This window comes from Magnolia sinica, chromosome 10 (assembly GCF_029962835.1).
Source record: "Magnolia sinica isolate HGM2019 chromosome 10, MsV1, whole genome shotgun sequence".
In the NCBI taxonomy this organism is placed as follows: Eukaryota; Viridiplantae; Streptophyta; class Magnoliopsida; order Magnoliales; family Magnoliaceae; genus Magnolia; species Magnolia sinica.
In genome coordinates, this window is record NC_080582.1 from 54,655,007 (window position 1) to 54,727,095 (window position 72,089).

Sequence of the window (72,089 nt, forward strand, 5' to 3'; positions counted from 1 at the left end):
CACACCTAGGGTCCAAAGTGAGATCCATACCATCGATCGGTATGCCTCACTTGACCCATCATGAAAACAAGAAAAACTAGCCTATAGAAGCACCCACCGTTCGATCTTCTTACTCCTCTGGCTTCCTTTGCTCCTTAGCTTCGATCTCAACGGAGGAGATGGGGTTTGGATGGTTGAGATGGGAGATGAGAGGGTAGGAAAGTGGGCCACACTTGTGGCTGTCTTGGAGGGCTTGGAAGGCTTGGATGTATGGTATTTTGGTTGCTTGGAAATGAGTTTGAAAAAGTTAGAGAGTAAGGGTTGTAAAGAGAGAGAGATGGGTGATGGATGTGTTAATGTGATGAGTGATGGGTGTAACAGCCATTTTTTGACTTTTGAGGTGATTTGTGTAAGAAAAGTATGGCTTGTGTAAGAAACTTTTGACTTTGGGGGTTACTTGGGGAAGGGTGAGAGGTGATGTGTACTTGACATGTATTGACATGATAGGATGGATTGATTGATTGATTGAGGTGACATCTCGTAGAGATTCTCTCGTAATTCGCACGTGCGGTATTTTTCTCGCACCGAATGCTAGCCCACATCTCCTGGCCAGATTATCGGATCAGCGCGCGAGACGCGGCATCGGAACCGCGGCGACGGCACGGTCGGTAGGGTACAAGTCTCGGGTTGAGTAGACTCGGATTGATGGCGTGTGAATCAGGGTCGTGCGCAAATACCGGTTAAGGGTCGAAGGTTGCCAGAATATGACCGAGAAGACCGCGGAAGTCCACGGAATGGTACGGTCTAGGATATAGGGCTTACACGAATTGACTCTGAAATGCATGGAATTAACCGTGAAGTGAAGCGAATTGACCGTGAAATGCATGGAATTGACCGTGAGGTGAAGGGAATTGACCATGAAATGCATGGAAATGACCATGAAGTGAAGGGGATTGACCGTAAAATGCATGGAAATGACCGTGAAGTGAAGCAAATTGATCGTGAAATGTATGGAATTGACCGTGAAGTGAAGGGGATTAACAGTGAAATGCATGGAAATGACCGTGAAGTAAAGCAAATTGACTGTGAAATGCATGGAATTGACTGTGAAGTGAAGGGAAAAAAAGCGGTGGGATTATAACAGGAAAAAAAGAAAGCCAGGACCCTATAGCTACGGATTATAACCGTAGCGATAACCGTAGTGCCATATATAAGAAGTACAGGTTAACCCGGTCAACCCTGAGTCACTGTCCCACTGACCCGGTCGACCCCAACTCACTGTCCACCTATTGAGATAAGCCCAGTTGGGGACAACCGGGTCAACCGGATCGACCGGGTTAGAGCTGCGGATACCTATGGCTACGGATTATAACTGTAGCCATAACCATCATGCTATGCACTTTTTTTTTTACATGTAGACTTTTATTCTACCTACATTTTTCTCTAATACATATTTATATAAAAATGTATATATAAGCATATAAAAAAAAAAAACTCTCTTTTTTTCATTTCTTTCTTTATTCATTTAACAAGAATATCTTCTAAACCAAAATTAGTTACTTGACGTACCATAGATGATATTGGGGTAGGAGAAGCTACTTTAGCCAACCAACCTGGTTATTTTCCAAGATTCCATTAGGCCGATGGTCGAAAATCCGTTTCATTCACTTCATGGTCAATTTCAATCACTTCGCGGTCAATTTCATTCATTTCGTTCACTTCGCGGTCAACTCAATTCATTTCACGATCAATTCCCTTCACTTCACAGTCACTTTCCCCTTCAATTTAAGTCAATTCAATTCATTTCACGATCAATTCCCTTCACTTCACGGTCATTTCCATGCATTTCACAGTCAAAGTGAAGCGAATTGACCGTGAAGTAAAGGGAATTGACCACAAAATGCATGGAATTGACCATGAAGTGAAGGGGAATCGCCGAAAATGACCGTGAAATGCATGGAATTGACCGTGAAGTGAAGGGAATTGACCGTGAAATGCATGGAATTGACCCTGAAGTAAAGGGAATTGAGCGTGAAATGCATGGAATTGACCGTGAAGTGAAGGGGAATTGCCGAAAATGACTGTAAAATGCATGGAATTGACTGTAAAGTGAAGGGGAATCACCGAAAATTGACCGTGAAATGCATGGAATTAACCGTGAAGTGAAGGGGAATCGCTAAAAATGATCGTGAAATGCATGAAACTGACCGTGAAGTGAAGGGAATTGACCGTGAAATGCATGGAATTGACCATGAAGTGAAGGGGAATGGCCAAAAATGACGGTGAAATGCATGGAATTGACTGTGAAGTGAAGGGAATTGATCATGAAATCCATGGAATTGACCGTAAAGTGAAGGGAATTGATTGTGAAATGCATTGAATTGACTGTGAAGTGAAGGGGAATCGCCGAAAATGACCGTGAAATGCATGGAATGACCATGAAGTGAAGGTAATTGACCGTTAAATGCTTGGAATTGGTCGTGAAGTGAAGGTAATTGACCGTGAAATGCAAGGAATTCACCGTGAAGTGAAGGGGAATCGCCGAAAATGACTGTGAAATGCATGGAATTGACCGTGAAGTGAAGGGAATTGACCATGAAATGCATTGAATTGACCGTGAAATGAAGGAAATCGACCGTGAAATGCATGGAATTGATCGTGAAATGAAGGGGATTGACCGTGAAATGAATTGGATTGATCGTGAAGTGAAGGGAATTGACCGTTAAATGCATGGAATTGACCGTGAAATGCATGGAAATGACCGTGAAGTGAAGGGGAATCGTCGGGATTGACCGTGAAATGCATGAAATTGGCCATGAAGTGAAGGGAATTAACCATGAAATGCATTGAATTGACCGTGAAATAAAGAGAATTGATCGTGAAATGCTTGGAATTGACTTGAAGTGAAGGGGAATCGCTGGAATTGACCATGAAATGCATGAAATTGATCGTGAAATGCACAGAAATGCATGGAATTGATCGTGAAGTGAAGGGAATTGACCGTGAAATGCATGGAAATGACTGTAAAGTGAAGTTGAATCGCTGGAATTGACCGTGAAATGCATGGAAATGACCATGAAGTGAAGGAAATTGACCGAGAAATGCATGGAAATGACCATGAAGTGAAGCGGTATCGTCGGAATTGACCATGAAATCCATGGAAGGGTTGATCTCATTCAGCTGAAAGCTGTTTGGGCTCCACTTCTTCTTTATATCGGACCCATTGAAAGCAATTGGCGTGAAGGTCAATGCAGATGATGTATGTGAGATAATTTCGGAGGGTCTAATGTTAAATTCTTGAAATCTCCGTATATTAAGAATCTATAGTTTCCTCAATAAGTTTAGGTGAAAACCAAAATCACAGGATAAATTTATAACTCAAGTTTGGCCCAAAGAGCTTTGAGGGGGAACAGGGTCGACGCCATCTAGATCCGATCGATTTTACGGTCAATTACATGCATTTCACGGTCAATCCCGTCGATTCCCCTTCACTTCACGGTCAATTCCATGCATTTCACGGTCAATTCCCTTCAATTCATGGTCATTTCCATTCATTTCATGGTCAATTCCCTTCACTTCACAATCAATTCCCTTCACTTCATGGTCAATCCCGGTGATTCCCCTTCACTTCACAATCAATTCCCTTCACTTCATGGTCAATCCCGGTGATTCCCCTTCACTTCACAGTCAATTCCATGCATTTCACAGTCAATTCCCTTCACTTCACGGTCATTTCCATTCATTTCATGGTCAACTCCCTTCACTTCACGGTCAATTTCATGCATTTCACGGTCAAGATATTTTTAAGATATGGGTAGATTTTAGAATATGGCATTTTTATTACAATTTTCACGATCATTTCACATTACTTCATGGTCAATTCCATGCGTTTCCCTTCACTTCATGGTCAATTCCATGCATTTCCTTTCACTTCACGGTCATTTCCCTTTACTTCACAATTAATTCGATGCATTTCACGGTCAATTCCCCTCACGTCACGGTCATTTCCATGCATTTCATGGTCAATTTCGGCGAATCTTCTTCACTTCACGGTCAATTCCATGCATTTCATGGCCAATTCGAAGCATTTCACGGTTAATTCCCTTCACTTCACGCTCAATTCCATGCATTTCACGGTCAATTTAGGCAAATTCGCTTCACTTCACGGTCAATTCCATGTATTTCACTGTCATTTCCCTTCACTTCATGGTCAATTCCATGCATTTCACGGTCAATTTCCTTCACTTCACGGTCATTTTCATACATTTCATGGTCAATTTCGGCGAATCCGCTTCACTTCACGGTTAATTCCATGCATTTCACAGTCATTTCCCTTCACTTCACGGTCAATTCCATGCATTTCACGGTCAATTCCCTTCACTTCACGGTCATTTCCATGCATTTCACGGTCAATTTAGGCGAATCCGCTTCACTTCACGGTCAATTCCATGCATTTCATGGTCATTTCCCTTCACTTCACGGTCAATTCGATGCATTTCACGGTCAATTCCCTCCACTTCACGGTCATTTCCATACACTTCATGGTCAATTTCGGCAAATCCGCTTCACTTCACGGTCAATTCCATGCATTTCACGGTCATTTCCCTTCACTTCACGGTCAATTCCATGCATTTCACGGTCAATTCCCTTCACTTCACGGTCATTTTCATGCATTTCACGGTCAATTTCGGCGAATCCTCTTCACTTCACGGTCAATTCCATGCATTTCACGATCATTACCCTTCACTTCATGGTCAGTTCGATGCATTTCACTGTCAATTCCCTTCACTTCACGGTCATGTCCATGCATTTCACGGTCAATTTAGGCAAATCCGTTTCACTTCATGGTCAATTCTATGCATTTCACGGTCATTTACCTTCACTTCACGGTCAATTCGATGCATTTCACGGTCAATTCCCTCGACTTCACGGTCATTTCCATGCATTTCACAGTTAATTTCGGCGAATCTACTTCACTTCATGGTCAATTCCATGCATTTCGCGGTCATTTCCCTTCACTTCACGGTCAATTCGATGCATTTCACGGTCAATTCCCTTCACTTCACGGTCAATTCGATGCACTTCATGGTCAATTCCATGCATTTCAGGTAGCCTTGAGTAGAATGGAAATGGAAGATGTAATGTGATAGTAGGATGGAGATTTAATGAAGAAAATGGGTGAAAAGAAGGAATAGGGATGGAAGAGATGAGTTCGGACGTGTATTTGAAGGAATAGGGATGGCAGGGATGAGTTTGGACATGTATTTGAGTGTAAGGGAGTGAATGGAGTGAAATGCATGGAATTGACTGTGAAGTGAATGGAATTGACCATGAAATGCACGGAATTGACCGTGAAGTGAAGGGAATTGATCGTGAAATGAATTGAATTGACCTTGAAGCGAAGGGGAATCGCCGGAATTGACCATGAAATGAAGGGAATTGACCGTGAAATACACGGAATTGATTGTGAAGTGAAGGGAATTGATCGTAAAATGAATGGAATTGACCGTGAAGTGAAGAGAATTGACCATGAAATACATGAAATGAATTGGATATAACACATATATTCGATTAACAAATTCCACTTAATTTTCCATGTTGCAAAACCTACTAAATTCCAGTGTTTATATTCTACTACGTACGTCAAATGAGCCCTCGTGTTATTTTCAAGTTGGATTTACAAAATTGCAATTTGAGGGCCACTTCCTGTCATTCCCTCTTGGTTAAAATGATTGTTCTCAATTGAATTTACCTATAAATCTAAAGACAATTCAATCATTTGCCGGAGAACTTGTTGCTAAACCCAGGTCATGATCATCATAACAAGATAAATTACCAATAGCTAATCAAAATGCTTATTTGCTCTTAAATTTTAAATTTTTTGTTTTTTTTTTTTTTTTTTTGTTTTTGCAAAAAATAGAATTAGTGAACACTTGTTGTTTGAGCAGTGTGGTGGGAACTATGACATTAAGGTGGGTGGGACTTAACTTTGGGGCCCATTGTGATGTATGTGACTATATTCACACTTTCCATCTATAAAATAGCTTGACCCGATCGACCGGGTCCCAACCTAGTCAACCCCGACTCACTGTCCCACTACCCACTTATTTTTGTCAATGGCTACGATTATAGATACGGTTATAATACGTGGCCATGGGGAACGTCCCACTTTCAAATATCACTTTTTAAAAAGCAAGGGCATTTTCGTAACGTGAAAAGCTGTCCGTACGCCTGGGGAGTATTCTGGGCAGCTAAAAAGAAATGGGCTTTAAAAGGTTGTGGGCCATATACTGGTCGTACAGTAGGAAATTTCTGGTCATGTACAATGTCCTCACGCTTTCAGTTCATACTTCACAGATATGGGGATCAGATTCGAGTGATCCAGATCATTGAACTGATGGGCCTCATGATGGATGGACCATGCCCAAAAAATTTCACCAAAATATACTAATAATTTTTTTAAATGCCGATAAAAAAAATTTAAGTAAAAATATATTTTTTAATTAATTATTACAAATCAATAAATAGTTTTAATTTTTTAATATATAATTATATATTTGTTTACTTAAAATATTAAACAATCTAAAGGTTAATATAATGATAATTTCTTGATAAAATCACAGAAATTTAAAAAACTGCCAATATTTTGAAAATCCTGTGGTATTACCATATGACTTCCTGTGAAAATACGAGATTTTCAAACTCTCAGCCATATCAGTCACTGATTTGAAGAGTATAATCGGACCCACAAGAGGTGTGCTGTGGCCCAAAGGTCGCATTGAAGAGATTTCCCATGCATCATAGCCCATTTTTCCTACAAACGTCCATGTTTGTTTCTAATGTGCATTTCAGTGTATTTTTCAATATGGACCATCCATATTTGGGCCCAACAGATGAACAGCTCAAAATCAACATACACATGACTGCGTCCAGCACAACAAATAACCTCAGCCTGTAGTTATTTGATTTGCAGGTCATTTCCTCATTGCAATTCAATTCGAAATTGCATCCAAACAGAGTTTCCAATTTTTCAAGTCTCTGCTAGTAACTAGCAAATCCCTTCTCCAAAACCAAATGCAGATTGAATCATCGGGCCTACACGGTCCCACACAACAGCAAAGGTATAGCTTGCCCACACAGGATGCCCCATGGTGCCAGCGATCCAAACCATTGATCTGATGGACCTGTCTGCAGACAGCAGATGCCACAGAATATTTCTGTATTGAAGGATTCCGAGTTCGCAACACTTCAGTCGATGGACTATTTTGTTGAATGTGCAATTCTGTTGCATTTCTCAGGACCTTTTCAGGTCATCCCCCATCCACATGAGGTCCATCAGATCAATTGGGATCAGAAATCGGCGAACCACACATACATAATCCTGCATTATCAGAAAACTTTGAATTTGTGGATGAGCAAGACTAAATAATTTCTACAAGCTAGCCAGCAGTCAATCACCTGCAAAGACCACTTAAGATTATGATCCGATGAAGACCACTTCTTCAGCCAATGGGGGTATAATGCTCTCAAACAGAAATGATCAGAATCAGAATTACTGATAACCACCCTTCCCATGGTTTTAAGACTCAGACGAGTCTTATGCAACTCATCTAGGTCAACTCAGATTTGGCAGTAACCAATCATTTCCAATATGAGTCACCCCCACTCGGCAGGTCGGACCGATTCAACCACCAGCACAGGCAACTCGGGACTCGATTCAGGGTCAAACCAGTCAATCCTAGTCTCTGGGTCTTAAAACCATGCCACTGAGTACCTTGGTTCAACGAGCAATTGGCGAAGGTATTGAGTAATCTTTTTAGCTCTGAACTACAAGTGAGAGAGAATACAGACCTTCGGTGAATCCTCACAGTTGGAGACTGGGCAATCCATTTCACGAAGATCCATACATAGTATGTTACATGCCACTGTACTAAAATAAAATGGGTAGCCATGTCAGTGGGTCCCACCATATATGCTTCAGGAATGCAACCGAATTTTATGGCGGGGTATTACAAGGTATTATACAATGCACACAATGAATGTCTGTGCAGTACCGTTCAGGCTCATTTTTACAAGTGAGGACAATAGCTCAGTCATTCAAACCTTTCAGATGATGGGCCTCACAATGCACAACACACATCAATAATCCTCCTAATTGGGGAACCATTGGGCATGTGCCCAAGAAATGGACGGTTTAAGAAAGCAAATAGAGGCAAAGTTGGCATTCGACCAAGAGCAATCCACACATTCTGTGGCCAGGATCTATCAATCTTGCAGGGTTTTTGGTGTAGACGACCGACAGTTAGACCGATTGAACCAACTGTTTGGATCACTCAAGTATAGGCCTCACTTGTACAAACCAAAAGGCGCACTGTACTGTACAAACCTTCTTCCCAAGCATTGTATAATACCTCTTTTATCATTCCTATTATTCAGATCAGCTGCAGTTCACTGTACAAAGCTCGTCGGATTCGACATAGATACATCAGACATTATTATCAATAGGATAGAAACAAGAGCCGGGAAAGAAAAATCACGTTAGATATTATTCTTCACCGATTCAAGAACCTGACGTGAAAGACTCTCCACGTATTTCCCGATCAGTGGCTCAAACTCAACTGCTTCAACTCGAGCATCCAAACACGAATTCATCTTGCTAGAGTGCACCAAATCAGCAAGCTCCTGAACTTTCCTAGTTATCGATGGGACAAGCTCCGATGCTAAATATGATAATTCAGTCGTGGGCCCACTCAGCACATCTTCTCTAGCCACCGGAAATGTAACACCCTGAAAATCAGGGATCGAGTATAAGCTCAACTCCCGAGTTCTAACACATCACTTATGCAACATAAATAATGATGATTGAATGTTGTCTGTATTAGTGTATTAAACATGAATGGTATTATACCAAAATAGCATATCATAATCCAGAGACGATTAGATTACGCAAGCGGAAGACTGTGATAGATATATAAAACATATACGTATTGTAAGTCCCTAGAGTATGAACACGATACCAGGTTAAATATATATACATGTATATTTTCAAAATGGACAAAATGAATATACAAGTATGTTCCAAAATACATAATAACATGTGCAATGACATCTAGTCAGCATCCCTGCAAACTCCGTCGATCAAAATGGTCTACATAAACCTACTTGATAACTGTATGTATGAGAACTCTTCCTCATTATAGTAGAAATCTGACTCGGCCTCATACGTCACGCTAGTATCTGCATCTAAAACAGAGTCTGGTTCGTGTTTTAAAACACCGTCCTAGAGTGGGAGTGAGTGATCAACTCAATGGAGCTATAAGGCAAAGGTTAACATGTTACCAATTCAGTCAAGCAGTAATGATAAAGCAATACAACAATCTGGTCCTAAGTACTCTTATTAATGCAAGGATGGTATGTGATAATGATGCATGCCGTTGCCTCCACTCCCTCAGCGACATCATCTCACGATCGCGCATGCTACACTCCCAGTAAACGTGCGCTTCCTCGCCAAAGTACCGTGCAATGCGGATGTATGATCGTGTTAACCAAGTTCTTATTTAGGCCCTTTCATACAGCAGAATTGGGAAGCTAAGGTACCTCCCTTATATCATTTCCCAAACAATAATCTTTCTAGGGTCGTCAATCCTAGTTAGTCTCATACGATAGACAGTTTCAGGTCACTACGGAGAGGCTCGTCACCTCAGCGCAGGCTTGGTTTATACGCAAGGTCACTACGGAAAGGCTCATCACCTTAACGTAGTCTTAGTGTATATTCGAGGTCACTACGGGAAAGGCTCGTCACCTTAGCATAGGCCGATAGCTCGAATACAGTGTCTCATACCACCGTATTCGGGCCACGAGTTTGGATTGCTCATTGGTCACTACAGGGAGGTTCGTCACCCCAGCGTAAGCCGACAGCTCGACCACGGTATCCCATACCACCATGCCCGGATCATGAGTCTTAGCGGATCGAGATACCAAGGTTAAATGAGCTTTTCACTGGTAAGTTGGTACCTTAGATTCAAGCAGTAGCGTTCATACATGGTAAACATATATTACGCCAATCGGGTTTCTTGACGAGCTCGACTAGTACGAGCGTACGTTGAATTGATCGACACGGAGTGCGTAAACATTTCGCTTGGCCTAACAACTATCGACAATCGGTGTACGACTTGGATTCTTCGAACGTGTCTTATGTGGCGTAACGACCTCAGCCACTAATTCGGGAATTCATTACCGATTGCCTGGACTACATCGTAGCCCCAATCACACTTCAAACAATAGCATTCACATGTGATAATCCAAGACAGCATGTGACAACCAAATCTAAACATGAATCTCATTTGAGCATTTCAACAAACATATATTACACATGTCATCATACATAGACATTTTATCTATAAATCACATAGTAGTAAGATAGGTTACATAAAGGAAACTGTAACTATGTATAAGGGGATTGAAAATCCAATCTCAACACCCTCATTAAGTACATTACATCAAACATTTTCTCATTTAGGCATTTTATCAAACACTTAGGCTACACATATTAATATACACGTAATATAGTAATTATAACAGGCATTATAACAAATCCTTTCACAAGGAAGTTGCCACACGTACAACAATCATGTACCCTCAAACATAAATCATGGCAAGCATAAATTATAATTCCATACTCATACAAATATTTCAACAAACACATGGAATGCATGTATTTCAACATAGTTCATATATATGTGTAATATGCGGAAAACGTCGTATCTAAGCATATGTGATAGCAATCAAGTCAGACATAAATCGTTGCTGACATTGAAAGCCTTGAAAATCATAATGTAAACATTTATAGTCCGCACCTTTCGCCGGTAGACTTGTAACGAACTCAGTTTAAACATTAAGTCTTTGTCTACGGCACCACAACAACCTATAGCATGAAATACGTTAGCTATTCCACCATCTGCTCTATTTGAATCCCTAAAACAGGTTAGGGTTAGGATTTCTTACCTAAAAACGGAATCAGAATCGCCGGTATAACGACATGAATGAGGTGATTAAGCACGTGGAGAGGTGGGATTGAATCCCGGCAACAAACCCTAGCTCTTCCTCTCTTCTCCTCACTTTCTTCTTCTCTTTTCTCTCTTCTCTCTCCTAGGGTTTTAAAATTCGTATGGCAAGGGAGAGAGAGGGTTTAAGGCCCTTATATTGGCCCAGTACTGATGAGAATGGCCCCAGGGCCATGGTATACTTAGGTTATAGCCAAAAGTTGGCTGTTTCGGTCCAATGGAGTACATCTAGAGGCCCCTTTTTTGCATACGGTCCGCAGTAAGTCCTCTGACATTGGATCTAGGTCAAGTTAAGTTTTCGGTCCGATCGGATTTATAGATCGACCGTGGCAGATCTGTTTTAGTTCAACAGTTACCGGTACTCGATCAGGGCCACAAGTACACTGACATGTGTTGAAAATTTTTCCTGATCCGAGGGTCTAGTTAGGTCAGAATCTGACGGTCTGAACCCTTAGATTTGGCCCACAAACGAACAGCTCAAATCACTTAAGTTTGAGTTCATTTTCTAAAGGTATTCGCGTTTCTCACACACTTTGATCTGGGGTAAAGTTGTGCGTTTCTGGATACTATTAGAACTTAATTTCTGAGATGGTAGTCAAACCCAGTAAGGCATAATCGTATAGTTTCGCGGGAATCGGACTTTCGATGCACGGTCCAGGTTCGATACGGAGTTTCGCGATGCTCCCGAGAGCAACGAAGTTTAAAGATTGATCCTAGGTTTTTAGATAATGAAGCGTTAACGGTTCTGCTAGTGTTGGGTCTTGCAATTCGTATTTAAAGTGGTTAGAGCTAATTTCACAAATAATCTAGTTTAACACTTGGTTAATTCTCGTCTAATTTCTAAAGAATTTGGTCCTTAGTGATTTCTGCTTGAGGTGGTCCTCGGGTCTTTGTACGGATTTTTCCGAGACGTTACAGGAAACCTCAAGTCTGTGAATAACTGAAGTGCCTTCTCCGCAGCAGTATCTAAACTAAGTAATGCTGCTCTGCATTCCGTGATTCTTTCCGAGCAAGTTGTGTTTGTCATGTAACATCTTGCTGTCTCATTAGTCGAGTCACTTTCTTCAAGATTGTCAGTGGAGCCTGAAGAGCTTCCACTTTTATCTGCACCCTGCAATAGGTATGGAATAGTAGCTGAATCTTAGTATGATCAAGTTCTCAAAAATGTTAGCTGTGGGTTATGTTTAACAAGGCCTCAGCAAACTGGTATACAACACAAACCCAAAACAAGGAATGCTACTTGCAGCCATCAATCTCTAGGCAGCCTGCCAAAGTGGCTTGGTTGTATGAGATCCCAGCCATTCACCATGTGGCCTGCTGTTAATTAGTCCTGGATCGTAGATCGAACCATTCCACGGTTCTAAATATTGTCCAAAACCTGGTTGAGTTGTCACAATTTTGGTGGGCACGCAAAAGCGTCACTGGAGCAAGATTGATTGAAACTAAACGAGTTGAGGCAAGTCATACCAGTTTCTTTCTCCGGGCGAGTAGCACTTGGGAGCCGCTATTTAAAACCATTGGCCAATTTTCTCATCAGGGAGGAAGGCATACACATGAACTAGCCTGTTTAAGCATCCATTTATTCGCACACGCATGAGGCTCGCCTAATTGATTAAACTGGTCTGATTTTGACTAGGGCACATTAAGGGCCTGTTTGGATACCACCAAATAAGTTACTTTTTCTACTTACAACAGTAGATAAGTTACTTATTTCAGATTAGTAAGTTTGGTTTATGATTAGTTAAAACTTATAAGTAACTTTTTTACTTAAAAATAAATAATCACTTCAATTAATTTTTTTTTAACTTTTCTACTTTTCAGAAGTTGCTGAAGAGAGGTGTATCAAGAGAGACGAAAGAGAGGAGAAGCTGATAAGTATGTTGTTTGCCAAACATACTTATCTTCTCAATAAGTAGAAATTAAGATAAGCTACTTGTGGAATAAGCAGCTTATCTTAAGCAACTTAAGATCCAAACGCACCCTAACTAAAGAGCTCCTGACGTATGGGCCAAATCTAATACGAGTATGGCATGGACGTGGATGGCAACCAGGTACGATGACTACCGATGTGCAACTACAAGTAGGATTCCTAACAAAGACTACTGAAACTAAAACATTTGCTAGTGGAAAAGACTCTATGCCCTCGATCATATAATGTACGCAAGCTTGGCTTATGTTACTGAAATCTTTTAGTAAATGAAAATTCTAAAAGAAATTGAAGTTTCATGTTTTAAGTGAAACAACCAAGATTCCCTTCAAATCAAGGTTTTAGGAACTAGAATGAACTGCCTAGGCCCCAAATCCATGGGTTAGGTCCTTGGCCGAACCCTCATCGTAGGGCCCAAATCCATGGGTTCCGCCTTACACAAGCCACCCGCCTCACACGGGTCCCAAATCCATGGGTTCCGCAGGCCGCCCACCCTGAGTGTGCCCCTGCATCCCACAAGAGACCCCACTCGAGCCTGATGTGAAAACACTCCTGCATTAATCACCCCCATGAGGAGTCTCGAACACAAGACCTCCCGCTCTGATACCAATTTGATGCATGATAATTAATCACTTGCTCTAAAAGCTCAAACTGATAGAACATGGCGAATTAATTCCTTTATCTCATAGCTCAGGCCCCAATTCCATGAGTTAGGTCCTTGGTCAAACCCTCCTCGTGGGCCCTAAATACATGGATTAGGTCCTCAGCCGAACCCTCCTCGTGGGCCCCAAATCCATGGGTTCCGCCTCACACAAGCCACCGACATCACACGGGCCCCAAATCCATAGGTTCCTCAAGCCGCCCACCCCAAGTGTACCCCTGCATCCCACGGGCCACCCCACTCGAGCCTGATGTGAAAATGCCCCCGCATTAGTTACACTATGAACCAAGACCCAGTGAGGGTTCTAATCGTAGCCAACTCAAAATGAGTACTCGAACCAGTTCCTTTAATTAGAATGCTTATATTGTAATATGATTTTTAACGTTTCTTGAGTGCTTTCAAGATTTTTGAGTCCCCAAATGGAGTTTCTGCATTAGAAAATGGGAGCAACCACATTTAACCCGACTTATGCCTTGACCAAGTCAAGTTGACTCATGACAACTTCTAGTCAAGCAATAGTTCAACAATGGAAATTCTTCAGGGAGGCTTCTTTTATAAATTGTAAATTGAATGCGCTTTGCACATGTTGGTCACCTATCATAAGGTGGACAACCGTCTTTAGAGCTTTGGCCATGAAAACGTCTCTGGGTGCTTGGCCTTTTTTACAGAATACGTGTTCTCAACAGATAGGTATATAAGATCTTCTCTAACTGAGAGTAGGTTTGTTCTTTAGCTTCATATGTGTGTGATGATATGTGATGATATCTTGCTCGGTGGTTTAGGCCACGTCAGGTCAAGTGTAAACACTATTTGAAAGTATCTGAATTGCAATTTGATGAGGGAAATCTCTTTTTCTTCAATTTGCAAATTAAAATATCGCATGAAACGTAAACTCTTTTTTCACTATTTGATTTTTTTTTTTTAATGGATGTTTACTATTTTGTTCGGGTGGAAAAGGTAGGAGCAAACAATTTATCATGACATCTTTCTCTTCTTGAGCAACTAAAAATATCTTGTTAATGTAAACTAAATGCTTTGCCAAATCATTTTAGGTATATAAGATCATTCGAAGCAGGAGTTTCCTTCCTATGGGATCAATCGATATCATAGATTTGCAAGATAATCTCGATGGCTCTAGTAAGCGACAAACGGACATGGTTCAAACCTGCACTTTGTGCCAGATCGATGGTCATCCGTTCATTTCAATGGAGTGGCCCACCTAATGAGTGGATCAGCCTGATTTTGGTGCCAGATGATCTTCATGATGAGTGTATGTGTCCCATCATTTGCACAGCTGGGATGTCCTACATTTGTGACACATTGGCAGGAAAAATGGTGCAACATGGGAAGCTTAGCATGTCAATTGTTATATGAGCTCATTCCACATATTAACTGGCGCATCTTTTCTTTCTTATTTTTATAGAACCAGGGATGCTATATTCTAGGAATTTTCCCCTCAACAAGATTTTGGTTTGCACAGTTATGTACAAATGCTTGGTTCTGATTATTCTCGTTGAAATACTACATTGAGGTACTTCAGACTTTTTTTCACCCAGAAAAACAGGAGAAATTAATGATCTCTGGGAATTTTAGGAATCAAAATGCAACAATAATTCTAGCATATCTGAAAGAATTAATCATTAGCAGACGTACCAGATCACAAATATCTGAAATTTGTGGGTCTTTTGACAGATCGGTTGATGGATCCCCTTGTGAACTTTGATGCACAGCTTCATCACAACAATTCAAGTCTTCGGCACCTAAATTTTCAGCAGTCATCTCAAAAAGACTCTTGCAGCCTGTAAGCTGGTCACGGCGCACAACAAAGCGTGATGAAAAGCTTCTTCTTGCTGATGATCTCCTTCCCTCAACCTAGGAAAAGAGAACATGTGTTAAAAGTGTATGATACACAAACAAATCTCCTACTGGTTCTCACTTATCAGATGCATGCGTGCATAAACGTTGGCATGCATGTGCGTAAATGAATGCAAGCACACATGGTTGAGTTGAATCCAAGTCTCAAATTTTCCACCTTCACTTTTCTTAAAATGGTATTGTCCTTTAAGTAAAGAGATGCTATCAAAAATTACAGTGGTCCGTCAATATATTAGCCTTCCCATCTATATCAACAAGAAACACAAATGATAAAGTTCCTACCGTCAATAGTGTTGATAAATTGCTGAAGTGTTGGCTGAAGAGATCATCATCTTCATGTTGTCGGCCATTGCTTTCATCATCCTTAGTTGTCTGCGCTGGGATTTCACTTGCCTCTGAGCATAACTGTTCACCAGAACCTTGACCTGCAGCTGCTTTGCAACACGTCAAGGCATTACTAACACAAGAATATTATTTATTCTTAATTGAATTGCTAATGATACTCGGCATGAGCTGCTCACTTGATATACATCCCTTCTCTTCATTTATTGCCTCACCACCAAGCCCACAATGTGGTTGCAGCAAGATATGGTCTGTGGTAGGAAGATCACCTAACGTGGTTTCTCTCCCCTCACCACAGCCTGGTCCATCCAGGAGTGGGTCTTCTACTGCATTACAGCAGTGAACTTGTAAGCCATGGGACCAAGAAAAATTGAGGACTTTCTATCATAACTATCTAATGGCATATATATCCATGTAGGATGCAAGTGTAACATGAGAATAGGTAGAATTCCATGACCTCATTGGAAGGAAGAAATTTTGATAGTTTGAAGCCTTGATAAAAGGACAATTAATTATACTTACAAGAGTTCTTTCCTTCAATTTGGGGTTATCTTGGTAAATTCGTACCGCCCATCAGGCTCACTTCTTTTTTTTTCTTTTTCTTTTTCTGAGTGTCATGCAATTTTGGATAATGGAATCTCACTAGTACTTGACAAGTCAGGCTTTCACTCCCAGCAATTTGTGAAATCTTTCGTATCTTAGGGCTCAAGGAAATTTTGGAAAGTTAAGGGATAGGGAGCCAACCCTATGTCAATGAATCAACAGAAAGTCCTAGTCATATTGTAGTTTAGGACAGCCCATATGGTAGTAGAGTTTCCTACCTAGTGTTGGAGAAACAAAAGCAAACCAAATCACTGATTAAGTAATTGTTTCTGATAAATTACTGATGGTTTTGTATTAAACCCAAAGTAGACATAATGGGTCTTGATATGTTGAGAATAGTGTGGATCTTGATCTTCATTTCACAAAACCTTTCTGCCACACCACATGATGATTCAAAAGCTCCTGTAGTATATGTTCACCATGGAACTAATCTCATTGATAGAGGAACATCAGCACTTATATGGAGTTATTACTACTTTTCTGTGTCATTGTTTCTTAGACACTTTGTACAAATGATGACATCTCCAATTGGTAAGATTTTCTCCAGATGGACCATCTACATTGGATACTTCTAGATAAACAGTATGGACATCGCATGATGGGGTAGGAGGTGCGAGCAGAGGACTCGTCAGGCAAAACTCATCAAAGTGATGTGACAAACAGCTAAGCATTTATGAAGGATCACATTTGTGCATATTTATTTTAGAAGGGAGCTGAACCAATGTCTTCAGGGATGGGACATAGTATGCGTCACCCATGGTATAGATGGATAAACTACAGGCCCTTTATTCAACAGTTTATGCAGTAAATGGACCATGGACCAAAAAACACATTGTTTGCATGACCCTAGCCATGCGATCGGTTGCATATAGATGGAAACTAAAAGACTGTTAGCAGGGGCTCACATCCAATAGGAAAATGTTGTTTTCTTAGACAGAAACTAGGATAGTCTGATCAAGGGCCAAGACTATCAAACACATGCACCACATGTACAAGACTTGTTATGAAAGTACAATGACTGTGCCTCCAACGGCAGTGGATCTATTCCATTCTAGAATATATGGGCACAAAGGAATTTTTCAAGGGATCCATAGTCATATTTTTGCCTTTCCACAAGTATAGACAAAATGTACCAAGTAAATGATCTATCTCCTCATATCCTATCTGAGTATATGGAATTTTTCAAGGGACTCATATTTTTGCCTTTCCACAAGTTTAGACAAAATGTACCAAGTAAATGATCTATCTCTTCATATCCTAGCTGAATACCTCAGAACATTCTGTCTTCTACATGAGGAAGACCAAAGAGTGCAAATAGTGCATGATGTTTAGACGTACTCAAATTTGGGATGGAAATTGGCAACTTGACGTCCTTGACATCTCGCACTTCAGGGGAATCCAGTAGATCAAGATAAACAGTATGGATGGTGCGCCAATGCCCGTCCACGTTAAAGCTCCTAAATATGCACAAACAAAAGAAACTAGAAGTGAAGGGTTCTAGAACAATCACATAAACAAGCAGCATAACTTGTAAATTGATTGTAGTAACCACGTTGGAATCCCTTGACCCATTGGAGAACTCTAGGGAGCATCCGCACTAAATGGTCTTTCAGATGTGTTAGTGTGACATACCTGACTGTTTCCCAAGTTGAGTTGACATGGAATCCGGACTGCGATAGGAACCATGGTACCAGAGGCCTGACCTTGACCAGCGATTGAAAAAGGAGTTTCCAGTTTTACTTGCTGACAATAATCCTATGAAATTAAATATCTAACGAACAGCCACATGTGGCATCAAGAAAGATTGCAATAAAAGCACCCCCATCCCGAAGGGAAAAAAAAAAATCACCATTCAGATTACAACAATAGCATAGATATTCCAATAGCATGCCAAAATATTGAGTACAATGACCAACATCATCTTAAACCAACCAAAATGCTCACATGGAAAACTACCACCAACAGCTTCTGAATAACTACCACCAACAGCTTCTGAATAAGCCAGCCAGACACTAAATTGATGAATTTCAGGATCTCCAATTTTCCTACAAATTACCTGAGACATTGAATTCAGGGTCTCCATCAGAAGTCTCATTGCTTGTTACTTTGATTTGTGCCCACTTCAGAAGCCTTGAGACACTAAATTTAAATGCTGATGTTCCTTCGCACACCCCTCCAGTAACCACTCCTTCAACATCTAGGTTGCAATTTTGCAGTGCAGAGATATCCTTGAAATCAGTGTTTGGGCGGTTGACCTCTTCATGTACTATGCCCTCACTTGGAGCTGCTGACTGAGATGAGCTTACTGGAAATAGATAAGAAGCATTTTCCATAATCTTCTGCAAAATTGTTGATGATAGTAAAGCCGGCATCTTCCACACAAAAATGCAGCTGTCACCACCAACCTGGAATAGCGTATTCAGTGGATCAAAACTAATATGGAAAAGGATGAAATATAAGGGCGATATCAACACAAGTCAATTCCTGTGCAAGATGTTAGAAGTTAATGATGAATCATCACCCCGACACCACTTCTGCATTAGTTTCTTCCTAACTGCACAGACCAAATTACAAGATGTAGATCCAGTCCTCATGTTTGTGAAGATCATTGGGAAGAGCTCCTCAAAATCTAGACGGAATGAGGGAACTGTAACTCTCAATTAATTATATCAGTTTTTTTTTTTTTTTTTTTTGGTGCATCCATTAGGATTTCCAGATTTCCAGGTGGCACAGACCCACATTTCCATAACTTGTCTATGTTGCATGCATCATAAACTTCAGTTATATGTTTCTGTGAACATGCAGAGCATGTCCGAGAGTAGTTGTTTTAGTCTGGAATATTTCGAAGTTCCACTGGATATTTCAAAATCACACTGAAATCTTACTATAAAAAAATTGCCAATATTGTTGCAATGTGCCAAAATCCCCCTAATGGCAACATTAATGGCAACATTGATGATCTTTTCAGTCTTCATTTTGGCTATTAGAACGAGCTAAATTGACAATTTTTTTCTTTGCAACTTCTGAGTTTTGGACATATATGTGGAAAACTGAAAGTTTGACTTTCCAATGCTTTCTCAAACATTCATCAAAGACATCCATGAAAACCATGAGGACAGCAACAGACACATAAAGCTTATCCATTGGGTTACTCATCCACTTTGGGGCTGTTATATGCTGCAATAGTCCCAAAGTCGAGCTTATGGACTTTGTATCTTCTTTTAGGGTACCTTTACTAGCACTAGCAATGCTCTATTTTTGGATGCATGCTCTTAGGTTTTCTTCACAAAGAAAGTGAAAGAAGCATTTTATAATTTTTTTTTTTTTAAAAAAAATTGCAGAGAACTACCAGAATTCACAGTTCATGGTTGGTCTGTTGCAAAGATGCCAGGATGGGTATTGGATCATTGGGATACCTCATTTGGTGGCTTCCAAATCAATCAGTGTCAACTCTTGTTTCACAATATACTTTTCTGTGCACCAAATTTCTAATAGCTTTTGAGACTTCTTTATTCTGGTTTTTCCTAAAATTGAGTTTAATGCTACCAGCAGACCAAGTCAAGGCTTGGCTTGATTTTTATAACTGTAACAAAATCTCTGTCATTTGCTCCGTGAAGAAGATCATATGTAACACAAATTACACTCTATACATCACTAGGAAGCAAATCCATTATTCGTGACCCCAAAATTAAGCACAAACAAGAACTTACAGTAATTATGTGCTTGCAGTCAGGCAAGAAAATGACACCGGTAATCACTTCGGCATGCCCCATTGCTCGAGTAATGAGCTCTCCATTGGTAGAATCATGGATGCTGAAAGACCTGTTAGAGTAGGAGCAAACCAAGTAGCTGCCACTTGGATATATCGTTACCTGTAAAATGTAGATAGGGATAAGGCCATGAGGGTGGTGATGGTGCTATGGTATCCAAAATAGTGGTGCACCTTTATTGGCTCTCCAAAGTCTGGATCTTGCTTAAATGTTCTAACAAGCTTCCCAGAAGCAAGGTTGAACATATTAATCTTCTTATCCTAAAAAAATAACATAATTGTGTAGTAAGAATACTGACCAGAATGCCAAAGAAAAAGAGCTTTACCCTGTGAAAAGAAATAGACCTGCCCAACAGTGACAGCAACCTCCATTGCAGGATCTATAGCCATGTCATAGACTGTTCCATGAGATGCAACTTGATGATAGCGACACAAAATATTGTACCCACCATCTGTTATGGCTACATCACGGAACAGAATAGACTTGTTGAATAAGATCAAAGGAGTAAAAAATTCAAATGAATTATTGCTTAAATTGTCAAGAGATTTCATTTCTGTTTGCAAGGCTCGAAATCTCATGGGAAAAGCTCATGATTCTCTCGAAGAGGTTACCTATCAGCACTGCGACTGAGAACGTTATGACCATTGCAAGTAAGTTTTACAGAAGTAACTGCAGCTGAATGATCAACAAGACTCCCGATGAGATCAAAACTCCTGAGATAAAGAAGATATCAGTGAATGAATACCTTTAAACTATGATGAAGCATGGAAATCTCAAAAATCATACCTTTTAATATCATACACATGGATAATTTGATCTCTTCCTCCAGAAGCAAGTAAGTAATGAGATTCTGATTCCTGGACAGTAGAAATATCTGTCTTGCTAGGGGAGCTAAAACTCAATGAGAGTATCTCAGCATCATGAGCTTCCTGCCAGTTGTCAGAAGTATGAAATCTCTTCAAATACTAAAATATATAAAAACACTTGCAAATCGTTATTGTAGAGACCATGCATGAGAAAGAGAAAACCATAACAAAAGAAACTTTTTTTGTACAAATATGTGAATGAAACCCACCAGATTCATGTGGATACGATATGGGCCAATGGGAAATTACCCGAAAGCATGTGTAGTCAGAAGTATACAGATTATAAACATGGAGATTTCCATGCCAATTACCTGCAACCAGGTATTTTCCATTGGAACTAACTGCCATCGAACGAAAACCTGGAGCACCTACCCCTGACTCTGCAGTATCTTGATCAAAGACACCAGCACTCACTGTGGAGAAGAATATTTAAATAAAAGAGAGAGAGAGTATTGGATAGTTAAATAAAGAACACAAAGACAATGTGAGAGTTTTTTTTTTACTATGGGGATCCACAATATGAAGAGTATTTGCATCAAATATCCAAAAAATAAGTGGTCTCTAAACGGTAGGGGCCAAAGAACAGATTAGAACAAACAGTCTAAACTAACGAGGAACTATATACTTCTAGAAACATTAAGGTGCAGGCATGCAGCCGATGAATATACTTTCTTTTTCTTTTTTGCTTTTTTTCAAAAGCTACTGATGGATATGTACTGATTCCTGAATATACTTCTATCTAAATGCCTTATCTTGAAAGCACCCATCTAGTAAATATATGTAAACAGGACCCACCAAGCGTCTAAACTCTAAAGCCTTGAAGATATAAAACTGACCTATACCTATGGTGCCCACTTGGTCAGTGTTTGGAGAACAACTAGGTTGTTGATTCGTGGTGATTTCAGGTCCAGCATTCTTCGTCTCTGAATCAGACTGTAAAGCTAGATCCCATAGCCTGATAGTGCCATCTGCAGAGCATGTTGCAAAAGAAACTGCATGACAACTTCCTCTAGCAACACATCCAAGAGCAGAATCATGCAAATTTTTGCAGGGAATATTCTTAACATCCCATATGCATGAGCTATGTGAAACAAGTACACAACACCTGCTAACCTGAAAATACAACAATATAAGCTACATTAGATTGTAATAAACATAAATAAGCTCCTAGACTGAACTACTCAAAACATTTAATTTCGACAATGAAAAAGTCATGTGAAAAAAAAAAAAACTACATCGTATTTAAAAAGAATGAACATTAGAAGAAAAAACAAACATCAGAGATGACAGTACATGAACAGATCCAAGCAAGCAACAAAAGAGAAACGAACACAGAAAATACTATCTTTAGAAGTCACCTTAGTTACATCACGCACATCCCATACGTAGAGACTGTGATCTCCATAAACAACCACTATAAAAGAGATGCAAATAGTTTGGGGTCCAATGAAATAAGCAACTGCATAAATGAGACTTCTCCAATACCATATTGCTTACCAAGCTTTTCAGAGGTTGAAAATTGACAAGCTATTGCATCTGGGAGAGTGGAAACATGTTGAATACCATTCACTGATGATTTTGTTTTGACAGGAGAGAATTGTCTTTGGATTGTTCTCCGTCGGTTCAGAATATAGTAAGTTTCCTATGTGCTTGAGAGTTTCAACCACGAAGAGTTGCACAATCCCGTTGTTGAATGCACAAGCAATAAGCTTGTTGGATACAGAGATTGCAAAACCTCTCTCAACCTGAAAATTAAGTTCTCAACATCATGAAAACAATGACAAGCTGAAGTGAACAAGCAAGTAATTTAGAATATCAAGAATTTACCTTCAGATCTACCCATTTTCTTATAGAAAACCCAGAATGAAGAAGACATAAAACACCTACAGCTTTGAATGAGTACAAATAAGTACAGGGTAATTGAATTCTTATCACCAACAACCACGAAAGGACAGGTTCTCAAATAGTCAGGCTTGAAATTAAATAAATCCTTACCTGCATCTGTCAATGCATATATAGGATAAAGGTCTCCAGCCCGATTGCTACCAACACTGCCAGGCATCCAGGCGGCAGACGTAACAGATGTAAAAGAACTGCCCTTCTGATTACCAATATTAGCAGGCTTTCCATTAATTGTCACCAACCCAGCTCCTGCGTGTGAGCGAGGCTTTGTAGATAACCCCAATGTCCAGAGCTTCAAGTGCTTTTTCCCAGCAGTTACAAAAGAGCTTCCATCTGATGAGAAGCAAACAGATGAAATTGCAGTGCAAGATGTACTTGCTTGAAGCTTGGTTGCCAGCCTTCCACTTCGCCAGTCCCAGAGACAGAGGTACCCATCATTAGGAAATCCAATAGACACCAAATGCTTTCCTAGAAAAGCATCCAAAATAGAAAATCGGTAAATCTATTCAAAATTCTAGAACTACACCAATATCAACCAGAGTTTCAACTGGAAGTGTCAACTGCACAACAAAGATGAATTAACAAATCGAGACAGAGAGAAGCTTTAGTTAGCCAGATTTAACTAACCATCAGGTGAAAAGTCAATACATGCCACCCCATATCGATGACCCTTCAATTCAGCGAGAAAAGTTTGAGTTGAATAGTCCCAAATTAAAACTGCTGGTTGAGGCCCTGACTGCAAAACCATATTAGAGATGCATTGTACAGAAATTAAGTCCAAAGCTGTTCTACAAACATTTTCTCAATTTCCACATTTGACTGATAGAACCTCCAAAAAATCAAATATGAGTAAAAATAATAATCTCGTTGTGAAGATGAGAACCTGAAATACATAAGGGGTCGTTTGGCACCGTGGATTGGAGGGGATTACAGGGGATTGGAGGGGATTAGCAATCCCCATGCCGTTTGGCACCATAAAGTAACAGGGGGTTGGCAATCCAGGGGGTTTGCAATCCCCTCGATCTGGGGGTTTGTAATCCACGCTCGGACCTTGGATTAGCTTTTTGAAGCAGCTCAACGGTCGGAAATCCGACCGTTTGAAATTTTCTTTAAAAACCCATTCACACGCACCCATTTACCCACCCATTTACCGCAACTCTCGTTCATCTTCTTCAAAAAAGTTCATTCATCCTCTTAAAAAACGCTGTGACCATTACCTTTCCGGTACCGGTGAAGGTTGCTGCATACGCCGCTAGAGTCCGCCGGAAGGTTGCCGCGGATCGCTGTTACAGAGTCGTAGAAGGAGACGGACCGTTTTATTTGAAGGTGCCGGACAGGAAAAAGGTTGGTTTACAGCGATTTCTTTTAATGAATTACAATTTATTAGTTGCATGGCCCATTAAAATGGTTATGCAAAATCTGTTCCGATTATGTGATGACTTGTCAAAATTTATCCGTATGGCCAAAATATTGTACTAATTTAGGCTTAACATGGGTCACACCAAATTAGATAGTGAATGGAGGGTGAATGGAGGGATGAGAACACTTTATTCATATGTCCCACCGTGATGGTTATATGGATGGTGCAATCCAGCCATTATATAGCCCATTAAAATTTAATATTTGAGAAAAAAAATTTAGGGGTAAATATCATTCAAGTGGGCCATATGAATGAAAACAAATTCAACCATTATAATTACTTTTATACACTATTTTTAACTGTGTGATCAACTGGAACTACCAATAGCCCTAAAATTTATGTCCTACGCCTAAAATAAGATAACTCATATTATAGTCGGAGTGGATTTCCAACTTTCATTAAGGAACCTAAAGAACTTTGATTTTTGCAATAAAAATCAAGTTGGCAACGAGCATCCTGTGAAGCCACCACATTTTAATAATGTCCTTTATTAATGCTCTGTGTATTCTTTAAAATACACTTCAGGGCCACCATCCATATTATCCCCTCCGTTCATCTGTTTTATTAGATATTTTTATTAGGTTAGCCTAAAAATAAAGCATATAAAAATACTAAGTGGACCACACCATTGAAAAAAGTATTAATTGAACATCTACTGTTGAAAAGTTATGGGGCCACAGAAGTTTTAAATCAAGTTAATAATTATGTTTTCACTTCATACATGTCAGTGTGATCTCTAAGAACAGGTTGGATGACAAATAAACATTGGATCTGTTGAGATGACATTTTTTTTTCCTATGAATTTGGACCACTCAATGTAGCCATTAATTGATGTTAGGGTTAGTTGGTCCATGTTATTTCATAGATATGACCACTTGCTAGTTTGCTTTAACCATTCATTTCATAGCACCATTAATTGAATGGTTAGGATTAGTTACTGTGATTTTATAAATACGACCACTCGCTAGTTTTCCCTAACTTTCATAGCCAATGGTTAGGATTGGTTGGTTGATCTGATTTTATAAATATAATGGCTCAGCTAATTTGTGTCAACCATTCGTTTCAAAGTCGTTAATTGGACAGTTAGGATTGATTGGTCAATGTGATGTTATGGATATCCTCCATCCATATTAGGACCCACAATTTGGACGGTTTATCTATACATTTGTGCTACATGTGATGAGGACGAGGCATCATCTTATCTTCTATTAATTAAGGTTGTATAAGATACTTTTCTGCTGGCCCACCCTATCAAAGGTCATACCTAGGTCATTCACATCCATCCCATCTTTTCCACAAACATGTCAACCGTGGAGAAATCTCAACCGTGCAAAAGATGGGCTGCAAATCAGGCTCATCTTCGAGTCAGATGATCAGCACTCCATCGCTCTCAAATGGGTGGCCCATATTACATGTGGACTAGATACAATTGGTTATTAGGATGTGTGACACCATCCTGTCAACGATCTTGACCGTCCATTCATCATAACCCTCTATTGGTGGGCCACCATGCAAAGATCACACCGGTCAGATCCAATGATTAAGATCCAGCTTCGCTACAATGGCAATTTCATTATTTGCATGACACAGATGAACGGAGGGGATAATAAGTTTTCACTTCATACATGGTATGTTCCACTTGAACTCTGTATATGCTTCAATTTTGGCCTTAATTCCTAAAATTACATGGAAAAACGGATGAATGGCGTGGATAAACCACGTGCATTGGCCCAATGGAGAATGTGTGGGCTACTTGCATGCATGTAAAAGAAATCCTCACCGCTCGATTGGCTCCTAAACCTAAACTTTGTCAAAATGCATAGTGTCACATTCTTTGCATCTTCTGTATGTCGATGCTCGGAGGCATAGGGCACTTCAACCTTATTCCCTGAAAAGAAGAGCATAGCTCACTTGTTGATGTTCCATCTTCCTTGAATTTTGACGTCTCTTTTTTCTTCACCCCCTTTTATAGCTCACATCTACCAAATGTAATGAATTTAACAAATGTTCATTCAACAGGCTATATAAATGGCGAATTTAAATAATTCGGACTCAGATACAGATGATGAGAACGAGAAAGCGATTATTTTATTCACGGCAGTAACTGCGGCTGCATCAGCCGCGACTATGATGTGTAATGCTGCATCCATGATAGTAGCAACGGTCGCGCAAAACTATATGGAAGAGGATGATGAAAATGATATTCGAGAGTCCCGCAACTGGACAGGTCTGCAATCTACCAATGCGATTCTCGATGGACCCGGTACCACATGCTTTGACCATATTCGAATGAATAAGGATTGTTTTATTCGTTTACGGGATTTGATTCATGAGAGTGGCCACTTGACCGGTACGCTTGAAGTTAGCCCAGAAGAACAATTAATAACTTTTTTGTATACCATTAGCCACTGTGTAAAAAATCGTATTTTACGGCACCATTTTAATCATTCAGAAGAAACTATAAGTCGGTATTTTAACAAAGTATTAAATGCAATTGTCAAACTCCATGACATATTTATACCACCTATTCAGCCAGGCATACCTCCGGAAATACAAAACAATGAATGATTTTTCCCATATTTTAAAGATTGTATCGGTGCTATAGATGGTACGCATGTCCCTGCAAAGATTCCAGTGAAAGATCAAGGTTCGTGGCGTAACAGAAAGGGGTTCATATCCCAAAATATTTTGGCAGCATGTTCGTTTGATTTAAAATTTCTATACGTCGTTGCTGGTTGGGAAGGATTTGCGGCAAATTCACGTATACTGGCATCAGCACGCACGCGTGAAGGGAAATTGCCTCTACCTAAAGGCAAATACTACTTAGTCGATGCCGGTTTTCCTAATACTCCTGGCTTCTTTGCACCCTATCGAGGCGTCCGTTACCATCTGAAAGAATTTAAGCAAGGTTGTCTTTCGAGGGACAAGAAAGAGTTATTTAATCTTCGTCATTCGTCATTAAGAAATGCCATTGAACGTGCTTTTGGAGTTTTGAAAGCACGATTTCCTATATTAAAGAACACACCAAACTATCCCATAGAAACACAAACAAAGATTGTAATTGCATGTTGCATCATACATAATCATATTATTAACGAGGGGAGTAATGTACTTCTCAATGATCCCAATGATATTAGCTATGATACAAATGAGGGCCAGGAATACCATTCATGTGCCGATGAATTTCATAATGGGACAATCGAAATGGAGGAAAGTGATAGTGACGTCTCCGATGAAGAAATACAAACTGAAGAACCAACTAGAAGAGAAAGAGATGATTGGAGTCAATTTCGTGATAGTCTTGCAGAAGCGATGTATGAAAATTACAATCCTAATATCGGATTTAATCAAGACTGATAATTGTTAACGTTTGGTATGTAATTTTGTTATGTTAGATAATGAAGCATATAATATATTTTTGTCTTATTTTGAATGTTCAATTATCTACATACTTCAGGAATGTCGACAACAAACGGAGCTTGCTTGTCTCGTGCAAAACCAATAAAATGGAATTCAGCGATGGATAGTTGTATGATAGATGTATTATTGGAACACATCTCCCTTGGTTATCGTTGTGACAATAATCAATTTAAGCCATCAACATACGCTGCGGTAGTTGGATCAATTCGTGAGAAATTGGGCATCGAGCTTATGCCAAAGCATTGTAAAAATCGAATCAAGATATTAAGAAAGGACTATCATAAGGTGAAAGGCATGCTTGAATTAAGCGGGTTTGGATGGGATGATACTCGAAAGTGTGTTACTGCCAAAGCAGAAGTATGGAATGCTTACATCGAGGTAAGCCGATGAAATTTTTTTGGCATAAAAAATCTTTATTGTTGTATTAATGTTAATATCTATTTGTATTTTATTGACCACAAATGCACCCTGGAATGAAGGCGTTTTGGAATATCCCATTTCCTCAATATGATAATATGACAATAATTGCCGGGACCAACTATACTACTGGTAGCAAATCAATGGCGCATACTGAGTCGAACGAATTATTAAAGAATCCCACATATGGGGCATTTGACTCAAACCCATTTGAAGCTAACCCCAATGTGCCTCCAGGGTCTGATTTCTCTGATGCAGGTACACAACCTGCAACATCGCCAATAATTGGAATGACTAGTACTTCACAAGCTGAGTTATCTTCATTAAGACCGCAAAAGAAGAAAAAGAAGGCCACAATTAATCATGAAATGATGCAAGAGATGAAGCATGTAGCCTTCTCTATTGAAGCAACCCGAGCCACAATGATAGAGATGAAAGACAAACTCGATGACTACATTAATATGCAACACACAGCCCAAATTGAAAAGAGTAACTTCCGACAAACCATAATGCAATGCCTTAGGGATGTACCAAATATAGACGAACCGTATACATGGCGAGCATTAAGGTATCTCTTAGAGCATAGAGAGGCAGCACGATTCTTCATTGAATTGCCTGTTGAGCTGAGGTGGGAGTTTCTTGTAAACACTATTTGAGATTAGTATGCTTTTATTTAGCTTTGTTAGTTTGGCAATTTGGGTTTGTATAACTTTAAAAATATTTTATATTTGACAGTCTTTATCCTTTTATTTATTAATATGGGTGCACGTATGTTTTGTAATTTCTATGGTGTGTTTTTAGACCACCTGAAATTAGAGTAGATATATTTATCTTAACATGACAGTGGTGAAATTTAGTAGGCCCACTTTTCTGGCCCACCTGAAGTTCGGAATTACATCTTTTTTTTTTCCAATGTGTATATTTTGATGGGCTTGTTATAACTATTATTTATGTTGTAGTATATTTTAATCAATTTGAGTATTTTAAATAATTTATTTGGTCTCCTTAAATATTCATGCAAATATACCACAAAATTTGAGGGGGTTTCAAATCCACACTCCCAAACACAAATTTTACAATCCAGGGGGTTCCAAAACCAAGGTGCCAAACAAAAACAGGGGGTTCCGAATCCAGGGGGTTCTGAATCCAGGGGGTTTCAAATCTTCGCTCCCAAACAGGCCCATGCTATGAAAAGATCTGATCGTAGTCAAATCAGAGTCAGGAGATGATGTGGATGTAAAACAGCAATGAGAAGTAGAGCCTATTGGCCAAGAACTTCGCGAGAGCCATTTTCAGATGTACGTAGCAATTTCAATTGTATTTACTTGTGTGTTTTAGTTTGACATTGTCAACGTATCTACAAAGGACTACCAAGTGTGGGAGAGCCTATGGGTCAATTTTGGAGTTGCCGGCTTGCCGCTAGCCCCCTTTTTATGTAGGGTTCAAGGATGGCTAGAATCCTGGTTGGTTTCTCAAAATCCAAGAGGGAGTAATCCACTTGATTCCGAGGAATTGATTCCAACTTGGTCTTTATACCACTCTTCTAGGTAAGGAACACGGTTAAGGAGTAGGAAAGGGTAAGGCACCCTACTACCCACAAAGAAATAATCTCTGCTCAAGGAGAAGGAAATTCCAACGACGAGTTTCGACAAACAGTCGACTTGCGTCCCAAGGATAAAAGAAAAGGAAAAAGAAAATAAAAATAAAAATGAATGAATGAAAAAAAAAAAAAAAAAAAAGAAAGAAGAAAAAATTTGAATAGAGCGGAAGAAGGAAAGAAGAGGGGAAGCATGGGAATGTGACTTGCTTGGCTTCTCGTGGCTTGGATGAAGCTTTGGTCTTCAAAATTCCTGTGCCTGAGGGAAGCTCTTAGCCCCTTGCTCATGTTCTCCTGTTTCTCCAAGGAATCTGCGAATTTGTCTGAAGTGTTGGGGCTAGGCCCCTAGACATAGGCAATGGAGAGTTAGAAATTCTAAGGCCAAGACCCCTCTCTTGAAACAAGAGACCTATGTATATAGATAAGAGGGGTGGCATTGTTGCGATCTGAAGGAAGGATGAGGGTGCTCTAAGGTTAGGCTACTCATGGATCATTGACAAGAGGCAAGATCTTAAAGGTTAATCGGATGATTTGGGTGCAAATTGTAGGAAATTGAAGGGCAATCGGGTTTAGAGAAGGCTCTAGGAGGCTTTTATAGAGACGTGTAAAGGAGTGGTTAGGATTGCAACGCTTAGAAGCATCACATAGCTTATGGAGGGGTAGTTTTGGGATTTTACTGTCAAAATTAGTTATGGGGGTGGTTTTGTAAAAAAATGATAGGTTTGAGTCAAATTAAGGCTTTTAGGGGTGTTTTGGTAAGAGGGTGGATCAAAGGTTCAAAGGAAAATGAAAATTGGGTTTTGGATTTTTGTTCAAGGACGAGATGGTAAGTTCAAACATTGTTTTCCTACACGTAATCCAACACACATACCTTTCATTTTTTAATCATAATTTGGAGCTCGGGCACTGGATTTGGGTGATCTATGGCTTGTTGAAAAGGGGACTTGATGGGCTAACTAATGGTTCTAGTTTGGGAGAAAAAATTTGAGGATTAGGGAGACATGGGGCCCATAAATTAGTAAATTTTCCGGTTCTACAACTGTCAACCGATCTTGCGTAGGGTCTAGTATTCCATCATAACTTTGCACCCATATTTCGGATTGAGCTGAAATTAGGCTATTGGAAAGGTAATTTGATGGTCTTCATTATGAATATATGGATCATGGAGTTTGGATTTTAGATGCTTAAGAAGTTAGGAGATCGAGGTGGACCCAGAATCTAGTCTTCAACACCAAAGAGTGTCTAGGGCCCATTTTCTTTTTGGGCTTTCTTTCTTAGACACAGAAAAAGATTTTCCACACCCCGTGAATTTTCATTAAAAAAAAAAAGTCAGTGTGGGGCCCACCCTTGGGGTAGGCTAGGTGCCACACCACCCTGAGTTCATCCTCAAGTCCCATTCCTTAGGTTGTGGTGTTTGAGTGAGATTCTAGACTATGGTTGAGCTTGGATTGGGTTTGGGCTACTTTAGTTGGGCTTGGATGGGCTCAGGCTTGAATTTGGGTTTCATACCTGGTGAAAATTTTGTAAACCTTTCACCTTAACAATGAAAGACTCTCCTTTCATGATAAATCAATTAATTAGCCTAAACACACTGTTGCGTGGGGTGTCTTCAACACCAAACATTATTTTATACATCCAAAATGTTAATGGTGGGATTAATCATCCAACCATTTCTGTCCTTTTCTTGGCGATCAATGTGCCCTTCTAGTGAGATGATGATGCCCAATCCCAAATCACCATGTGTAGAATCGGATCTCAATGGTAGAAAATGCCCCATTTCATTGAATGGTTTTAACCAGTTTCTAAAATGGCTTTATGAAGCCATTAATCCAATATGTTATACATGTAAACTATCTCTATCAAACAGGAAGTCATGGATGAAGTTGACCCCTTACAACACATAATGTTTTCAACTCAATGGATATATATATATATATATATATATATATATATATATATATATATATATATATATATATATATATATGGAAAAGGTACCATGCGCTCGACCTCATGATTAGCTCCCGTGAGGTCGAGCTGTGTGGGCCCCACCGTGATGCGTGTCGACCATCAACACCGTGCATTTGATGGGTACCCTCTAAATTATGGGATATCCCAAAAATCAGCCGTATACGGAACTCAAGTGGGCCATACCATCTAAAATCATGTGAAACACCGTTAAAACATATAAAAGCACTTAGTGGGGCCCACCTGAGTTTTGAATGCTGCTGAAACTTGGTCTGAACCCTCATGCAAGTGGGACACACATAATGGATGGGCTGGATTTGCAAACCACATCTCAGTGGGCCCAAAAAACTGATTATGAATGGTTTAATGGTGCACGGCCCCTCCCCACTTCTGTATGTGGTGTGGCCCACACAAGTCACAGATTGAGTTGATTTTTGAGACCTAGGCCCACGATGGAATGGTGCATCTGACTGATGGGTTAGATGTTCGAAACGCATCACGGTGGGGCCCACACAGCTCGACCTCATGGGACGGACTCGTGAGGTCGAGCGCATAGTACCTTTTCCCATATATATATATCATTACTTTACAATACATAAGGATGTCAGAACTTATTGTTGTAAAACTAGAAAGTGATGAAAATACCAATTTCTTAACATTGAGGAATATTGAAGAAAGAAAGAAAGAAATGTTCAACCAACAATCACATTCACTAGGCATTATCATCATCTAAGCCTTATCTTAATTAATTGGGGTTGGCTACATGAATCATGTTCCACCATTCTACTCTATGAAGGGCTAGACCTTTAGTTAGACCATAGGTCATCAAGCCTTTTCTTACTACCTCCAGCCACATCCTTTTGGCCTTCCACTTACCTTTTTATTGCCTTCAACTTGTACCAACTCATTCCTAACACATGCAGTTCTTGATCTTTATTGCACATGACCAAACCATCAAAGTTGACTTTCCCCCATCTAATTACCTACCGGTACTACTCCTAAGTTCCTTACCTGCATTTATTTCTAATTCTATCTATGTCTTGCTACTCATCCATCTCAGTATCCTCATTTGAACTACACTCATCCTATGAATCTGTTCTTTAACTACACAACATTTTCTCCCATAATGCATGGCTAGTCTTATAGCAATCCTATAAAATTCTCCTTTCAATTTGAGTGGTACACCGTACATGCCAATCGCATAAAACTCCAAAGGAACATCTCCATTTCTTCCACCTAGCTTAAATTCTATGGGCAACATCCTTCTCAATCTCTACTCATGAAATTGATGAGGACATTAGACCATCACATGGAATGTACCAAAGGAGGAGATTAGCCCCAATTTCTCTTTAGCTTGGAGACCAGGCGGATGGACATTGAGGACCCCAAAGGAGTTTTGGACCGTAGATCAAGTTGTCAAACATGGATCCTGTCGTTAGGTCATGTGGAATATCACGTTGATCAAACCATTGGATCATGTGGGATTACACATTGATTGGATGGATGGATCATGTGGACAATTGATCATAAGAGCATGGTCGTAGGACTTATTATTTGCTTTATTTATTAATTTTTAGATATTTATGGATGTTTAGGTGTTTATTTGTTAGATTTGGAACTTTGAAGCATTTAATTTGACTTTTGCTAGAAATAAAGAGGTTATTTGTAAGTTTGTTAAAGAGTAGGGGGTCGGATGTAATTTTTCAGAAATTACTTTATCAATAGAGAAGTGGGGTGGATGTCCAACCCTAACCCCAATTTTGTTTAAGATTTGAGTTTTTACTCTTTGCTTTGTGAAGAAGCTTATTTCTCCTGTGAAGGGAAGTGAAACCATAGTGAGAGCGATTCCTACATCTTTCAAGGGAGATCTTCTTCTTTCAAGTTAAGTTCTCTTCTCAAATATTTGTCTTCTCTTCTCTATCTCCCATCTTTCCTTTGGCTTCTACCTAAACCTCCTGAAACCTGAACCTTCCTAAATGCAAACCATCAAACTCAACACCGAGAACCCTTTAACCGTACGGTGTTCTTCACACGGCTGTCCGTACAGTCCTTGGGAACCCCTTCGCACATCTTTTCTTCTTCCCTCTTGATTTTTCAAATTTCCTTTTTCCTTTAGCATATACCCTAAATCAAAACCCCCACTTTCCCAACCCTAGTTCCCAAATCGCTAATTTCCTAAACCTTAAGTCCCAAACTACCCTATTCCGTACAACCCTAGTTGATTATTCCCTAGAACCCTAACCCTAGAAATCAAGAATCTTCCTAATTGAAATAGAATCAAACCAATGCTAATTGGAAGGCTTCCATGACCCTTAGATCCTAGTTTTCTTCGTAAATTGTGGATGTTATCAATGCAAGACTGTGATTATTTGAATTTACATGCTTTATTTTCCCATCAAATGTCATCAAACTATGGTAGATTAGTTAAATCTTGCTACTACTTGTTTACAATTCATTTCTAGATTCCTTCATCTTATTTTAAAGATAATTTGCATAGTATTGTGTCAGAAATGTTGACCCAAGGTATTGAAAGTGGTCATTTTGGGGAACTTCTTGGTCAGCAATCTTAACTACTTCCTCATTTCACTCCTATAGTTACTGAAATTGCACTCCATAAACTCTAGGGTTTTTTCTTTCGAAAGGTTGATTTTGTTAAGAGGGTAGATGATGCAGGACATAAAAATTAAATATAATATGTGAGATTTCAGGCTTAAGATCATATTAGTTAAGAAACAATTACACAAATTTCATATCCCACATGAAAGTCCAAACATTCAATTAAGAGGAATCTATGCGGGTCCAGGCCTACACATGATAGGGCTGGATTAATAAAAATTATGAACCAAACAATACTCAAAGATAAGAAATAATCATCCACGCATGCATAGTAATCAGTCCCTAATCCAAGGGATTCAGAAATTCCAATTCGGGGAACCCTAGGGTAAGAAAATTGGCAAATAACTTAGGGAACACATAAGCTAGAGTTAAGATTCATGAAAAACGGCTATGAGAGGATAAAAGATGATAAAAACCTGAGCCAAAAGACGATCCCACGTGTGGACAGCAACAATGACCAGACGGACGTGCTTGTGATCCCGGCCGCACGTGTGTGGGGCTCACTATTCAGAAAAAGGCCACCTTGGCCCTGGTCGGCCAGGGATGGTCTCCAAAACTCTCAAATATCAGCTCGATCCGAAGTACAGTTTGTACGTGGTACTCCGTCAAAGTTTCAACTCGCCTGCGGTTCGAAATCTGGAAACCTACTGCAATGAAGAAATCTGATGCAACAAAAGGATGAAGTTGAAGTATAGATGATGGAAGAAGATATAAAAAAAGTTGATGGAGGATGGGGGTGAATCGGGATCGATGTAGCTTCGCACTACGGTAGTTAGCCCTTCGAAAAGGGAGGGTTTCGCACCCACTTTTGAATTCTTCCACAACTCACGAAGAGAGCAAAAAAATAAAGCAGGAATTTTTTATTAACTTCAATGAATCAAAAGAACTACAAGGGGTGCCTATTTATACAAAAAATTCTATACTCAAAAACTCGCACCATGTGTGCAACCTATTACTTGGCAATGAAGTAAACTAAAATAAAAACCAAACAGAGAAATCTAAAGCGTTCACAATGTTCTAAATAATAACAATAAACAAAATCTAAAATATGAAATCAATCCAATGAGTGGGCCACGATCATGAGATCTCATGATGGAATTTTCTTGATTATCTATCAAGCCCAATCTTTTAAACCGAACTTTGTCTTTTAGGTAGGAGGCCCTCCTTGGACGTCGTCATTGAGACAGATTGATGGTGGGGCCCTCCTATTCCGTGGGTACGTGTGTAAGTGAGGTGGCGTGCGTGCACGTATGCGCAAGATGTCCCCATCAATTCTCTTCAATTGCGAAGATTTCGCCACTGGCAAAATAAAACTCCTGAACCACTTCAGGACGTCAAGATCAAGTCTCTAAAGCTCCTCCGCAGTGAGCCACATGTTGTCTGAAGCTGGGCGTGACTTCCACTTGACCAGGTACTTCTGAAACTTGCCGTCCGACATTAAAACTATCTGATGATCCAGGATATCCTCTATTTCCTCTCTGGGTGTGTGAAGGTTAGGTATAAGAGAGAGTGACTGAGAAGAAATGTCAGGAAGAATAGGCATGGGAGGTAGAGGTTGAGAAAATGGGTTAGGACAGGTAGGTATGAGAGGTAAAGGCTGAGAAAATAGGTCGAGACAGGTAGGTATGGGACGTAGAGGCTAGAAAAATGGGTCGGGAAGGGTAGGTATAGGATGTAGAAGCTAAGAAGATGGGTCAGGACAGGTAGGTATGAGAGGTAGAGGCTAGGAAAATGGGTCGGGATGGATAGGTATGGGAGGTAGAGGTTGGAAAAATGGGTCGGGAGGGGTAGGTATGAGAGGTAGAGGTTGGAAAAATGGGTCGGGAGGGGGTCATGGATCAATGGAAAGGTCTGATGAATCAGAATGGTTAGGCAAAAGGCTAGACAATGCATCAATGGACCCTTGAAATGCAACTAGATCCTCCACATTGAATGTAGAACTAATTCCCATGGAGTGTCACGCCCCGAACCCAGAAATCGGATTCACAGGAATCCCGATCACCGAATCTGGTGCTGACAGCCTCCGTAGTACCTCATTCTCGGCTTCTAATGTTCATACGCCATATTCCGATCCTAGGATCCTACAAGGAGATTTTTTTTTTTTTGTACATTTAACTCGTAATAAGCATAATCACAAGTATACCCAATTTGCAAAGACAACATCATCAGCACATATCCACTAATATGAACATTTGAATACAATACTAAAAGAGAAATACGTAAATCGAAAGTCAAGCTCCAAAAGACCGCTGCACGCTCCAAGCTAACACTGCTACAACCTATCATCATCTGCACTTATCTATCGTGCATAAGCTTATAGAAAGCTTAAAGGGTGGTGTAAGTGTGTGCACAAGGTAAGTGCCAAGTATTTAATACAATGCCATCATCATATAATGCTGGAAATACTGGTAATCCATAAATCGTACATTATCGGAATAAGCAGAAAGAATGACAAGATCATGAATTATCAAAGTAAGCAGAAATACTGACAAGATCATAAATCATAAGATAACAGAGTAAGGAATATAGAACAGCTATGTAAATAAGGAGTCATAAAAAGCCCAAATATCGGATGCTGAGGATGCGATGCAATATACAATTCCTGATGAGTTCATGAATAACGTCAGTCGTATCTAGACCATATAAATGCAGAAACGTAATAACCTAAAATGCCATATGCGGTGTGAATGGAATGACCATGCCAGAGTGTGAGGTCGGGATGATAGTACGTAGTATCGCAGGCTATGGGGTCCATCATAAGGGACTTCTATCCAAACCAGTCCCATACCTAAATTAAGATAGTCAGACTCAATGTGGTAAACTCCTGATCTCAGGTTAGTCGCGCGCCCCAACCGAAATCCTGGCCATTGCGAAGGCACACGTAACAAATAGTTGCGTACCACCAACCCAAGTGGATAATGAATGAATTAATGCATGAATGAGTATGCAACTCCTACTCATTAAATCTACATATCAGTACAGTTCATCTCTGGGATCATCACCGGGGTTTAGTACACTCCAAATGGCACTGCCGCTCTCCTAACCGCACAGTCCAAGTGAGCGCAAGAAACCTTACTATTCGCATGGCCAATAGTCTGCCAATACCTATCCGGCACGTCGATAGCGGACCCATTCACGATCTGGTCAAACTCAGCCTAGTATTGCCCCCTACCCTCGGGCAGGTAAGGCCACACCCCTTCCCAACCGACCACAACACAGTGGGAGACGCGGCCTCCTGGTATATGGCCCTCATGCGCTCATATATCCACTCGGTCTCGATGTTGGGACATCTCCTGGCTACGGAGGTTTAGGAATTTTCACCCAGGGACATCTATGGCGCCCGTATGCTAGAACCAAATATTCCCGGTGTCCCATTTGGCCATCCACAATATGCCTGTGGAGGCTACAGCCCTGATGTCGCTAGGGCATATAGTAATCATAATGTGAGATGCATAAATCATACAGTCCAGTCATGCATCAATCCTGCACATACCCCGTGCTCAAGTGAGATAACCTCCGCCTATCAGGGAGTCTCATAACAACATGCTCAATGTCATATGCAATGATCAATCACATCTCATAACCAACATGCAGATGATGCGTATGGGCATGTATCATGATGTTATGCCGTCACATACTCATAATCAGTATCAATAACTGGCATTGACTGTCAATCACAACAATGTGGACATTTAACCAACATTGTCCCCCAAGGAATGGTGGACTCATGACCTCACACTAGGGCCAAACATACAACACCATGAGTCCCTCTCAACAACATAATACACATCACGATGGACCTTTCACATGGGCCTAACATACATCACAATGGACTCCATCGCCTGACCCTTCAATGCATCACAATGGGACTTAACTATGGATCGCATATACATCATATAGGTCTTGATAATCAGTCTCGGCAATCAAAATCGGCCTCTACAATCAGAATTGGTAATCGGTCTCAATCGATAATCAGCCTCGATCGATATTCGGCAATCGACCACGACAATTAGGATCGGTCAATAATCGGAATCGGCAAATCGGTCATGACAATGGCATCGATAACCAACAGATAAACAAAGCGGGGTCTATAAATGATCAGCCGATCAACCATAGTATAAAGATCGGTACTCAGCCGTGGTTATATCGAATTCGAAAGCACAGAGCCATCCGTCTACGGCGAATGGGTCCCACTTATTTGGGTTAACCCACGAAGAGAATAGGCCTAACAAGGCCTAAGGAAAGGTCACAATATGGACATCTAACCGTCATTACCCAACAATGTGGACATCTAACCAACATTGCTCCCAACGAGTGACCCACATAAGGCCAAACATATAGTGGGCCCATGGCCTCACACAATGATCTCATAAATCAAGTGGGTCACATCACATTGGCCTAATGCACATCGCTATGGGCCGCCTCACATGGGCTAGAAGTACATCTCAATGGTCCTCATCATATGAGCAGGAATATATCACAATGGCCTCACTAAATGGGTCGGAAACACATCTCAATGGGCCACAACGTATTGGCCGAGTATACATCTCAATGGGCCATGACCCATGGGCCCCATTACATTATAATGGGCCGCAACCCGTGGGCCTCAAATACAATAAGTGGGCCACATCAATGGACCTCATACACATCAAGTGGGTTGCATCATATGTGCTGCACTAATGGGCCTTGCCCATTGGCCTCGGATATATCACAGTGGACCAGGTCTCATGGACCTAACAAGACAAACAGATGGCCCGCACATGGGCCAAACACATCATAATGGGCCACATACGTCACAATGGGCCGCACTAATACATCAAGGTGGGCCTCTTTATATGGGCCGCACCAAAAATCATTTCAATAGTTGTAGGCATAACATGTGTATCACTACACCCATGGCCCACGTATGTGATCAGCACTTGTACAAACATATCCAGGTAAATCGGCGCCAACCAAACATTGTCCAGTACAATCCCAACATTATGGACGGGGTGGATACAAAATACGAACATCTAGGCAGGCTGTACAAGTGGACGCTGTGGGTGAAGTACACACAGCATGGTGGGCCTGTACAGTGTAAGCGGGCCCAACACATGCAGCAAGCGGGCCCTGCGCCATCAAGATGGATAGATGGTGCAATACATTTATCATGGCGGAATCACACATTGAAAGGGGCCTTATATACATCATATTGGGCCTCGACCCATGAGCCCCAAATACATCTAATGGGCCGCATCACAGGGACCTCATATATAACAAGGTGGGCCTCAACAATGGGCCATAAATATGGTAAGTGGGCCACACCACATGGCCACGCATATATCAAATGAGCCACACTCAAATATAAGTGGTGATAATGATTTCCACTACTAAAATTTCCAAGGCCCGCCATAACATTTATTTCTCATCCAATCTAATCATAAGATCTCAAGGATTTCAAAGATAGTCGTTCAATCCTCACCGTGCACTATGCGTCCACTTGATAAATAAATCTGTCTTATTTTCGTCCCAAACCTAAAAAAGATCATTTTTCAAAAATGGTTGGACGGTTGGATGAAACACAAGCATCATAGTGGGTCCCATAGGGATGGAAGGTATAGATAAGTCACATGTTCCATGATGGAGGTCCATAATTGTGGACACAACACATGCATAAATAGGTCTTAAGTAAGACCCACCAAAATGTTTATTTCCACCCAACCTAGGGCCCAACATACTGTCCATCCAAACTGGGGCCAACATGATGTTTATCTTCCATCCAAACTAGTCATAGGGTCACATGGGCCTAGGGCCCACTGTAATATTTATTTGCAATCCAATCTATTCATAAGGTCACGTGGACCTTGGGCCCACCGTAATATTTATTTATCATCCAACCTGGGCCACTATAATATATATTTGCATCCAACCTATTGATAAGGTCTTATAGACCTGGGGCCCACTACAATATTTATTTTTCTTCCAACCTGTTGATGGGGTCACACGATCATGGAACCCACTGCAATGTTTACTTGCATCCAATCTGTTGATAAAGTTACATGGGCCAGGGGCCCACTGCAATGTTTACTTGCCATACAACCTGTTTATAAGGTCACGTGGACTGAGCCACTGTAATGTTTATTTGTCCACCAAACTTTTGGTACGGTTATGTGGTCCTAGGGTCCACCGTGATGTAGTTCACAAATCGAACCCATTCATTGTGTGTGTCCCACCAATTTAAGGGTCCAAACCGAGTTTCAGGTGGATCCAAGCTGCATGTGGACCCCAGCAGTTGATTCCATGTGGCTTGGCATACCACCGCATGAAAGGTGATGGTGTGGGCCATCTGAGAACTTTTTATGACTGATTTTTAGAACCAACGCATCATAAAAGGGGACCTATTAAATGAACGACATGGATGTAGAACATACATCATGGTAGGGTCCACAATTGGGGCCAAGGGGGCCCTCCCTATTTAACGTTGGACGTCTAGACTCCTTTGGACGTCAAGGTATATACATGTATATTTATTATTTTTTTTATTTTTTTTATTCTTTTATCCTAGGTGGGACCCATATTAACCAGATCTACTTAGTCCATTATATGTGTCCCATAAAATTAGAGGTTCAAACCAAGTTTCAATCACATCCAAAACTCAGGTAGGCCCCACCAAATGATTTTATATGTTTAGGCATGTTTTCACATGATTTTAAATGGTGTGGCCCACCTGAGTCCCGTATAAGGCTGATTTTTGGGATGGACACCTGGTTTGTGGGGACCTATCAAATTCATGGTGTTGATGGTCGAAACGCATCACGGTGGGGCCCACAGCTGGGGCCGTGAGCCCCAGCTCGTCCGCCCGTCCGTCAGCCGCAGGCAGCACCTGCTACGTGCTCTGACAGCAGCAGCTGCTGCTGCTTTACTCCTTTTTTTTGAAAACTAAATTTCGGTGCTTTTTGGTAGGTGGGGCCCACCTCGGACGAATCCAATCCAGCCATTGGTCACTGTGGCTTGATACAATCCCAACGAGTCTAATATTGGGCTATTTTTGATATTCAGGAGCATCAGGAAGTAAATCAAAGGTAAGAGCACTGTTTCCTAAACCATGGCCCGCCAAGAAACCAGATCAACCTCATTTTTCGGTTCAGCGCCTAAAATCAAGTAGGGAATGAAATGGACGGTGTAGATTAGTCCCATACATCAAGGTGGGGTCTACACGAGTGGTTCACCCCAAAAGACTTGAATCATGCTAATGTGTATATATATATATATATATATATATATATATATATATATATATATATATATATATATATATATATGACGGGAAACGGAAGCGGATTGCTTAACACATATAAGAGGTAGGCCTTGCTCAGATGGGCCATTAAAATGGCGGAAGGGTGTGAATGAGACATACACCAAGGTGGGGTCCGTCCGAGTGGGCCACACATCGCACAAAAATAATAAAAAAAAAGAGAGAGAGAGAAAAGCACCCACCTCTCATTCTTCTTCCTCACTAGCCTTCCAATGCTCTAAAAATGTTCCTTTAACGGTGAAGATGATGATCCAAGGGTGGAGATGAGAGATAGGGTGATAGGGAGTGGGGCACACATGGCTCTTCTCATGGAGAGCTTGGACGTTTCCTCTCCTTGGGAGTTGCTTGGGAGAATGGAGAGAGAGAATGAGAGAGAGAGGAGTGGTGATGGATGGAGTGATGGGATGAGGGAGCATAGTGCATGTTGACTTTTGGGTGAAAAAGGAATGGGTGCCATGTTGGTGAAAAGGGGATGGCTAAGTAAGGTTGTGTACTTAGACTTGATTAATGGATTGATGTGACATTTAGGCTAGAGATTTTCTTAGAAATTATGACGCGCGGTGTTTTCCTCGAACTGAACGTGGGCCTACATCTCCTGGCCCGGGTATCGTCTCAGCCCATAATACGTGGCGTCCGAACCGCGGCGATGGTGCGGTCGCAATGGTACAAGTTTCGAGTCAAGCCGACTCTGATATACAAGACACGACTCAGGATCACGCGCAAATGTCGGTAACAGATCGAAGTTCGTCAAAATTCGACCGAGAGGGCTGCGGAAGCCTAGGGAACGGTACGATCTAAGATGCGGGCCCTACATGGAGGGTGGAAGATTTGCCACATACGCATTGAGACCGTTTCATTTTATAATTTTGACAGGTCCAGCACTACGCGCGTGTAACTTACGAATGGCTCCCGGAGGATACTGCTCGGGCCTGATACGGACTATCACAGAGTCCCTTACATTGAATTCTTTGAAACATTTATGCTGGTCTGTAGAAAATTTGTAATGTTCATTACTAGTAGTGATCTTCTGCCTGATTTCTTGATGTCATGAATGAATGTGATGCACAAAAGACTCTGCAGGCTCTGACGGCCTATGGGACAGTGACATAGGGACAAGATCAATAAGTTTCTCAGGTTCATAACCAGTAACAACTTCATAAGGACTGAGACCTTTGGACCTATCGACAGAACTATTAAATGCAAACTCGGCTATAGGTATCACGGTGTCCCATGTTCTGGTATGCTCTATATCCCTCTCTAGGGGAGACTCATCTGGTAGATCATCAGGAAAGACATCACGAAACTCATCTACTACCGGAATAACCTCAGTGGGTAACTCTATACTAGCCTCTGGGGCACTCTCTCTAGCCACAGGGCCGTACGTGTTGTGCCACTCAAAATAGTGGTCTTGATGCCCCTGTTGGGGTGAGTGCACGGGTGCATGCCTATGACTGATTCCTTTGCCACCTCCATTCATTGGTCTATCCTCCTGGCCACCTGCCTGAGATTGGACATCTACCCCAATGCTGGGATTTGTTCTAGTGGAGGCCTTTAGTTGGGTAATGCGCGCATCAAATTGATCAAAGCGTTGGTCTATATATTGTTCATAGCACTTACCCAAATACTCGATTTGGTGGGACAACTTGTTCATTGACTCTAGTAGTTGCTCTATGTTTAGTGTAGGGTGCAAGCCAAAAAAATGACCCATACGTGTGGGCATACACTAGCTAACTCAACCTAAGGACTTTCTATGACGACTATATGCGTTTAAAAACTAAATGACCCTACGAGACTCTATATGAAGGAGACTACACACCGTTATGAAAATTCAGATATATATATATATATATATATATATATATATCAGGGACTACGGTTTTTTAGCAGCTATATATGATGGACTAGATGCATGAATGACTCAAACAAACTAAACCCTAAATATGTGGTGAATTTCCCTACAAGAACCCTAGGCTCTGATACCAAATTTAATGTAGGACATGAAAATTAAATATGATATGCGAGATTTCAAGCTTAAGATCACGTTAATTCAGAAACAATTACACAAATTTCATATCTCACATGAAAGTCCAAACATTCAATTAAAGAGAATCTATGCGAGTCCAGGCCTACACATGATAGGGCTGGATCAATAAAAATTATGAAGTAAACAATACTCAAAGATAAGAAATAATCATCCGCGCATGCATAGTAATCAGTCCATAATCCAAGGGATTCAGAAATTCTAATTCGGGGAACCCTAGGGTAAGAAAATTGAAAAATAACTTAGGAAAAACATAATCTAAGGGTAGGATTCATGAAAACGGCTATGAGAGGATAAAAGAGGATAAAAACCTGAGCCAAAAGACGATCCCGCGTGTGGACAGCAACAATGGCCAGATGGACCTGTATGTGATCCCGGCTGCACATGTATGGGGCCCGCTATTCAGAAAAAGACCACCTTGGCCCTGGTCGACCAGGGATGGTTTCCAAAATTCTTAAATTTTAGCTCAATCCGAAGTACGGTTTGTGTGTGGTGCTCCGCCAAAGTTTCAGCTCGCCTGCGGGCCGAAATCTAGAAACCTGTTGTAATGAAAAAATCTAATGTAACAAAAGGACGAATTCGAAGTATGAATGGTGGGGAAAGATGAAAAAAATGATGGAGGATGGGGGTGAATCAGGATTAATGTGGCTTCGCACCACGGTAGTTAGCCCTTCGAAAAGGAAGGGCTTTGCACCCACTTTTGAATTCTTCCACAACTCACGAAGAGAGCAAAAAAATAAAGCAGAATTTTTTTATTAACTTCAATGAATCAAAAGAACTACAAAGGGTGCCTATTTATACGAAAAATCGTATACCCAAAACTCGCACCATGTGTGCAACCTATTACTTAGCGATGAAGTAAACTAAAATAAAAACCAAACAGAGAAATCTAAAGCGTTCATAATGTTCTAAATAATAACAATAAGTAAAATCTAAAATATGAAATCAATCCAACGAGTGGGCCACGATCATTAGATCCCATGATGGGCTTTTATTGATTATCGGGCCCAATCTTTTGAACGAAACTTCGTCTTCTAAGTAGGAGGCCTTCCCTAGACGTCGTCATCGAGACATCGATGGTGGGGCCCTCCTACTCCGTGCGTATGTGTGTAGGTGAGGCGGCGTGCGTGCACGTATGCGCGAGATGTCCCCATCAATAGAAGCCGAAAGAAAATAAAACTAATTATATTGAAGACCAAGAGAATACCCACAGAAAGCATACCCAACCCTTAACATCCAATTTTGCACTACTAAAAACCTCTGAAGCCTACCCACTTTGGTTGTGAAAATACCTGTTATACCCTTTATAAATGGCCCAAATTCTTGCCAACATGGATAGCCTCCATATTTTCCATATACCCTTTATAAATATAGTTTTGTGTTTACGCCCTCCCTCATCTTGCCAATCAAAACTATGTCGTCTACAAGCAATATATATCATGGGATCTCTCCCTACAAATGCCTCATAACTCAAAACCAATGTGAAAAAGTAGAGGCTCAATGCCAACCCTTGGTGTAAGCCTACATTAATTAGGAACTCACTTGTCTCTCCAATAGTCGTCCTCACATTTGTTACCACTCGCTCATACATATCCTTCACCATGTCAATATATCCTCTCAAGTCACATTTACTAGGCATAAGTCCTTCAATCAGAGGTAAGGATTATCCAACTAGTGTTGAGTTATGGATATCTAATAAGAAAAGGTGACAATGTTAGATTCTATTTCACAACCAGTTATATGATCCTTAATGTGAGTACATGCAAAGAGTCGAGAATCCTTAAGCCTTGAGTTTGTACTAGGTGATTCAGTAACCTAAACTGTTGACCTAATGGACCCAACAGTTGACGTGGGTTTCCCTAGAAATCCCCCGTATTGAGCCTTCTATTGGTGTTCTGCGTATAGACAGTTGAGAAAAGAGTACAGCAGTGGTCCACATTCAATGAGAAAAAAGGGGCGGCATGGTCTATGCACAATGAAGTCTATCGTATCAATGATCTAGATAACTAGAATGGGGCCAACTTGTCCCCACTCAAGGCTCAAGGATACTCTGGATATCCTCGACTTGAGGATCATATAATTCCTCAGATCTTGAAGGGTGCATTTGGATGTACATAAGTACAATTTGGTCCTTTCACACTTTATCGAACTAAAACTATTCCAATTCAATTCAGCTGTGCATCCAAATGCAGCCTAACTCTTACTCTATTTTATCTCCTAAATTCCCACATTCAATCCTCGAAAAATTACAAACCGAAATGAGAAGACAGCAACAGTAGCAACCACAATAAAAGCAAGATACAGTTACCTCTCCAGCTGCGATACAGCTGCCACCATCTCGACGTAAGACAGACACGTAGCTCAAGGGCTTTGGCATCTGCGAAGACACTAAGAGGTGCTTCTGAGCGCCAGATTCGATGTTGTAGACCACCACGACACATCCTACCAAGTGCACGCAATCGCCCGAGGAGATGTTGGCAGCCAAACCGCTCGCATTTTTTGTCGTCAGGCCAATGATTTCCTCTAAAATGATCTGTAGATTAGAAGACAATCACATAAATCCCAGTAGAAGGAACAAAAAGAGATGGATTTTTCTAGGTTTTCTTGGGAAAATTAGAGAGTTTGAAGGCCGTCCGTACCTTTGGAGCTGGATCTGATTTCTTCTGTTTGGGTTTTAGCTTCATTTCTCGAATGAAGATTACCGTAGAGAGAGAGGAAGAGAGAGAGAGGGTTCCAGGCGGGAAAATATGCAAATAAGGGCTTAAATAATGGGCGCGGATTAGATACTGACCAGGTCGGTAGCCAAATCGCTACTCAAGTGACGTCACCAAGCTCTATGGACCCCACCATGATGCATGTGTTATATCCATACCGTCTAACCATTTTTAGAGATCATTTTATGGCATATTAACAAGAATTATATAGATCAAATGTTCAAGTGGACCCACCACAGAAAACCATGGGATCAGTCACACCCACCGTTGAAACATTTATAGGGCCACCATGATGTATTTTTTAGATCCGACTTATTCATAAGTTAACATAGAGATAAATGAAGTGAAATAAAAAATATAAGCTTGATCGGAAACTTCTGTGGTCCCTGAGAAGTTTTGAATGGTGGATGTCACTGTCCCCATTGTATTCTATGGTGGGGTTCACTTGAACTTTAGATCTATCTCATTATGTTTCTCATGCCATAAAACGATATCTCCAAATAGATGGGTGGTATGGATATAACACAAGCATCATGGTGGGGTCCACAGAGCCTAGTGACGTCACTTCAGTAGCCATTTGGCTATGACCTTGTCAGTATCTTATCCGCCCCCCTTAAATAACGCTCGGTGGAATTACATGACCCTCGACCCAAGGATGTGAAGAGTATGCTCGGGTTTTCATTTTGTGCAAGCGGGGCTTATGGTTCAGTGATCCAGACGGTTGATCTGATTCAAAACTCCTCTATGGACCATTCTACAGAAGTTTACAATGTTGGAGATCCTATAGAACAATACTTATCCTTTTTTCATTTGTGTTAAACCATTGCGGCATTTTTTAACCGTCTATTTTAGGGCCATGAATTGAACGAATAAGATTGTTTTTATCAATAAATATCAGGATATAATCCATCTAATGTGATATCATGAATACTGCCCATCTGGATCACTGGCCTTGATTCTACAAACTGGGAATGTGAGTATGCAATATATATCCTGGGTTCAGGATCGTACAACTCCTTGTAGTGTTCGTGCGACTTGACTGTCGTGTGTGTTTGTCCGAATTTACTACATGCGCCAACTCGTCAACGGCTCACATGAGACGCATGCACAATAATCGGGACCGTCCGAATTTTGGAGCCATATGGGAATGGAGAAATGCTTGAAAATCAAAGTGATCGAAGCAATCTTAGCGCTCTACCGACGGCCGACAATTGAAGAGAAAATAGCCAACAACTCAGTTTTAGTGGAAAACTTTCATATGGATGTGATCGTTCCCGTCAGGGTGAGTTTCATCATTGTCCGTAATAGAGCCCACATTTTGGACTGTGAGTTGATGTGCGCTTGTGCAATGCGCAGAGACGGATGAATTAGCATCAGTTAATAAATGGGTAAGAAGACTCACACCGCCATAGTTTAGCTTAACACTGAGCACCTGTGTTTGGTAAAAATAGAAACACGGTTCCAAACCTAGCCAGAAATTTTCAACATGGCCCGATCCGATCCTGGCCCCGTGACAAGCAACGATGGTATAACATTTGCCCGAGGTTTGGTGGATTGGAGATACGGGTATGGGTTGAACTTGTAACATGAAAAGTAACATGGATTTTTATATATGTTGTTTATATTATATAATTAATTACCCTTTAAACTTTATGGGGTGTTTGGCGTTTAGAATTAGATGGTATTAAATGGATGGAACTTTAAATTACTTGGTTTGAAAAATCATCCCAGAATTAGATCATGCGCATCGCGTAGGGAGGGTTTAGGAGGGCTTTCCGCAACCCAACCAGGATTTGTAGAATCCATAGAATTTCCTCCTAAAAGCATGAACTGCAATTTTTTTACGCTAGGAATGGAGGTGGGGCCCACCTTGATATTTGTGAGGAATTCACCCCATCCATCTATTTTACAATATCATTTTAGTGTATGTGACTAAAAATGAGGTAGATTTAAAACTCAAGTGGCCACACGAGGAAATGGTGGGATTGAGTGACTACCATTGAAACATTCATATGGCTATAATAGTTTTGTATCGCGGTATAAAGTTTTCTATGTTGTCAGTTCATTCCGACGGAATGAACTTATAAATAGTTGGTATAACATATAAACATCAAGGTGGAGCTCGAGAAGTTTTCAACGGTAGGAAATTCTTTTCCCACTCTTTCCTCTCGTATGGCCCACTTGAGTTTTGGATCTACTTGACTTTTGATTGCATGTCATAAAATGATCTCACAAAATAATGGACAAGATGGATTACTCACCAACATCAAAGTGGGCCCCACCTTCTCACCATAGTTTTCAAATACAGTTTTCGAGATTCATAGTTATTTTCCATGTACAGCAAAACACTACATGAATCGAAACATGCATTTAAGCCATACATCCTACACGATCCAAACACCATAGTGAATAGGCTCACTCCCATGACATTAAGAGACAATCCACCACATTTATTACAAAAAAAAAAAGAAGCAATTCCATCCCACTTAATACCCTAAAGGGGTATTCGGCGTATGGAATTATATGGTATTAAGCAGGATGGAATTTTTTTTATTTTTTTATTTTGCAATAAATGCATTTGTTCGTGTCACTTAATGCCATGGAAGTGAGCTATTCACTTTGGTGTCTAGATCATGTAGAATGTAAGGCTTAATGGGGTGGATTCTCCGCAAATATTAAGGTGAGCCCCATCTCCATGTCCACCGTAAGAACTTTCTAGCTCATGCTGTTTGGAGGAAATCCCATGGATTTCACTTGGGAAAGCCCTCTTAACCCTCCCTACTGCATGCATAGGATTCAATGTTGGAAACCTAAAATGAACTAAATATGGATGATTTTTCAAACTAAGGGATTTAAAGTTTCATCCCACTTAATACCATCTAATTCCATGCACCAAATACCCCTAAAGGTCTTGATAGAATACTACCATGTTGGCCTGGTTTTCACTATCCAAAGGCACACTTAATAGCTTGCTGATTCATTGAGCAATGGATGATGTGAGCATGAAAGTATCGGTTTTCACCATCCAACTGCACGTTAATAGCTTGCATATTCATTGAGCAATGGATGATGTGAGCATGAAAAGCGTTGTATTTTGTTTCAAAATGTACATTAAACTTTGGTTTTTAAAATTTTCGATTTCCCTCACCATTTGAAAATTTTAATGCTTTTGAGTAGTGGGTTTTGTCCCACATCGGGGGCATGTGAATTTGGTCCCCCGGGGGGGGGGGGGGGGCTGTGCCATTGACCACATGCGCGCTCGTTGAGCCAAGCGGAATCTGTGTCTGCGACGGGACGGGTTGGGCGTGGGTGCTGGTGCGGTGCGAGTGTACTCATGCGGGTGTATGTGTGTATGGGTACTCGCGAGACTTTATTTGCGAGTGTACTCGCACTTGCACATTTTCATTTTAAATCAGAGAGATGTGTCTGTTCCGGTTGGTGGAGTCTATATAAAGACTTCCAATTCATATTTCAAAAATATGAAAATCCATCTCGCTTATAAAATTCTCTCTGATATTCTATTTTACGAATTTTAATTGCTGAGTTCGTCGCTGAGCACTTTCGGGTTAAATTGCAAGTGGTTTGAGCCTGTGTACAGTGAGTGTACCGCTGGGACCAGGTCATAGTTGTTGTATCCTTGAGGTTGATTGCTCTGAAAACCTGTTGCACTTGGGACGCTGTCCAAGGGAAGCAAATTCGATTTCAATCTAAGTGACTCACGTCACGCTTTAAATCAAATATTTTAGTTTTCCATCTCTAATTTTATTTTCTTTTTTTGGTTCTAGATTTTAATAGTCTATTTAATTCAACCAAATATTCCAACAAAAAGTACCAAATATTGGATATATATAGTGCACTCGTTAAAGTGGCCCACACATGTTAATTTAATTTGGACCTTTCTACAAATGTCTAATTTCATATACAAGTGCGATCAGCTTAATCCGCGGACCAATACCATTCGTGATGTACATTACCTAATTATAGGTCTGCCATGGAGCCTACATTTTATCCATTATTTATTCTATGTATAACCTTCAAATAAAAGATTATAAAGAAAGTACAAGAATAATTTGGATTTGAAGAAAAAATAAACTAAGTATTGGATAGCTTTGATCTCCGAATTGGGTGAGATTATTTGGGGACCATCTATGCACTGGGAGCCTCATCCAAAACAATAGCTTATGTTGATGTAGAAATCCAGTCGCTCTTTCCCTTGGCTCATGAACTTGCACAAAGAGCAAGTAACCAAGGACCCTTCGATGCCAATGTCAGGAATATGGGTCTAATTGGGTATACAAGGGTTAGGTCTAGAGATTGTGCATGTCTCTCCTCTCCGAAAGCCTTCTTTATTTATAGATGGGAAGAGGTGGTGGCGTGGAAGGCATCCATCCCTGTTTTATTGGGGATAGAATCCTATTAGGATTCGGAGCCTACGCGTGGCAGACCCTTTTAGATCTTCGGTGAGGAGACCCCTCGTGGGAGATGGTCTTCGTGATCTTCGACACGAATTGCGGGCCGAAGGGGCCTCGGTTAGGTTAGGTTTAGTCCAACATTGGGGTCAGGTTCAACCTAATGTTGAAGGGTTGATCTCGCTAGCTGGAGCTTTGTCGCATGAGGTTGGGCACGGTCTTCTCACTAAAGTCGAGCTCCGTTTACCCGCGGAGGTCAAGCTCAGTTTCTCTAGTGAAGTCGAGCTTGGCTTGGGATTTGAGATGGGGTTCAAAGTGGAGGTCAGACCTATTGCTCGCTAGGGTGCTTGACCTAGCTTGTCCTTCAGTAGGTCGGCCTATTTTCCCAGGAGAGCTTAGATCGCCCATCCATGAGCCACACTTGTGAAAGCTCGAGACTTCAGTGCATATATGAGTACAGAGGTTCACATTATCCTTATTTCATTTTGGGAGAATTTTTATTTATTTATTTATTTAAATAAAGCCGATGAGAGACAACTTTGATTGGAGAGAGAACATTAAATGAAAAGAAAATAAATAGCAAAGGCTTCCTCTCTCCTATTTAATGCAGATGTGGTGGAGGCCTCATTTATACGGAAGCGGATTGGCTGGTGTACCACACACTAGCTATATAGCTACTGTAGTTATGTGTCTGCGAAGACAAACACTGAGGCTCGTCGAGCTTTGAGTTGTACGAATGATTCAAAGGAGATCAAAGTTTTATGGGCCCCACAGTGATGTGTTTATTATATCTACACCCTTCATCTATTTTTAGAGATAAATTTAAAGCATTATCCAAAAAATGAATCATATCCAAAGATCATCTGGACCACACCATAAATAGAAGCAGAGAAAATGATTTTCACTGTTAAAAATTTTCTAGGGCCCACCATAACGTTTATTTTCCATCCAATCTATTCATAAGGTCACAAATTCCTAAATGAAGAGGAAAAGCAAATTTAATATTGATCCAAAATTTCTGTAACCCCAAAAAAGGTTTCAATGGTAGACGATCAATCCCTCACTGCTTTTTTCAGTGTCGTCCACTTTAATAGTTAGATCTGTCTTATTTTTCTTCTCAAGCCTTAATACAAGCTCGCCAAATGGATGGACGGTTTGGATATAACACATACCTCGTGATGAGACCCTGACATCAATATAACAATTATATAGCTGGTGTGAGCCAATCCGCTTCCCATTTATACTCCAACTCAGTTGTGTGAGCATTGCTTCCTTGTAGACAAAATCTTGAGCTAAACATTATGGGCAGCTTTTAGGTTCTACTTGGCTCATTGTGGACCTAGGCTGGGCTCAGGTGTAACGACCTTGGAAATTTTTGTGCTAATCTTTCCTTAAGTAGTTGTTTTTGGGGTAATTAGCGCTATACTCGATTGCTTGTGAAATTCGCATCAATCACTTTAAATTGTATCTGCATGGCTCTAAACTTGTAGATTAGTTAGCGCTACGTTACTCTGAAATCTGGGATCCATCGCTAAATCCAGTTGTTCTGGGGAATTTTTGGAAGATCTGGATCGGACCTGGACCGCGCGTCGAAAGTCCGATGGCGATGATCTTAGGCTGTTGCGGTCACCGAGTTGGGCTTGACCATCACCTCGAAAATCAAGTCCATGTGATGTTCTGGGTCGATTTGATTGAGTTCGGAGTGAAGAGTGTGAGAACGGTTGGATATTTAATAAGTTTTTATGAAATCTGAGTCGTGTTGCTTGCGCGATGATTTTAAGCTATCTGACCGTTGGATTCTGACCCAATTTCACCCTCTGATCAGGGAAGGTGGCCCAGGCATATCCTAGTGCTTGTGGACCTGATCGAGATTCCGTGACCGTTGAATTGAGTGTGGTCCGCCACGGCTGATCTGAAGAGCCGGTCGGTACGAAAACTCAGCCTGACCTAGATCCATGGTCAATGAGCTTAAGTCCGACCTTTCGTGGTTATAGGCCCACCAGAAGTGCTTCGTTAGATCGAGAGAGGCTTGCTTTGGTTATAACCTAAGTATACCTTGACCCTGGGGTTATTTTCATCAATTTGAGGCCTATTTATAGTCCTTAAACCCTAGCTCTCTTTTCCATACGAATTTTCTCTAACCCTAGCTTGGAAAGAGAGTGGAAAAGAGAGAGATAGTGAGAGAGAAGTTGGTGAATCATCTTGGATTCTTCCTTGTTCTTCTGCATCTTTGAACCTTCACTTTGAATCGTTATTCTGACGATTCTGAGTTCATCTTGGGGTAAGTTAACCTAACCCTAATCTGTGTTAGAGCTTAGATTATTCATGGTGTTGTTGTATCTCATTTCTATTCTTGCTTTAAGGTATTCTTTCGCCGTTGACGAAGACAACTCGTCTAAATCAGTTCGGTGTATCTTTCCTTGCTTAAGGTGCGGACTTTAAGTGTATAGGTTATGGTTTTCAAGGCTTTCAATGCCAGTTAATGATTTATTCTTGTTATGGATGAGATTTCGCATGCCAAATGTTATGTTTATGTTGCGTTCCTGATATGCATGTGTTATATTGAGATTTGTGTATTCTATGTGTATGTATAAAGTACCGTATACGTATAAAATATGCACTTGTGTTTGCCATGATTATTTGTCACGTATGTATGCTAGATGTATGTATGACAACTCCTTGGTAAAAGGAATTGTCCAAATGCTTGTATTGCAACATACGTCATATATGCTGTTCCATGTATTTTAAGTGTTTGTAGAAATGCATGAATGATCTAAAGTGTAACTTATTACACTAATTACGGGCGTTGAGAAGTGATTCTTAATACTCCTATTGATGCGCATGATTTCCCTTATGCAAGTTACATTCCATGTTATTTGAATTCAAGCACTACTTGTGCTTACATTTATGTTAAGTTGATATTCCTCAAGTGCTTATGTATCATGGTTTAAGTTGTTGTTCCATTACTGTTCTACATTCCATATGAATATCTGTTGTAGTGTAATGTGTGTGGGACTATGCATTAGTCCAGGAAATCGGTAATCTGCTTCACGATCATGGCTGAGGTTGCTTTTGCCACGTAGGACGTATTAGAAGAACCCGAGTCGTATTAGAGTTGTCGGCAATGGTTTGGCCACGCGGAGTGTTTGCGCACTCTATGTCGTTCAACCCAACGTGCGCTCATGCTAGTTGAGTTCGTCAAGTAACCCGATTGTCCGATGTATTTTCACCATGTATTGGACGCTGCTGCTTGAATCTAGGGTACCGAACTTACCAGTGGAATCCTATTAACCATGGTACCTTGATCCGCTAAGACTCATGAGCCAGACATGGTGGTATGGGACACCGTGGTCGAGCTGTCGGCCTACGCTGGGGTGACGAGACTCCCCGTAGTGACCAGTGAGCAACTAAACTCGTGAGCCGATTATGGTGGTATGAGACACTATATTCGTGCTGTCGGCCTACATTGATTGGTGACGAGCCCTTTGTAGTGACCTCAAGCATGCCTGGATACCGCATTGAGGTGACGAGCCTTAGTGTAGTAACGAAGGTATGAAAGGCGTGCATTGATTGGTGACGAGCCCTTTGCAACGACCTACAACCTTATGATTGTATGAGAAGTCTAGGGCTGACGACCCTAGAATGGATCTCTGTTTGGATGGTGACATGAGGAAGGTATCTTAGCTTCCCAATCTTGCTGTATGAAATGGACTAATAACAACTTGGTAATCATATCCATGCACCGCATTTGCATGTGCTTTGTAGATGTGGCGCACTTTGAGGTGGTGTCATGCATAACGTAAGATAAAGACGCTGAGGGTGTACGCGTGAGGGCACGCATCATTTTGCATACATCCTTGCATTAACAAGAGTACTTAGAATTTATTTAAATGTTCTGCTTTATCATTACTGCTTGATTGAACTGATAACATGTTAACCAGTGCCTTATTGTTCCACTGAGTTGATCACTCACTCCCACGTTCTGGGGCGGTGTTAAACATCCACCAGACTCTGTCTTAGGTTCTGATGTTGCAGATGTGGATGCGACTTCTGAGGCAGAGCGGGAGATGGATGAGGATGAGGCTGCTTTCTCTTATATGCAGTTTTCAGACGGGTTCTAGCGAGCCTCGGTCTGATGCGTGGGACTTTAGGATTTTTTTTGGGAATTTAAATGATGTAACTTGATATTCATAAATTTGTTAAGTAACACTTTCATACGACCTGGTTTGTATATGTACTTTAGAGATTTACACTTGTACACATAATTTTCTATAAGTCTTCCGCTTGCTTTATTCACTTATCCCTAAATCATATCTGTGTTTTGGCTTAATCTATTCTATGTTTTATGCACTAATACGGCCAACATACATCCATCATTAAATATATTGCATAAGTGATGTTTTGGAACTCGGGAGCTGAGTTATGCTCGACCCCCGAATTTTAGGGCGTTACATCAGGATATATCCAACACTGTAAGAAGCTCGAGTATTGAGCAGATGTAAGTATAACATTGGGGTGGATACTATGTAGTGCAACTATATAGTTAACTAGCACTACTACGGTTGAAGACTGTTGAGCAGTTTGCGCCATGAGGCTATTGGCTCTTTAAGTCTAGCTCGACCTGTTAGTAAGGTTAGCGCTGTCGCATCGTGGTACTAGAAGCATTGAAAAGGCACGTATATGCTTATCGCGTTTGGGTGGTGTAGTTGGTGTTTTGCGCCTGTTGGGTACAAGAAAATACCCACATTTACGAGCTATTATTTCACTCATATCTGCACCTGCTAATGGGTGGGAGACTGGGAGCGGATTAGGTGTGGCCTGTGGGGCCAACCTTGATGCATTTATTGTATATCTACACCGTCCATCAATTTTTCTAGATCAGTCTTGGACATGAGGTCAAAAATGACGCAGTTCCAAATTTCAAGTGGAGTATACTAAAAGAAACAGTGGTGATGGAGCATCCTACAACTAAAAACTTGTTCGGATCCACTATAATGTTTAAATAATATTTATTTGACATCTAACCTATTGATAAGGTCACAAAAAGCTAGATGGAAGGGAAAATACAAAACTTGTGTGGCCCAAAAAAGCTTTTAATGGCCAGTCGCCGGTGTTTTCTAAGTCACGGTCCACCTGAGATTTAGATCTGCTTTATTTTTGGGTTCATTCCCTAAATGGATCTACGGCGAGAAAAGCATCCAGGGGCTCGTGGCAAGGGTCGCACCGTTCACGTCTGGCCTGGAATGAACACCGTGTCCCAAGGCTTTAATACGCAATGCTTAAAATACCAGATTTTTTCAGCAGAGTATAAAAAACTATGCATTTTGTTCTTGCTCAAGACAAAATTCCTGACAAGGAGACGTGTGCGTACCAAGCACCGAGTAATTGCAGTATGCCGAGTACACTCGTGGGGAGATCCATCCGGTTCATCAGATGGGTTGATCAAAAGCATCAGCAACCCTCAAAAGAATGGACGGTTAAAACTTTTCCAAGCACAGATTTTAATACAATAAATAAATAACTTGATTTTAAAGTAATTTTGATCACCTTCTATCAATTCATCCGTCCCCCATCAATTCATCCGTCCAAATTGAAAGCTTGATCTTTAACACATGTAACACGCGCCCACATGTGACCACTTTATTTTAGAGGGTTGTAGCTGTTGGTGACCACGTGGAATTTTAGTTGTTGGATCTGGTTTCAATTTCCGAAGCCGTTGATCAGTCGAGATGCAAAATTTCTGGGGCTGCCTTGAAAATTTCAAGGCTAGAGTAGGAGAAATTTCCGACTGTACGACCCATGTATGGCCCACCAACCTTTTTAAACCCACTTGCATTTTACCTCCCAAGAGTAAGCCCCAGCTGTACGGCCCCATTTCTCAGGTCGAAAATGCCCCTACTTTCCTTCCGGAAGCGGATCGCCTGGTGCTCGAAGACGAGCGCTGACGCTCCTTGAACTCTGAGTTGTACGAACGGTTTAAAAAAGATCAAAGTTACATGGCCCCACAGTTATATATTTATTATATCCACAGCGTTCATCCATATTTCGAGATCATTTCGGAACATTATCAAAAATAAAAAATCATATCCAAAGATTAAGTGGAACACACCACAAAGAGCAGCGGGAAAATTGATTTTCACTGTTAAAATTTTTTTAGGGCCCACCATAACATTTATTTTCCATCCAATCTATTCATAAGGTCACAAAGACCTAGATGAAGAGGAAAAACAAATTTCATAATGATCCAAAACTTCTGTGAACCCTAAAAGGGTTTCAATGGTAGACGTTCAATTCCCCACTACCTTATACAGTGTGGTGCACTTGATAGTTAGATCTGCCTTATTTTTCATCTCAAGCCTTAATATGAGCTTGCCAAATATATGGACGGTTTGGATTTAATACAGACCTCATGATGGGACCCACAAAAGCAAAAGGGATTCCATATGAAAAAAAAAAAACAGTCGGACTGCGCGGAAGTCTTCGCAGTTTTTTTTTTTTTTTTTTTTTTTTTTTTTTTTAATTTTAAGGAGAACTTTTTCCCTTTATGTTTTTCTCAATTAGATATTTATGTGTGTGTGTGTGTGTATATATATATATATAAGTATATAAAAATATTTTTCTATCTTTTAATTCATTTCTTTCTCTATTTATTTAACAAGCATATATCCTGAACTAGAATAAATTACTTGATGTACAATATATGATTTTGGGGCAGGAGAAGCTAATTTAGCCAACCAAGTAAGTTATTTTCCGAGATTCCATCAAGTCGATGGTCTAAAATCCATTTCATTTACTTCGCGGTCAATTTCATTCATTTAATAGTAAATTTCTGTAATGGCCTAGAAATCAGGGGCTGTGCATACACTCGGCTCTCGAGTTCCCGCGATCACTTATAACCGATTTTCATTACTATGCGTTTAATTCAAATTAAATGCGTAGCCTGAAATTTCTTAGAACATGAAGCACAACCACACAAATCTACTGAAATGAAAAGATCAAATATGCACAGGTCCAAAAGAATGTAAATGAGTCGCACAAGGCGTCGCTAAACAAAATTACAAGAAAAGAATGCCATGTCCTAAAGAATATAAGGCTGAGTCCACGACTCAATGATTTAAGCTTCACTCGTTAAGCCGATGGAGAGCTACCCATCAACAAAAAGTAGGACAGCTTGTCCTCTTCGTCCAAGCTCGCGTTGACAGACTCCTCGAACTCCTCGTCACCTGCAGCTATGGAAGAGTCTGGTTGGTGTTTTAAAACACCGTCCCAGAGTGGGAGTGAGTGATCAACTCAGTGAGTGCTATTAAACTTAAGTTATAACAAGCATTAGTTATAATAAGAATTTAATGAAAAATAATCATTCACAAATACCTAACTAATCTTATTAATGCACATGCATGGTGGATGATATGATGTATGCCCTCGCCACAACTCTCCCTCAAGCGACTCCGTCTAACGATCGCGTATGTCAACACTCCCTCAGAGCGACCTCGACTGCCGAGTCGCTAACCTAACTAGTGTCGTGCAATGATGATGTTAACCGGATTCTTAATTAATTCTATTCATCCAACAGATTTGGAAATCTGATACACCCTACGTATTAAATGCCCTGAACGAGTTGCGAGGCCAAGACCCCGCAACGTATGAGGCCAAGACCCCGCGATCCTTGATCCCGTCGGGTTCCTTATCCCCGACTTCAAGCACACGGGGAGTACTGAGAGAAAGGGATCGCTTGTGGTCAGTACGAGGAGGTGCGTCACCCCAGCGTAGGCCGACAGCTCGGACACAGTGTCCTATTCCACCATGCCCAGCTCACGAGACTGTGGATCAATATTCCATCCGTTATCGATGGGCCACAACGGTAATAGGGTGTTCCAGATTCCATACATAAGTGAGCAAACATGGTTAACAACCAGTGTTGGACAGTAAATAGGCTAGACCACACAAGTCAGGCGAGCACGTGATGGACGACATCGAGCACAAGAGGCCCATGTAGTCGAACTACTGCCGCCCACGCGCACCCGCCCAAATCCATGGGTTTAGACTTGGGTAGTCCTACCAATGGGGCTACCGTCTCTCCTCAAGTTTCCTAACCAATCCAAGGATTTGAGAATGACTCTTAATATGCTAACCACAAGGATATCATCTAGCATACAGTATCATGTTCACATATATCTCAACATATGATTCAAACACTCCTAGCAAGCAAACTACAACATCATAAATAAGGTGCATGTGAGTGGTGTGGATTTGGGAGGAAGTCAAGTACTACTTACACCTCAAGAGATCAATTACATAAGACCAATGAATCATACACACTAGGAAGCAACACATATGAGAGAAAAAGAAATCAAACAAACATGAGCATGTAATCATCCATACACTAGATCACGAGAGGCAAGATTTAACATTAAGGATAACTAAACATGCCATACTATACAATCCAACAACATACCATTCCTAGGTTCCTCTAGATTCTTCTATACAACATACCAAGCAAACAAAATCATTAAAATTCAACTATAATTGGTACTAGGCCACCTAAGGATAATAGTCCGCACCTATGGATCGTTGAGATCTTAGAAACGACCTAGGAGGGTGGATTTAGGGTCGATCGGCCGGAATTCCTAAAGCACACATTTGCATGTTAGAAATTCATGTCAATCCTTTCTCAACACAAGAGTTTTATGAAAAAGGATGATGAATCTTACCTAAACGATTCTTGTGGTTGTGGTGTAGGGTTTTCCTTTGGAGAAGGGATAGGGAGTTGCAAGATTGAGTTCCCTTGGGCCCACCTCGATCCATGGTCCACCCTTGCTCTCCTTCACTCTCTCTTTCTCTCCTTGCTCTCTCTCTCTCTCTCTCTCTCTCTCTCTCTTCTCCCTTTACTCTCTCCCTCTTTCTCTCTTCTCCCTCATCTAGGGCAAAATCGTATGGGGAGAGGGGGTGCCCAAATGAGCCCCTCTTATAATGCCAAAGTTGGCGCAAATGGCCCCAAGTGCTAGGTTTTTACTATACTAGACCTATGAGAGGGTCTTTCTAAGATCTAGGGCCCACTTGGGGCGTAGGAGTCGACACCCACCGTTGGATAATTGGCCCTAATGATGATCTACGTATGTATATGATCGGCCCGCCATTTGGACGCACCGATTGACAGATATGATTAAAAGTCTGTTCAACGGTCACCGATAGTCGATCAGGGCCGCGGCTATACGGATATGAGCAGGAAAATATTCTTACTCCATGGGTAAAGTTTGGTCGCAAACTGACGATCTGAAATCCTCAACTTTGCATAAGAGTGGACGACTTAATTCACTTAAGTTCCAATTCCTTCCTTTAGGGATTTGCACTTCTCATGCACTTGTCCTTTAGTTCAAGTTGAGCGGTTTTGGATAGTACTCAGGTCCGACTCTCGCGATGGACGTCAAGCCCAATAAGACGGACATTACTCTATAATTTTGTAACTAGTGGCCCAACAACAAGCGGTCTAGAGCTTGTTCGGGAAATCAGGACATTTTTGGAATGAATTAGGTATTGAGATTTCTCATGGGCGATGATTAGGGTTTGGATTAACTATGTTCATAGTGCGGCCTATTTATAGCTAGTGAAAGTGGAGATTTAGTCATGATTACTCTAAGCCGTTGGTTTTAGGCTAAAAGAGTAACGAGGCTGATTTGGTATATTATTCAAGATCCGGGCCTTATCTGACTCTGCCCCAATTAGATCTTTAATTTAGTCATGCTTGCCTTGATTAGTTAGCGAAGGGTCAGTTAGATTTGGGTCCTCTGGCCTTAAGTTTCAATGAATTCCCACAATGGCCCTTTAGGACTCCTCATTGGCTTTGGGGCGGACCCAACACCCCCCCTTGCCACCAACTTTGGTGTCTAGGTACCTTATGGCCCAATGAGGGGCCACATAAAATTTAAAAATAAACGGATAAACGCATATGGGGTTCGAGTAAACGATTCCAACCTTTAAATGGCCCTGTGACGGCCATTCTGGTGATTGGAGCGGTTTTGGTGGCCCTTTGGCCATGAAACTTATAGGATAAATGCTCCATGGCTCGATGAAGGGCCATGCAAAATTTGGAGACAATCGGATATGTGGTTTGGTTGTACGGGTCCGATTTGCGATCAACAGTCACCGTGCACGATCGGAACCCAGATTTTGTGGGCGGGTGTAGACAAATACATTAGACCTTTACCTTAAATTTGGAAGAAATTTGACGGCTGAAATGCATGAAATCCCAGTTTTATTTACCAGTGCCAGATTCCAATTCTGGATGTCCACTGGGTCCGTGGTCTGCGATGGACTACAAGCCCAGTGAGATCTTCAGTTCCCTAAATTTTTAGATTTTTCTGACCCTCCTCGGTCGCTGGGTGGCCCACACTGGTTGTCGTTAAGTGTAAACGGGCCATCTGCCTTAACTTCAGTTAGATCTTTGGGTCCAATGTGAGTGAATCATGGGGTTAAACTTGATGTTCAAATGATTGGGCAGATTTGTTGGATTCCCACGGTTGATTAAATGGACTTGTGTAGTTCTTTACTGGTTCCACCCGTGTTTAAACTATCATTGAGTGCTAATGGTCATTAAGTGATGTTATAAGTTAATTAAAAAAAATTTAAGGATTTTTGGAAATCCAAAATAGTGAAAATCCAGGATGTTACAATCTACCCCCCTTAAAAATAATTTCGTTCCCGAAATTGCCTAAGGATAATAAGCAAAGCTTTTTTATTTTTTTATTTTTTTCATTTGCCTAAGTTTTATTGATTTCAAGTTTATATGCATGGTAGGATATATACTATCTATACCAGTTTGACTCATTTTAGTCTACCCCCCTTAAAACTTTTTCACCCTGATAGTTTACCACAATTTATTTAATTATCTATTTATTTTTAAAGATTTGGATTCATGATGACGATTTCCCTCTATCTAGAGTAAAAATATTTGTTTTCAATATTAGATCAATACGGAGAGACGGTTGTAGTGGGCTTGAACCCGATACGTCGATCATCTACCTAACCAGGGTAAAAGACTAGTCGTATCCCTTCTTCGTCCTGGTGAATCTTGGTCTTCTGCTCGGTCAAAGCAGTGAGTCCATTGGTAGTCGCCCAGGATTGAGAATTGGGTCAAGCCAATGCTTCGCAGGTATATACTTCCGTAATTTCGTAGTCCGATCAATATAAATGTTTACCCATCATTGGAAAGTTTACATCTCCTATTTATAAGGTTGTCCTTTGGGTCTTGGTCTACGAGAGTCCTCGTTTTAATTTATATCCAATTTGGGGTTTAATAAATCTCTCAACATGCCTATGGGCAAAGATCATCCTAAAAAGTTTTTAAAGGCACAAAATTTTAAATGAATTACCATTTTAATCGTATGGCTAGTGGGTTAATCAGAGACTATACTTTGGTTTCATAAATTTCAAAAATGAAGGAATAGTCGAGGTTCTAAGGTATTTGGGAGATTTAGAGTGCTAATAACGCTAGTAAGGACACAGGAAGGCAAAAATGAAGGATATCATCTTCTTGATGTTGTTTGAACCTTGGGTCTAGAAGAGAATATGAAAACTCAATATATTTTACTGTAGTTCACCTCTAACATAAGCTTACGGAGTATTAAACTATGAAACTCAATCGTACTTAAGGGTCCTAACTTAATTGCACTAAAACAACTTAAGCAAATATCTATATATATATATATGTATGTATGTATATGTAATCAAACTTAATCATGGGATGATTCCTAGCACGATTATAAATAATTCTTAAATAGGCACCCAGTGTTAAACTTTAATATGAAAAGACCTGACTAGTCTATTGGCAACAATACATGTAAGTATTCACAAAGTGACAAGAGAATTTCAATCCACACATTCACGTTGAGTTCTAAAATGCCATTGGCATGGCCAGTTACATCCTATGGTATGGATTTCAGCACAGATATTCCAAATGTAAGGGAAATACAACCTAGTCAAGCAAAAGTTCTAATTATCCTTCAATACATGGAAATAGTCTTAACTGACTCAAAATAAACTACTAATTATCCGTGTGTTAAGCTTTTATTCTTCTAGGTCGGACGAGGGTAGGGGTGCTTCTTCCCCATGACGGAAAGAATTACCGAAATGGAGAAGAAGGAGGCAACGGTTGCTAGGAATGTCACTTCCCTCGGCAAGGAAATGGATTATTGATGAGAATGTTTTTGCAAAGATGAAATGGGTTTAGTGTTGGATTTGTGAATAGGGTTTGAGATGGGTTTTAGGAGTGAAAGAGTGAAAGTGATGGAGTGGGATGGGTTAGGGAGATAAGAGATGTGAAGGGAAAGAAGATGGTTTTAAAGAGGATGATGTGTTGAGGTTTAGAAAAGGAGATGCGCTTTTCTCTAAAGATTTGGGAGAATGGAGGATGGTGAAGTGAGAGTGAAAGAGTGGATAGGTTTAAGGAAAATGGATTTGAGGAATGGGAGTTGAGAAATGTTTAGGAAATGAGTTGGGGAAATGAGATTTGAGAAGGGTTGGAATGAGTTTGAGGGTGAATAAGTGTATGGAATGAGATTGGGTGAATGGATTTGGAGCTTATTTTATGATTGGGTTTTGAACGTGATGAAGTGGGATGAATGGAGGGAAGCTTTTGTGTGAAGGAATGGGTTTGGGTCTTGTGAAAGGGAAGAAGATGGGAGTTGTTGAAGGGTAGGGATTGGAGGAGTGTTTGAAGAAAAGGGGTGTAGAAAGGTTGAAAATAGGGTGAGATGGGTTAAGGAGATGGGTTGAAGAAGATCTACAATGGGAGAGTTTTCTCTAGGGTTTAGAAGGGATGGTGGAGGGTAATGGGAGTATTAGAGATAGGTCTTATGGACTCTAGATAGTCATAAATAGCAAGGGAAATGGGCCCCACTCGTGTGTACATTGAAAGGGAGGATGGGACCCATCTTGTAACGTTTCTTATTATTTTAGTAACTAGTTATTTTTAAAAATTTTATAATGATTTACATCAAGTTTTAAATCATCCCACAAAATTTCATATCATTTGGAGTTGTAGATAAATTATTAAAATTCTAAGCTGTCCGAAATTAATAATTTTTTAGACAGTTGGTAAAATATCTTAATTTTAACTATATTATAATTTTTATTTTATTTTTTTATTATTTTTATCTAAAACTATACTCATCAATCTTCAATCTGGCTTTTGAATCACCTAAATCAGAGTTGTAACGAAGGAGATATGATTTTTTGAAGTTGAATGAAAGTTGTAGAAAATTCCGGTGGGGGCAACCCGGATCCGGCGGGGGCCACGCGGTCCCCTGGACTGTCGGCGGGGGCCACGCGGGTAGACGGCGGAGGCCACCCTGGTAGGCGGCGGGGGCCATGCAGATTCGGCGGGAGCCATGTGGTCGGTGGGGGCTACAGCGGGGGTACTTTGCGACGGGCATATCTCGCAAACCAGAATGAGTTACGCGACGTGCCATATATGAATTTGGGATAGGAGGATATGATCTACGCAATGAGCCTATTTATTTCATAAAATTTCTCCTGGTTAGGGGTCAAAATCCTATTTTTCTTCAGTTTTACTATTTTTGGTGAATTTTCATTCACCCCTAACTCTTTACCCCTAAATGGGTCAAAACTATCAAATTTGGCTCGATATTCGCTCATTTGGTGTAAGAAGATGGCTTTGACCGTTAAATCATTTAGTCTTTGGCTCATTTCCATCAATTTCCTGGAAAAACTAATGGACAGAGTGATGGTAGGTGAAGATTTTAAGGGGATAGATTGGGGAGAGGAATTTGGACTTTGGCCAGTTTGGCTAGTGATATTAAGTTGTACTAACTGGGGTTACAATGTCAATCCCAGCTTAAGATTGGAAATGGCATGTCTGGAACGAGTACGGGATGAGACTCAAATTTATTTCACAGGCTTTGCTAAATGATCCATGCGTTGAAAGGTGTAATGTGGGATTTCTAACTCCCAGGATGATGAATTTCTAAGTATAGTTGGAAAGGAAGACCCGGGATTTACCCTTAATTGAATACATTCCAACGGGGCATTATAGAACATGGCATGCACTAATCCCAGGGACAATACCTTACACGTGCATTTATCGTTACTCTAAAATTCATTTCACCCTAATCCCACCTATTTCAGTTGGCCCAATGGGCCCTAGGAATCTGGTGGACTAAACTAGCTAAATCTCCTAGTCAATCATATCGAGTCTTGCCGTCAAGTTTCCAATTTCTTGCCCGAAAATGGGCCGTGCATTGTAAGACTCTCAGATCCCCCTCTCTAGCATTACCATTCCCTTTCTTACTACCAATTTCTAACTCCTTGGAAGTCGTACCCTCCGTCTACAATTGTTGGTTCATGGTCTGAGATGGTTCCTAACGTTCTAAGTCCCTGTTGCTTTTTCTAATACGTATTCTCTCAAGTCAGCAGACGCATTAGTGAGTTCATGACCCATGGCCCAAGGGATTCCAAACTATTGCTTTAATACCATCTTATAACGCCCTATAAATTGGGGGCCAGCATACACTCGGCTCCCAAGTTCCTGGGGTCACTTATAACCGATTTTTATTACTATGCATTTAATTCAAATTAAATGCATAGCCTGAAATTTCTTGGAACATGAAGAACAACCACACAAATCTACTGAAATGAAAAGATCAAATATATACAGGTCTAAAAGAATGTAAATGGGTCGCACAAGGCGTCGCCCAACAAAATCACAAGAAAAGAATGCCATGTCCCAAAGAATATAAGGCTGAGTCCACGACTCAGCGATTTAAGCTCCACCCGTCAAGCTGATGGAGAGCCACCCATCAACAGAAAGTAGGACAGCTCATCCTCTTCGTCCAAGCTCGCGTCGACAGGCTCCTCGAACTCCTTGTCACCTGCAGCTATGGAAGAGTCAGGCTCCTCGAACTCCTTGTCACCTGCAGCTATGGAAGAGTCTGGTTGTTGTTTTAAAACACCGTCCCAGAGTGGGAGTGAGTGATCAACTCAGTGGGTGCTATTAGACTTAAGTTATAACAAGCATTAGTTATAATAAGAATTTAATGAAAAGCAATCATTCATAAATACCTAACTAATCTTATTAATGCACATGCATGGTAGATGATATGATGTATGCCTTTGCCACAACTCTCCCTCAAGCGATTCCGTCTAACGATCACGTATGTCAACACTCCCTCAGAGCGACCTCGATTGCCGAGTCGCCAACCTAACTAGTGTCGTGGAATGATGATGTTGTTTTAATTAATTTCATTCATCCAGCAGATTTGGGAATCTGATTCACCCCACATATCAAATGCCCTGAACGAGTTGTGAGGCCAAGACCCCCCAATGTGTGAGGCTAAGACCCCGCGATCCTTGATCCTGTAGAGTTCCCCGTCCCCGACTTCAAGCACACGGGGAGTGCTGAGAGAAAAGGGATCGCTCGCGGTCACTACGGGGAGGCGCGTCACCCCAGCGTACGCCGACAGCTCAGACACAGTGTCCAATTCCACCATGCCCGGCTCACAAGACTGGATTAATATTCCATCCGGTACAATGGGCTACAATGGTGATAAGGTGTTTCAGATTCCATACATAAATGAGCAAACATGGTTAACAACCAGGGTTGGACAGTAAATAGGCTAGACCGCACGAGTCAGGCGAGCACATGATGGACGACATCGAGCACAAGAGGCACATGTAGTCGAACTACTGCCGCCACGCGCACCTGCCCAAATCCATGGGTTTAGACTAGGGTAGCCCTACCAATGGGGCTACCATCTCTCCTCAAGTTTCCTAACCAATCCAAGGATTTGAGAATGACTTTTAATATGCCAACCATGAAAGATATCATCTAGTATACAGTATCATGTTCACATACATCTCAACATATGATTTAAACACTCCTAGCAAGCAAACTACAACATCATAAATAAGGTGCATGTGAGTGGTGTGGATTTGGGAGGAAGTCAAGCACTTCCTACACCTCAAGGGATCAATTATACAAGACCAATGAATCATACACACTAGGATACAACACATATGAGAGAAAAAGAAATCAAACAAACATGAGCATGTAATCATCCATACACTAGATCATGAGAGGCAAGATTTAACAATAAGGAGAACTAAACATGTCATACCATACAATCCAACAGGCATTCCTAAGTTCCTTTAGATTCTTCCATACAACATACCAAGTAAACAAAATCATTAAACTCCAACTATAATTGGTGCTAGGCCACCTAAGGATAATAGTCTGCCCCTATGGATCGTTGAGATCTTGGAAACGACCTAGGAGGGTGGATTTGGGGTCGATCGGCCGGAATCCCTAAAGCACACATTTGCATGTTAGAAATGCATGCCAATCCTTTCTTAACATAAGGGTTTTAAGAAAAAGGATGAAGGATCTTACTTAGACGATTCTTGTGGTTGTGGTGTAGGGTTTTCCTTTGTAGAAGGGATAGGGAGTTGCAAGATTGAGTTCCCTTGGGCCCACCTCGATCCATGGTCCACCCTTGCTCTCTTCACTCTCTCTTTCTCTCCTTGCTCTCTCTCTCTCTTCTCCCTTTACTCTCTCCCTCTTTCTCTCTTCTCCCTCATCTAGGGCAAAATCGTATGGGGAGAGGGGGTGCCCAAATGAGCACCTTTTATAATGCCAGATTTGGCACAAATGGCCCCAAGTGCTAGGTTTTTGCTATACTAGACCTATGAGAGGGTCTTTCTAAGCTCTAGGGCCCATTATGGGGTGTAAAAGTCGACACCCACCGTTGGATAATTGACCCTAATGATGATTTACGTATGTATATGATCGGCCTGCCATTTGAATGCGCCAATCGACAGATATGATTAAAAGTTTATTCAACAGTCACTGAAAGTCGATCAGGGCCGCGGCTATACTGATATGAGTAGAAAAATATTCTTACTCCACGGGTAAAGTTTGGTTGCAAACCGACGATTCGAAATCCTCAACTTTGCATAAGAGTGGACGACTTAATTCACTTAACTTCTAACTCCTTCCTTTAGGGTATTTGCACTTCTTATGCACTCGTCCTTTGACTCAAGTTGAACGGTTTTGGACAGTACTCAGGTCTGACTCTCACGATGGCCGTCAAACCCAATAAGATGGACATTACTTTATAATTTTGTAACTAGTGGCCCACCAACGAGCGGTCTAGAGCTTGTTCAGAAAATCGGAGCATTTTTTGAATGAATTAGGTATTGAGATTTCTCGTAGGTGATGATTAGGGTTTGGATTAACTATGTTCATAGTGTGGCCTATTTATAACTAGTGAAAGTAGAGATTTAGTCATGATTACTCTAAGCCGTTGGTTTTAGGCTAAAAGAGTAACGGGGTTGATTTGGTATATTATTCAAGATCTGAGCCTTATCTGACTCTGCCCCAATTAGATCTTTAATTTAGTCATGCTTGCCTTGATTAGTTAGCGAATGGTCGGTTAGATTTGGGTCCTCTGGCCTTAAGTTTCAATGAATTCCCACAATGGCCCTTTAGGACTCCTCATTGGCTTTGGGGCCGACCCAACACCCCCCCTAGCCACCAAATTTGGTGTGTAGGTACCTTATGGCCCAATGAGGGGCCACATAAAATTTAGAAACAAACGGATGAACGGATATGGGGTCCGAGTAAACGATTCCACCCTTTAAATGGTCCTGTGGGGGCCATTCTAGTGATTGGAGCGGTGCTGGTGGCCCTCTGGCCATGAAACTTATAGGATAAATGTTCTATGGCCCGATGAAGGGCCATACAAAATTTGGAGACGATCGGATATGGGGTTTAGTCGTACGGTTCCAATTTCTTATCAACGGTCACCGTGCCACGATCGAGACCCAGATTTTGTGGGCGGGCGTAGAAAAATACATTAGACATTTACCTTAAATTTGAAAGAAATTCGATGACTTAAATGCCTGAAATCCCAGTTTTATTTACCAGTGCCAGATTCCAATTCTGGCATTGGTGGGGTGCATTTGGCAAGTGCATATTCCAATTCTGGGTGTCCATTGGGTCCGTGGTCCGTAATGGACCACAAGCCCAGTGAGATCTTCAGTTCCCTAAATTTTTAGATTTTTCTGACCCTCCTCGGTCGCTGGGTGGCCCACACGGGTTGTCGTTAAGTGTAAACGGGCCATTTGGCTTGACTTCGGTTAGATCTTTGGGTCCAATGTGAGTGAATCATGGGGCTAAACTTGATGTTCAATTGATCGGGCGAATTCATTGGCTTCCCACGGTTGATTAAACGGACTTGTGCGATTCTTTACTAGTTCCACCCGAGTTTAAACTATCATTGAGTGCTAATGGTCATTAAGTGATGTTATAAGTTAATTAATAAAAAAAAATTCAAGGATTTTTGAAAATCCAAAACAGTGAAAATCCAGGATGTTACAATTTCAATCAGTTCACGGTAAATTTTATTAACTTCGCGATTAATTCCATGTATTTTGCGGTGAATTCCAACGAATCCCCCTCACTTTATGGTCAATTCCATGCATTTCGCCGTCAATTCCCTTCACTTCAAGGTCAATTCCATGCATTTCGCGGTGAATTCCCTTTACTTCATGATCAATTCCATTCATGTCGCGGTCAATTCCCTTCACTTCACGGTCAATTCCCTTCACTTCGCGGTCAATTCCATGCATTTCGCGATCAATTCTGACGAATTCCCTTCACTTCACGGTCAATTCCATGCATTTCACGGTCAATCCCCTTCACTTTTCGATCAATTCCATGCATTTCACGGTCAATCCCCTTCACTTCACAGTCAATTCAATGCATTTCACGGTCAATTCCCTTCACTTCACGGTCATTTCCATTCATTTCACAGTTAATCCCCTTCACTTCACGGTCAATTTCATGCATTTCACGGTCAATTCCCTTCACCTCACGGTCAATTCATGCATTTCACGGTCAATTTCGGCAATTCCCCCCTCACTTCACGGTCAATTCCCCTTACTTCACGATCAATTCAATGCATTTCACGGTCAATTCGCTTCACTTCATGGTCATTTCCATGCATTTCATGGTCAATTCCCTTTACTTCACAGTCAATTTCATGCTTTTCATGGTCAATTCCCTTCACTTCACGGTCAATTCCATGCATTTAATGGTCAATTCCGACGATTCCCCTTCACTTCATGGTCAATTACATGCATTTCAAGGTCAATTCCGACGATTCCCCTTCACTTCACGGTCAATTACATGCATTTCACGGTCAATTCCCTTCACTTCATGGTCAATTCCCTTCACTTCATGGTCAATTCCATGCATTTTATGGTTAAATCCCTTCACTTCACGGTCATTTCCATTCATTTCACTGTCAATCCCCTTCACTTCATGGTCAATTCCCTTCACTCATAGTCAATTCCATGAATTTCACCATCAATTCTGGCAATTCCCCTTTAGTTCACGGTCAATTCCATGCATTTCACAGTCAATTCCCTTTACTTCACGGTCAATTCAATGCATTTCACGGTCAATTCACTTCACTTCATAGTCATTTCCATGCATTTCATGGTCAATTCCCTTCACTTCATGGTCAATTCCATGCATTTCACGGTCAAATCCCTTCACTTCACGGTCATTTCCATTCATTTCACTGTCAATCCCCTTCACTTCATGGTCAATTCCCTTCACTCATAGTCAATTCCATGAATTTCACCGTCAATTCTGGCAATTCCCCTTTAGTTCACGGTCAATTCCATGCATTTCACAGTTAATTCCCTTTACTTCACGGTCAATTCAATGCGTTTCACGGTCAATTCACTTCACTTCATAGTCATTTCCATGCATTTCATGGTCAATTCCCTTCACTTCATGGTCAATTCCATGCATTTCACGGTCAATTCCGCTGATTCCCCTTCACTTCATGGTCAATTCCATGCATTTCACGGTCAATTCCCTTTACTTCACAGTCAATTCAATGCATTTCACGAACAATTCCCTTCACTTCACGGTCATTTCCATTCATTTCATGGTCAATCCCCTTCACTTCACGGTCAATTCCATGTATTTCACGGTCAATTCCCTTTACGTCACGGTCAATGCAATGCATTTCACGGTCAATTCGCTTCACTTCACCGTCATTTCCATGTATTTCACAGTCAATTCCCTTCACTTCACGGTCAATTCCATGCTTTTCATGGTCAATTCCCTTCACTTCACGGTCAATTCCATGCATATCACGGTCAATTCAATGCATTTCACAGTCAATTCCCTTCACTTCACGGTCAATTCCATGCATTTCCCAGTCAATTCCCTTCACTTCACAGTCAATTCTATGCATTTCATAGTTAATTCCCTTCACTTCCCAGACAATTCCATGCATTTCACAATTAATTCCATGCATTTCATGGTCAATTCCCTTCACTTCACGGTCAATTCCATGCATTTCACGGTCAATTCCCTTCACTTCACGGTCAATTTCATGCATTTCATGATTAATTCCATGCATTTCACGGTTAATTCCCTTCACTTCACAGTCAATTCCATGCATTTCACGGTCAATTCCCTTCACTTTACGGTCATTTCCATTCACTTCACAGCCAATTCCATTCACTTCACGATTTTTTTTCCACACGCACACACACCAATGCACACTCACGCCGTAGTGGGATTTCATCACCTATGGGTACTCGAACCCCTGACCAAGTGTTGAAACTCCAAAGAGTCTACCACCGGAGCAAGAGCAAGGACCCGACGATTAATCCCGACGATTTCCCTTCACTTCACGGTTAATTCCATGCATTTCACAGTTATTTCCCTTCACTTCACTGTCATTTCCATTCATTTCATGGTCAACTCCCTTCACTTCACAGTCAATTTCATGCATTTCACGGTCAATCCCAACGATTCCCCTTCACTTCACGGTCAATTCGATGCATTTCACAGTCAATTCCCTTCACTTTATGGTAATTTTCATTTACTTCATAGTCAATTCCCTTCACTTCAAGGTCAAGTCCCTTCACTTCACGGTTAATCCCGATAATTTCCCTTCACTTCACGGTTAATTCCATGCATTTCACGGTTAATTCCCTTCACTTCACGGTCATTTTCATTCATTTCACGGTCAACTCCCTTCACTTCACAGTCAATTTCATGCAATTCAGAGTCAATCCCGGCGATTCCCCTTAACTTCACGGTCAATTCCATGCATTTCACGGTCAATTCCCTTCACTTCACGATCATTTCCATTCACTTCACAGC

The 72,089-nt window shown here is 40.9% G+C and overlaps 1 protein-coding gene and 1 pseudogene across 1 annotated transcript; both read right to left on the bottom strand.

The window, feature by feature from the left end:
- Positions 1-17,424: 17,424 nt before the first annotated feature.
- On the bottom strand, positions 17,425-20,771 carry LOC131217521 (uncharacterized). Its single transcript, XM_058212458.1, has 6 exons — positions 20,565-20,771; positions 20,394-20,480; positions 20,161-20,322; positions 18,507-18,855; positions 18,003-18,193; positions 17,425-17,904 (listed from the first exon to the last, which is right to left on the bottom strand). Exons 1-5 carry the CDS (start codon positions 20,769-20,771, stop codon positions 18,069-18,071), a joined length of 930 nt encoding a protein of 309 aa, XP_058068441.1. The 3' UTR covers positions 17,425-17,904; positions 18,003-18,068.
- Positions 20,772-21,515: 744 nt separating this feature from the next.
- On the bottom strand, positions 21,516-46,445 carry LOC131217522 (uncharacterized; annotated as a pseudogene).
- Between the last annotated feature and the right edge of the window lie 25,644 nt (positions 46,446-72,089).

Excerpts from the sequence above, each read along its gene's own strand:
- LOC131217521 (XM_058212458.1), bottom strand. The coding sequence starts at position 20,771 with ATGAAATCTCTTGACAATTTAAGCAATAATTCATTTGAATTTTTTACT. Across the intron at positions 20,481-20,564 it reads TTGCTGTCACTGTTGGGCAG|GATAAGAAGATTAATATGTT; the intron begins GTCTATTTCTTT and ends TTATTTTTTTAG. Across the intron at positions 18,194-18,506 it reads CCCTGAATTCAATGTCTCAG|CAAGTAAAACTGGAAACTCC; the intron begins GTAATTTGTAGG and ends GATTATTGTCAG.